The 60,948-nt window shown below is 38.6% G+C and overlaps 6 protein-coding genes across 7 annotated transcripts in view; 2 read left to right on the top strand and 4 right to left on the bottom strand.

Moving 5' to 3' along the window:
- Positions 1-2,267: 2,267 nt before the first annotated feature.
- LOC136255409 (multiple PDZ domain protein-like) lies at positions 2,268-34,466 on the bottom strand. Of its 2 annotated transcripts, XM_066048162.1 has the most exons (29): positions 34,349-34,466; positions 34,050-34,109; positions 30,115-31,063; positions 27,829-28,018; positions 27,194-27,502; positions 24,291-24,476; positions 23,569-23,809; positions 22,939-23,364; positions 21,650-22,206; positions 20,763-20,924; positions 19,710-20,054; positions 18,433-19,125; positions 17,936-18,222; positions 17,512-17,660; positions 14,946-16,330; positions 14,340-14,591; positions 13,697-14,003; positions 13,241-13,451; positions 12,573-12,768; positions 7,243-7,419; positions 6,490-6,904; positions 6,072-6,244; positions 5,700-5,835; positions 5,334-5,421; positions 4,782-4,812; positions 4,515-4,631; positions 3,546-3,765; positions 3,112-3,307; positions 2,268-2,666 (listed from the first exon to the last, which is right to left on the bottom strand). In XM_066048162.1, the coding sequence occupies exons 2-29, from the start codon at positions 34,063-34,065 to the stop codon at positions 2,423-2,425; spliced, it is 8,658 nt and encodes a 2,885-aa protein (XP_065904234.1). In that variant the 5' UTR covers positions 34,066-34,109; positions 34,349-34,466; the 3' UTR covers positions 2,268-2,422. The 2 variants fall into 2 exon arrangements, with proteins under 2 accessions (XP_065904234.1, XP_065904235.1); XM_066048163.1 differs by lacking the exon at positions 2,268-2,666 and having other exon boundaries at positions 3,120-3,307; positions 3,524-3,765.
- Positions 34,467-34,909: 443 nt separating this feature from the next.
- LOC136255588 (uncharacterized) lies at positions 34,910-35,831 on the top strand. Its single transcript, XM_066048390.1, has one exon. The coding sequence runs from the start codon at positions 35,101-35,103 to the stop codon at positions 35,671-35,673; it is 573 nt and encodes a 190-aa protein (XP_065904462.1). The 5' UTR covers positions 34,910-35,100; the 3' UTR covers positions 35,674-35,831.
- A 3,357-nt stretch (positions 35,832-39,188) lies between these two features.
- Positions 39,189-40,144, bottom strand: LOC136255680 (ADP-ribosylation factor-like). Its single transcript, XM_066048493.1, has one exon. The coding sequence runs from the start codon at positions 39,975-39,977 to the stop codon at positions 39,408-39,410; it is 570 nt and encodes a 189-aa protein (XP_065904565.1). The 5' UTR covers positions 39,978-40,144; the 3' UTR covers positions 39,189-39,407.
- A 5,088-nt stretch (positions 40,145-45,232) lies between these two features.
- LOC136255683 (uncharacterized) lies at positions 45,233-46,671 on the top strand. Its single transcript, XM_066048498.1, has one exon. It carries the CDS (start codon positions 45,904-45,906, stop codon positions 46,474-46,476), a length of 573 nt encoding a protein of 190 aa, XP_065904570.1. The 5' UTR covers positions 45,233-45,903; the 3' UTR covers positions 46,477-46,671.
- Positions 46,672-48,696: 2,025 nt separating this feature from the next.
- Positions 48,697-49,953, bottom strand: LOC136255718 (uncharacterized). The gene has a single exon (XM_066048552.1). The coding sequence runs from the start codon at positions 49,797-49,799 to the stop codon at positions 49,221-49,223; it is 579 nt and encodes a 192-aa protein (XP_065904624.1). The 5' UTR covers positions 49,800-49,953; the 3' UTR covers positions 48,697-49,220.
- A 4,056-nt stretch (positions 49,954-54,009) lies between these two features.
- The window catches only part of LOC136255930 (NACHT, LRR and PYD domains-containing protein 12-like), a 7,039-nt gene continuing 100 nt past the window's right edge, over positions 54,010-60,948 (bottom strand). The window contains exons 1-2 of the mRNA XM_066048843.1: positions 60,545-60,948; positions 54,010-56,443 (exon numbers count right to left, since the gene is read on the bottom strand). The exon at positions 60,545-60,948 is cut by the window's right edge and continues 100 nt beyond it. Coding sequence (XP_065904915.1) covers positions 54,126-56,443; positions 60,545-60,917 — 2,691 coding nt within the window. The 5' untranslated portion in view covers positions 60,918-60,948 and the 3' untranslated portion in view covers positions 54,010-54,125. The remainder of the gene's footprint in view (positions 56,444-60,544) is intronic.

Below are 60,948 nucleotides of genomic sequence, written 5' to 3'. Positions count from 1 at the left end.
ATGGAACCAGGCTCACAGACTAGCAGCAGCAGCACAGCTGTCCAAGCATTACGGACATTCACCCTGCATGGAGCATGCCTGCATGCACGGTCAGTGCACTGCACTGTTACAAACATCATTGTACATGCGTTTGGTCAACCAACTCAGCTCCGCTTTCCATACACCATGACGCAGAGAAACTGATCAAACCTTACATTATTAATAACTATATACTCGTTGTTTAATAACTACTTGTTGTTGCCTATGAGTCTTAATACAATTCAGTAGTTTACCTTGAATACTGTACACTTTAGTAACTTTTGGTGGGGCACACAGTCAAAAGCCTCGCTAAAATCAAGGTGGACCACATCAATTGGTGTAGTGCATCAGTTCAATCATTCATCAGTAATTGTGTTGTTGTACAAGATCATTCAGCTAGCCATATTGTTCATAGGGAAGGAGGCAGTTGGCAGTGTTGGGCAAGTTACTTGTTAAAGTAACTAGTTACATATTACTTGCAGCTGAACTATTTAGTTACAGTTACATATTACCCATAAAATAAAGTAACTGTAATAATATTACATATTATATTACTTTGTGTCCACAGCCTTAAGCTGTCACGTGTGAAACTACCACCTTATCACGTGACACGATTGCGTCGTTGCACAATGTGCAAATCTTGATTATAAGTAAGAAGCTGGTGAATAAGCCTCATTCAGTAGGCTTCATTACTTCGTTGTGGCTAGGCGTTACTCAGTGGATTACTAACGAGATCAGTAACTTCGTTACTTGTAGTAATAATATTACGTTCGTTACAGTAACTATATTACTTAGGTAGCGCGTTACATTTGTAAGTAAGTAACTTGAGTTGTTTTTATAGCGTATTTCGTTATATTACTTAGTTACCACAAAAGTAATAATATTACGTAACGCGTTACTTTTGTAACGCGTTACTCCCAACACTGGCAGTTGGTCATAAGAAAATCAGTAATTCTATCTTTTACAAATTAAAGCTTTACGAAAAGCAGATGTTAGTTTGGTTGTTGAGTCGGATGTTGACAATTCCCTTTTCTTTAAAAACAGGGGTAACATGAGCTATTTTCCATTCTTTAGTGAATAAAATGCATAAGGCTACAGTCAGTTATTGAGCTGATTCCAAGGGCAGGTGCATGAGGGCTGAAGGACCCCCCTCCAAAATTTTACTGTGTGCTAACTAGAAAGATAGTAGAAGCTACAATACAGATTCAATTAAATCATACATGCATAATGAAAAGCCATTGAAAAGAGTGCAAAGAGAAGAGCTAACCTATTCTAGGAATCAACAAGAAGGGCTCAAATTTATAGCGGTAAAATTGCTAGTGAGCTGTTAAACATCGAAATACTCTAATAAAATAGTCAACTGGTCTAATAAACATCCATCAAAAAAATATTAATCTCTTGAACTTTAATTTTAACTCAAGCCATACTGCATGCAGCATTTAATTATGCTGTGCCCTTATATGAAAGCTAGTTACTGCTGCTAGAAAATAATAGTTAAAGTGGCTCACAATATTATTCAGTAAGTTCATTCAAATAATTTAACAGATAGCTACATTTGCAAACCAATATTTTCCTATGAGGGAATACCCCCAGATTAATTAAGTGTGCTCTGTATGATGTGTTTGCTTTGTACGCTGTACTACATATATAATAATAATAATTGCCACATTGTTTAGCTCCCTTAGTTTATTATCACCACCGTACCCCCCCACCCTTGGGAGGTCGTGGAGTCCTTTATGACAAACTATGATTCATGTTTTTAGCATGGGAGTGTACTATCCCATAATTTGGATGTTATCATTCCTAGAAGTACACCCCCAGGAAATTGACTGATTTTATAAAGCTCTGAGAAACATTTAGAATACCTATATAATACACATATAGTTACTGTATAGCCTCAATATCATTTCGCAGGGAAGATTTTTTTTGTTCAATTTGTAGTTTACCAGCAAAAACTTCATTTTGAAATATTTAGACATCCATAATACATTTTTGGGAGTATTGGCAAAAAAAATTAAATTAGGTAACATTGCTCAACCTTGAAAATATTTAGGCCTACAACAGTGACTGTTCTATTGGAGAAATCTTAAGGCATTAACCAATAAAAGTGTGTGGGTGGTGGTGGGTGGACCCCTCATTTTTTACCAACTATGTGCCCTTCTCAAATGACAAAGGAGATCACAAAAAAAAATCACATTTGAGGAAAGTTTTAACCCAACCAGAGATATGCAAAATAACAACTGACAAAATAAATGTTCAAAGGTGGTCAAAAGAATGACTTTTCAAAAAATGATGTACAAAAAGTAATTACATTATATACATATACACACATGAATTGGTAAATTGTACAAGTGAATATCATTAGCATAAACGAATTTTAAAAAGCACATAGCAATAAATCATTTTAAGTGGACGGAATTATCGTCAATGTCACTTCACCATGAACTTTCTTTAAAGTCTCTAGGGCATACTGGTACGACACTCCTTGCATGTTAATCCCATTAACTGCAATCAACTGGTCACCACTCTGTAGTCGACCATCCTTGTCAGCCACACCATCCTTGGCTATGTTGTTGATGTAGATCGGTACCTCATTTCCACCGGCTATTGCAAAACCTAAACCACTAGACCCCTTGTGTAGTTTAATCCTGTAATGATGAAGAATATACACATAATATGTAGTCAGCTAAATCATGTGTGTTAGTTAAGGAAATAAGACAGGAATTGGCAAGGAGGAGAATAATACAACATAAGGTAAAGCAGAGTGCAGTGACAAATATAACATTTTGTAGTTGACCCACCACAATGTCCTACAATGTGTAGTTTTGAACAGACATGGTAGAACATGGCAGGACACTTTAGTTGTAACTATATTAGCAGTCAAAACCATAAACCAAATAGGTAAACTAAGGCTCCTTTGATGGCTAGGACATTATGGCTGACCAAACTTCATGGTCTGACATTGATGCTATTTGTACAGCAAATGTCCAGTGATTGACCGTTATATTTATCACTGGAGTGTAGCATCAGTATACTAATATAAAGTGACTGTATACACACTACAGGCAGAATACACATATATTACAGACTCACTCTTTATGTACTGATGAATCTTGTGAAGTAGTATATACATGTGGATCACCAGAGCCCATGTGATGCTGCTGTACAGAAGGATATGGCGGAGGATTACGAGACATTTGAGGAGACAATCGTACTGGAGGTGAGGAGGAGTGGTACCGTAATGGATATGTGTCATGATGATAGGATAGGTCGGAATTGTAATGATTTACTATAAAAGACAAGAAATTGAAATTAACTACAATTACTATACAAGCGATTGTTAACAATACGTTTTGGGAGCTGTGTATGCTACAGAGATTTCCCTAATTGTTTCCCATCAAAATCATAATACATCTCTATGTACTGAAGAGTACGCACGCACCACACACACACACGCACGCACCACACACACACACGCACCACACACACACGCACCGCACCACACCACACCACACCACACCACACACCAGAGGATGATGACACTTTCAGTGATGATGAACTCCTGTTAGGTTCCATGTTGTCATCATTATTATAGCCAGGATAACTTGGTGGACTCTTCTGAGGATGATGGACTTCCACAGGTGGACCAATTGACAGAGGGAACTTGCTGAGATCTGGTGACCTGTCCTTCACAGGTGACATGCCGACTGCATGGCCAACAGTAAGGGAAACCTTTCCTTTACAACTCTGAAGGGAAACAATACAAATGTAAAAACCAACTATTTATGTACAGTGAAATAATCTCAGTTATATAAACACCTTAGTTCCTACATTAGTCAGTTCCTACATTAGTCAGTTCGCATTCACCTGAGCCCCTGTCAAACACAGTAACACTAAAGTAAACAGGTGTTCACTCCCAATTGTTCAGTACTGGAACAAGCATGTTTTCATGCTGTAAACATATTTGTGCCCTGGAATTGTCCATACTAAATGTATGGGATATCATAACTTACTTGTTCTTGCCTGTATCAAAGTGCTTTATTAGCTCTTATCCATATTAAAGTGCTTTTTTGATTAACAGATGTTTGAAGAACTGGGCAGCTAGCCCATGTAACAAGAGTTATTAACAAGAAACGAGGGCTCAGGTAGAGGTAAACGTGAACTGACCATAGTTAGTCAAAAGTATAAGTGAAATTGTTTGGATAACTGAAGCCCATTGATTAGTGTACAAAGCTTTGTTCAATTACTCTAATAGAACAATCATTTACTCTAATAGAGTGACTAATGACTAAATATTCTAATAGAACAGTCACTTCTGGAGTTAATACCCTGAAGAAGATACTGACCATCAGGGCACTTGCCACTTTGTACTTAGAACCCTGAAGTCAGTACTTTAACATGGTCCAAGGGTTCCCAGTATGGAGGTGTTCAACAGTACAGTTGTACAAGGGACAAAGTTCTGTACACATAGTGACTGCAACATCAGTATTTTGTACCTGTAAGGTGGCAGCTACCAGGTCTTGCTGAGACATGGACACATCTTGTCCATTGATGGCTAATATTTTATCTCCAGAACGAATCCTGCCATCTTTACGAGCAGTTCCTTTAACAACCTAATATGAAGTAATCAGTTTAAACAAAGCAATATATTGACCACATACAAAATGCAGTAGTGCTTGAAAGCCATCAAATGTACATCTTTAAACAACCAACCAATATCACACATGCACTGGTACATACATACAACTTATAAGAGGACTCACCACTTCATCCACAAATACACCATCACGATCTCTATAAAAAAAAACACCTTGTGTCAATTCCTTACTACACAGTAACACATACAAACTGTATACATCACACACAAACTTTTGTGTAATAAATAATTTTCATACTTTTAATTCACAAAATTCCAGAAGACATTTCCTGCCTCTACAGTACCACAATCAAAAGTGATACAAGTACCATCAAACATCATGATGGCTTTTCTTTCTGTGAAGCTATCATCAGATTCATCACTTGTAAAAATTCATTTCTTAAAAGCTTCTTCCTAATATTTGCACTACTCCACTGGGCAAATATGTTTACTAATTTTCAGGTTATAGATTGAGAAAGAAATTACATACTTTGTGAGGCATCTTTTACCACAGGAAAAAGCTGTTCATTATTGTGATAAAATTCTAACCAAAAGAAAGCATGATGCTCTACACTTATCCTCAGCTTCACCTCGGACTTATGTCAATAACTACTCCTAATATCAACACACATCCCAGTAGTACTACTGCCCAGCTCATGGTAGTCAATTCATTACTTACTCTCTTGATCCAATGATCAGACCTAGTCCAGCATTGTCAGGCTTTACTATCTCGATCACCTCCACCTCCATACAAGGAGAATGAAGACCTACAAATGGAACAATACAGGTCACATGAGCACAGTTTTACATATGTAGGTCAAACACAGAGGAATAGTTATCAGAACCAAATAAACCATCTCAATAGTTTATTGACACACTACTCTACTGGTGATAACACACTACACTTCTGGTGAGAACATACTATGCTACTGGTGATAACACACTACACTTTTGGTGAGAACATACTGTGATAACACACTACACTTCTGGTGAGAACACACTACACTACTGGTGATAACACACTACGCTACTGGTAATAACACACTTTCACTAAATGACAGATTTCCCTCAGAAGCAACTGACACCTTCCTCTGGATAAACAGTTTGATCACTGGACCACTGTTCCATAGTGTCTGCATTGCCTGCAAGTGAGTGGAGTGCTTCAGATGCTGAGAGTCCACCTGTGGACAATAACAAGGAGTGACACCTGCACAATTAAGATCATTGTATAATAAGGTCACCTGTCTAAACTGGCCATTGAAAAAAATTTAATGCCACCAAATATGGTATTGGTAACAAAGTGACCTACATAATGTAGCCACTTGCCTAATAAGGTCACAAAATGTTGGCCCAAAGATGACCAGAATAGAATGGTTTCACAGCACAATGAATACATGTATGTCTGACATGAGCACACCTGTAGTATACGATCACCAGGTCTCAGTTGTCCATCAATGTCTGCCTGTGTGTTAGGTACAATCTCCTTGATGAGGACACCCTTGACAGTGGTGTCTGCACCACCTACCACCTTCAGACCCAGTGATCCACTTCCTTTATTGATCTCTACTTCAAACTCTTCATACTGATCAGCTACACATTAAACAATGATGTATGATAAGACATATGGTCACAGGAAATTATGCTTGTTAAAAAGACAAATCTTTTATTGACAAATATTAATAGAAAAATGTCACACGTAATTAATCCAAATTGTGTACAAAGTAACATGCCTAAGGTATGTAGCCAACTGAATGATAATGTCAGGAAACTTTTGGCCTGAAGGACAAACTGACTTCAGTATTGTCTACAATTCATAAGACACAACAGTCACATACCGACATTATCCTTAAAATCTCTATCAGGTATATCTATTGTAGGTTTCTTCTGCAGTCTTGTCATGTTGTTCTCTAATTCCTCCATACTAGACTGACGATGTGAATCTGACTTTGCCTTTGCCTTCCGTCCCAGCGATGACTTCTTTGAAGACTTCTTCCTGCCTACCACACGAGTGGAATAATCCCCTCCATCGATGGTTGAGCTCTTTCTTGAGCTACTGCCTTGTTCAGCACTAGCCTCTGATGACTTGCCGGTATCTCTTGTTGGACTGTCTTGGGAAGTTAGAGGGAGCGATGGTATTACTGGTGGTGACGTCTCCTTAGTGATGGGGGCATGGCTGGGGCTTGCATTACCGTAAGAAAACACCAACGAGGCCGATCCTTTACTCTTAGTCTGTTGCAGTAAGTGTAATGCCTTTACAAAATGGAAGAAGCATATAATATACTGAGCAACCATGTATAACAAGACAAGTTGCTATATTCTGACAAAAACTTATAAGCACATATCTGACATTAGAGGGTTAAAAATCCAATGCATAAACTTCTAAGCTACAATAATATTTCACAACAAAAACTACAAATGAATATTTGATTTTCCAAACCTGTAGAAAGTGTTAGTATTTGATGTGCAGTGTGTATATATCGACATGCATTTTGTATTACTTTAATATGGACAAAAGGGTTTTCCCCCAATTTAACAATCTGACACATTTACACACAGATAAAGGAATAGTTACCACATTAATTACTCACCACATTATAAGGTTTCCCAACCACAGATTCGCCATCTACTAACAACAAGATGTCGCCAACTTGTAGTCGTCCATCCCTGTATGCTGGACCACCCACTACAATATCCTTCACCATGACGACCATCTTCTTGTTCACCTCTTCCTCCAGAACACTAAATCCTAAACCTTGTTCTCTGTCCTGGGGTGGGGTAGAATAGAGAATGACACATGACACAATGATTGGTCAGGACATTAGAGGAATAAAGATCGCTGAAAAAAGTAAAGAAACAGGAGTCAAACAAGCCAGCATGTTAAACACACAGAGATCTCTATTAGGACTCACATATGGTAGAAACTAAGGGAAAAACAGTAGTTTATCCATAAATTAGGGGCAGATAAGTACTGAGAATGTTTCTGTATAAATGTTTATTTGAGTCCAAATAGAAAATCTCTGTGTGTTTAACATGCTGGCTTGTTTGACTCTTGTTTCTTTACTTTTTTCAGCGATCTCTATTCCCATGCTTTAATTTTTGACACTCGTTTGTTTACTTTTTATTTATGGATAGCTAAGATGTGCTGGTGGTGCTTACACAGTACTAAACATGTTATATCAAAGTCAGTCATTATGTACAGTAGCTGCTAAGTAGTCAGTTAATATTATCAGAGTTAGCAAACACCAGTGTATTGTTTCCATACTATTGAATGTACTTTGTACTATACAGCTTTGACATATCCATCTATAGGCAGTGTATAGCATGCTGTGGTCAACAATAGTATGGCTGATTTATCATAGGCATGCACACTTGTGTAGCTATGTGATCACAGTAAGTCAAGTACGCAGTGTACGTTGTTGCTCTGGTATGAACTTAATATACTGTGGTTAAATATAGGTAATGATATAGGGCTTCCAAATAAACGTGTTAACATGAATAGATTGGATACTTATTAACACAATTAACACTACCCCTTGCAGAGACTAACTCAGAAGACCAATGGCAAAGTGAACCTACAAGAAGCAAATTTGGGTGTTATCATTGTAATGTGCATTTAAAAATAGGTCGTGAATGTGTTTGAAGAAAGACACAGGAAGGAAAGTTATGTAGTTTTTATCCGCAAAAAGTACTCACATTTTGCTCTAGCCCTGTGAAAAAAAATGATATAGATGAACAAAATGGCATATTTCAGAAATTTTAAAAAGTACTTTTATTCACTCCTTTTGACTTTATATTTCCAAACTTCTTCCAAATTAACTTCTAAGGCTTCTGTTGTGGTTGGGGGAACTTCCTAAAGTAGTGTTTAGGTGTGTGTTCTATTAGGGTTTTGGCCAAAAACATAGGCGATCTCTATTATGAACCACTACCGTGGTTCATGATAAGAAATGTGGTCGAGATTACATCATAAATAGTAATGAATAAATAAACAATGTTTGAGAAACTATGAGGCCTAGAGACATAAACTAACCTCGGATAGATTCGCCTGTGAACGAAGGCACAACTATATAATAATTACGCCCGTTCGTACTTGTTATGGCAGACGTTTTGTGTTTGTCACTGACCATAAGCCATTGGTGACATTATTTGGGCCTAAAAAGGCTATTCCTCCATTAGCAGCAGCTAGGTTACCAAGATGGGCCATAATTTTATCCACATACTCATATGATACAGAGTACAAGCCGACCAGCCAACATGCTAATGCAGACAGTTTGTCCCGCCTTCCTTTGAAGGTTACTGAACGGACAGTGGACAAAACAGCAGTCTTCAACATTGCCCGAGTAGAGGCCATGCCTGTAATGGCATTACAAGTAGCTGCTGCCATTAAGACAGACCAACTATTGCGCCAAGTGTTTTGTTATACCCAGATTGGGTGGCCAAGAAAAGTGGACATTGCACTCTTGCCATACTGGAATCGCCGCACAGAATTGGCTATTGAAGGTTGTTCGCTATGGGAGGATTAGAGTAGTGGTACCACAGAAGTTACAAGACAACATCCTAAAGGAACTGCATAGAGATCATCCAGGAATGGTACGAATGAAGGCAATCGCCCGTAGTTATTTATGGTGGGAAGGACTGGATGGAGACATAGAATCTTTGGTTAGATATTGCCAAGCATATCAGTCAGTAAGGAATGTGTAACCCCCCGCCCCACTCCATCCTTGGCTGTGGCCAACCAAGCCATGGCAACACATACATGTAAATTCTGAGAGGCCCTTCCAGGGGAGAATGTATTTTCTAGTAACAGATGCGTACTCTAAATGGCCTGACAATATAGAGATGATAACTACTACAGCAAACAAAATGGTAGAAAAGAAAACTGTGTGCATCATATGGGTTGCCCGAACAGATTGTCATTGATAATGGGCCCCAATTTGTAACTGAAGAATTTGCCACATTCACTAAGATGAATGGTATCAAACACACTGAAACCAGATTTGAATAGATCTGTCAGTTTAGAACAAGCCAAGCAGAAGAATTATCATGATTGTAGCTGCAACACCCGTTATTATGAGGTGGGCCAGAATGTGCAAGCATGAAGTGGACCACGTTGGGTTGCCGGGGTAGTTGTAAGGAGTCTAGGTTCTTAATTCAAGTTACTTCAGGTGTGTTCTGGAGGCGTCATGTAGATCATTTACACTCTGCCGTAGGTAGCCCTGTAGAGCCTAGATCGCATACTGTGCCCTTGTCACCTGATTTGTCTGATACAGACCAGACAGATTATCCCTCATGTAGTGATACAGAAACTCCTGAACAGTTACAGTACCTCTCGTTGCACCAGGGCAACCTTTGACGTTACCCTATCAGAGAAAACCGACAACCGCCATCCAGATATACTGATTAATGGACAATTTGTTATTGTAATATGGATATCTGATTATAAGCTATGCATGCACATTTTGTTGTTGTGTTAGTTGTACTTTAGGGTGGAGGTGTAATATAGTACTTTCTAATATCATGTATTATACTTATTGACATGTAATTGTATGCATGCGCATGCAGACTCACAATGGCGTTTGTTGTGTGTTGAACTAATGCAGTAATATCTGCCGATTCCAACGTTAATCCGGTCACTCGTACATTACAGAAGGCACAACCGTATAATAATTACGCCTGTTCGTGTTGATGACTTAATGTATGTGCAATTCTATATAATACCCAGTACCACACTCATGCTTTAACTTCAGAATTCACAGAAGATTAGCAAACGTTCATGAGTGATTGCAGGAGAGCCAGAGGCCACCTTACAAGTAAACAACAAGATTACAAGCATTTGCAACTGTATATTAGTCCAGCATATTCGCTCCAGGAATCAGTGCCAGAACAACCAGCTGATACTATGAGGAGAAAGTGATAAAAAGCAGAGGTGAGGCAAGGTAGTGTTCATAGAAAGAAGTTTGCTCAGAAGAAAATTCTGGAGACTATGATGAGGAAGGAGATGACAAGGATGTGTACGTAGAACAGTTTGTTCAGATTAAAGAGAATGCCGAAAATTGGAAGAAGTTCACTACAAGTAAGAGCTCTAAGGGCAGGGAGTTAAACACAAGAAAGTAGCAGGCAGGCTATATGGTTCTGTCCACTTGCATCAGACACCACCATCTGAATACATGATAACACAGTCAACGTTTCAACCCATCAGCTCCAACTGCATCCCATCAAGAAAGAAAGCAGCAATTGCCAGCAATGACCACCAAGCATTTGACAGATGTGATAATCAGCAGTGGTTCTAGCAGTGATGACCATCCATACAGTGCTATCAGTGAAGATGATGAGAATGCCAATAATTGTATGCTGAAGCAATGTCTCAATCAAAGAAGGCCAGATTGAATTGAATTATTGAACTAAAAAGTATTGGAACTGAATTATTGGATTAGAGAATACGGACATGATAACCTGGAAAACACGGAACACTAACCTATATATAGATTGACCTATATATACATTGACTCATATTATAATTTTAGTTATCCTGGTCATTGATTTTGTATCAGTTGTGTTTATAACTATTGATTTATAAGTGAATACAATCAAATACGGGTATCCCTTATCTATGTGACAAGCATAACCCAGCGTCTGGCTTAGCATCTGAGCATCTGGTGTACGGCACGGAGGCTTTCTTCTTAGGTCGGCTGGTCTAATTAAGACACATCACATTGTGGCGAGGAGATGCCTACTGTTGAGTGTCCAATTGAAGGCTGTGAATACCGGACTCCAGATGTAGATTTGGTGGTGGCTGCGACACTTATCACAACTCACTAAACGATTCATGCCGTAACCCATTCCGTTCCACCTGTGGTAGGGCATATGCTTTTAGCATGGCTGAACACATGCTTCCATTCAGAGATATACTCAAGCCAGCCACATCTTTTCACTGGGATGACAGTCTTTTTGCAGAGGTTATCAATGGAGTGAGGATTTTTGATAAAACTAAGCCAACATGCCTTGCAACAGATTGGTCTCGACATGGCATAGGCTTTTGGCTCTTTCAAAAACATTGTTCATGTCCATCAACTGACCTTTTCTGTTGCCATCACAGATGGAAGATCACTTTACTGGGCAGTAGATTTACCCACCTTGCTGAATCCCAATATGCATCTATTGAAGGTGAAGCTCTGGCTGTGGCTGATGCTCTCAACAAGGCATGCTCAATACAATATTGCGGTCCATTCACTGCTGGAGAAACTGTATGTGATTCTTACTGTGTATGGTCTTGGCTGAAACAATAAATGCACAATCACTGACTGTTTTAAACTTTCAAGTATATACTTGTCAAAGTCCATGCATGTCTTGTGACAGGTAGCTAGCTCAGTATCATAACATCTGGTGTGTTGTAATTCATGAACACTTCATGAGGATGATAATGTGACGACAATTACTAAGAGACTAGAGTCCTGACACATGTAGTAAGACAAATTAGACAACAACTGCTCAATATTAGGAATGTGTGTAATGTATAGTCTTGTCCACAGCCAAGAGCAGTCAGGTGAATACTCTAATAATGCAGTCAAGTGTGTCTGGTAACAATGCTTACACTGAACTTGACAGCCACTAATTGTAAATTGCTCTACATATCTACAACAATTATCATTATCAATAAACAAATCCATTACTGGATTAATAAAAAGTACAAACACTAGGATGAATAAAAAAATAAAAATTACTGAAAAAAGCCATGAAACAAGAAGGGATCGCTGGGATGGTAATGCAAACCACTTTGACTGTCTTCTAAATTTTGTATATGCTCTGTCATTTTGAGATGAGTCAAAATAGGAATTTGCATTACCACTCCAGCGATCCCTATTCTCCTTTTAAAGTTTTAATTTTTTTTATTCATCTAGTCATAACAACATTAATAACTCACTCTAGTTAGGTTAATAATCTTAGTACCAGGTAATGCAGGCATATCAGTGTGGGCACGGCTGCTGGGAGTGACATCATCATCGTCATCATCAAAGTGGGTGGGGCTGGTGAACATGTGATCCAGTCCAGACTGTTCCATGCTCATTTGAGCCCCACGAGGAATCTGCAAGTGTAGCCCCATCAAGTGAGCCATCGGTCTGAGTGAATCAATAAGAATACACAATTGTTATTGCTGTATAGCTAGTTTTGGGTTAGTCACTATCCAACTAGGGTCAGGCTAAAGCTTGTAAGTACAGGGAGTAAGAATATTTCAGATCAGAAAAAATCCCAAACACGGTGGTAAGGTGATCCTCACTTGCATAACTTATAGTCTAGTACCCTAAAGAGTCAATCAGCTCAGGACACTAGAATTCACCTTATATTCGAACTAGTTAGCAATTTGGACTCCAATGCTCTCATTCAATGACACATTTTATCTAAAATACGTTTAAAAATGTTAGCTTAAGGTGAAAATAGTTACCAGATCTAATCTCAAAATTCTAATACACAATTTTCAAAAATTTCCATGCCCCAGACCCCCCCCTAGATTTAAGTATGCATTCAACAAAAATTGGAACCCTCTCACCAAAACTCTGGAGCTGTCCCTGTATATCCCATCCACATACATACCTGACCAACACAAGATGGATGGTGGTGGAAGGTCTCTTCAATAAGGATACAACTTCCTCTTGCTTCATGTCCATCACTAAGACGTCGTCAACTTGTAGGATCTCATCACCCGGTTTGATCTTACCGGAGCAGTCAGCCACACCCCCTGGCTGCACAACAGTGATGATGACTCCTTTAGTCATTGAGTGCTGGTTGGGAACAAGGTTCATACCTGGAATAGAAACAGGTTATGATAGGCAACAACAATATCAGTAGAAAGCCTTGGCAGAGGTTTTCTGTTCAGTACAGGAGAATGGAAATGGTCTAAAACCTAAAAAATCACTCATTAACACATGAGAATTAATGAGGAGTGACCAGGTATTTCTAATTTTCTCTGTACAACTGCTGATGTGCATACCAGTAGGATGTTCAACATATTATGATATATGGATGATATGGATGCTATCACATACACACCTAGGCTGCTCTTTCCATCTCGTTGTAGGGTCACTTCAAACAGGTGTCCTTCTGCATCAGGGAAGGCCTTTCTCAATCTTGGGTCCTCTTCTTCTTCAATATACCATGAGTGAATTGCTCCACGTCTGCCATCATTTACAGCACCAGGTGAACCCCCTTTCTTAGTCGCTCTCTGCTGGGAACCACGGTTACGCATCCTCAGATGAGAGTAGCAGCTCTGTACAAGCAGCTTCACAGGACTAGCTGCAGCTTGTATTATTTCAACTGCCTCTTGTTCTGTACATTGAAGTAAGCTCTTGCCACTTACCTACACATGAAGTACAGCATGCAATATTGTTATTATTACAGCTTAACAGTGACCAGTACTGAAGGTCTACAGCAACTTGTACTGCAGTCTTTGAATTACCTAACCTAATGTACAGATATTGGAGACAACTGTAAACCAGCTAATAGGGTGAAACAGAAAATGGGCCACAGAAAGGAAAAAATCCTTCCAGCCCCAGGATTCGATTGTGACCGTCTAGTTAATATTCCACGACCCTCTAACTGCATACCTCTACCAACACAACTTTCTAAAATGAATATGTAGCTACCTCTTCAATTCAAAGATTCAGGATCTACTGTAACATGCTGTACTGCATACCTCTAGTATTTTATCCCCTGGCTTGAGTTTCCCTTTGACAGGTGGAGTAATGGTGTTAACGTATACACCACCCACAGTTTCATCTCTCCTCTTCTCTGCTTCATGACTACCCACGATGCTAATCCCCAAGGAACCGTTAGTATCTTTAGTGAGCTCAACCTCATACACACTGGGTCCTCCATCCAGCTTACCACTGCTACCGTCTTCTATGCTTCCATCACTCTTCATTGCAGTATGGTTACCAGTTGGTGGCTATAGAAGGACAATCAGCTCACCTTAGTTAAAGGACATGAAATCTCAAAAATACACACACAAAGTTATGAATTCATAGTAGACGCATTGGGTTGAAATGGACATTCAGTGTGCAATGCTTAGAATTCCCAAGCCTACACAAATCTCAAAGCAAATTGAAGCTAGTCATACATTTATAGATGTCTTGAAAACTGTGGATGACAAATCACATACATGGAGTAAGGAACCTATTGATGTGGGCACTCAAGGACATCTACATAAGGTCCCAAAATATCCCTTACTACATACTGGAACTATAAGTTGGTCCACACATTACACAGGCTCCATTGTGCATTACTACACACAACACATTACCATATATTGAGGTGACTTGCTGAAATAACTTGAACCAGAAAACCTCCTAATTGCTCCACTGCTCATGTTCCTCAACACCTTACTATTACTAACCATCTCTGAAGAATTTGACTTCATGTGCAGGTCACCACCAGAGCGACTCTTAGAATCAGTCTTGTTCAACAACGGGCTGTACTGTCCTTGAACTGGCTGTCCTCGGACTGTCATTGAGGGACTCCTGCTGGTATTGCTGACTGCTCCAGTGGCTGGATCTCGTTGGTGAGGCCTTGTGGGCACTAGAGACGATGAAGACGTCTTACCAATACTATCACTAGCAGAATGTTGATGTGGTATGGGGGATGATGTTGTAATTGGTGACTGTGACCGACTCTGCCTATGTACTGATGTGCGGACATAAGATTCATATGAAGGAGGGGGTTTCTGCTGCTGGCTAAATGAATCAGACAGTGAAGATATATGTGTTGTAGCAGTAGCAGCAGACATCTGGTAGTTGCTATTGTTAGTTTGCAGTACACCAGGCACTGACTGCATCATACCACTAGAACTAGCTCCTGTATTGTCAAGATGTACAGGACTGTGCTGACTAAGATGTTGTGGTGAGTAGTGCATTTCACTCATGTAATACACCTGTTGTTGTTGATGTGGTTGTACCTCCCTAGATGGCTCCATGGGATAGATAGGGGGTCCGGCATTAGCTACTTGCTGCTGTGGCTCACTATATCTCATGGAGTGGTGAGATTCTAGTTGATATCCAGGAGCATGGTAAGGAGATTGCTGTTGTTGTACTTCGGTGGTCATTCTAATTGGTGAATTGCGTGGGTAGCTTGGAGGGGCGGGGCTTAGATGTAATTGCTGCTGCTGTGGTGGTGGTGGCTGTGAAAGGTGCGGCTGGTCCATTGCAAGGTACCCAGTTGGGACAACACCAGTACTTGCTACAGGTGGAGGAGCAAACAACTGTTGTCTCGGCTGCTGTTGCTGTTGTAACTGCTGAAGATGCTTATCACCATGTGACGTTTTTCTGGTCATCATATGCAGCTCATAAGAAGGCGGGAGGTGCATATTATCAACCCTTGGAGTTGTAGGGAGGGAGTAGACAGATGGCTGTACTGGTCGATAATTGGAATAAGGATTCGTTGGCTGGTAAGTGACATTAGAATCAGAGTACGGATGGTTACTAAGGTGTTGCTGCTTCTGACTCATCCCCAATGATTGGTACGACATTCTGCTGGGTGGGATTGGTCGCACCATGTCATGTGATCCAGGGTAGGCTGGCAACATTAGGGGATCAAGTGATGCCGGAAGATTGTGTGACACCTCTCGTACAGGGAGTTCCCCTGCATGTTGGTCTAACATCATTGACTGTTCCGAATAGTGGCCTTCGTACTCTAAAAGGAAAGTACACAACAAACACATACAATATGTAAGGTACAGTAGACCCTTAGTTATGCTACCCTCGTTTATCTTAAATTTTGGAATTAAGCGTTCTATTAAAATATTTTGAGTACAAGTGTATATTCTATTTGAGCATTTTCATATACCTGTATGGGCTTCAGTTATCCAAACAATTCACTTGTCTGAATACTTTTCTCATTGCCTGAGACACATTGGGGTTACAGGTTTTTGCAATTGAATTCGGCGACTTTGCAATTGAATTCGTCCCGTTTGCAATTGAATTCGTCGCTGTTGCAATTGAATTCGTCCCGTTTGCAATTGAGTTCGTCGCTGTTGCAATTGAATTCGTCCCGTTTGCAATTGAATTCGTCCCGTTTGCAATTGAATTCGTCGCTTTTGCAATTGAATTCGTCGCTTTTGCAATTGAATTCGTCGCTTTTGCAGTTAAATTCGTCCGTAACAAGAATGGCAGCTGGAGCAAACACGAAAACATGATGTAGCAGCTGCTACAAGAACTTGTTCAAGTACAACCGTAGTAAACAACTCTTTATAAGGCAATAATTCTTCCTCTACAGCCTATCCAGCAACATTCCAAACTCTACTACGCCATTCGCGATGGGTGTGGTCACTCGCGAGAAAGTTAATTAACTTGTCAGACAGCTATCAACTTCGCGTACTACCAGCTTCAATTACCTTCTAGTGTCTCAAGTGTAACTCTCCATGGCATAAATAGTTCATCTCTTAATGAACGGGTTGGTTTCTTGGAGCCGTTTGTTTATGACGAATTGTAATGCAAACGCGACGAATTCTATTGCAAAACCGACTAATCAACTGCAAAACCGACGAATTCAATTGCAAAACCAACGAATTCAATTGCAAACGGGACGAATTCAATTGCAATACCGACGAATTCAATTGCAAACGGGACGAATTCAATCGCAAAGGCGACGAATTCAATTGCAAAAACCTGTAAGATAACTGAGGGTCCACTATAGATATGTTTCCAATTGATGCACGTGTCCTTTCATTACAATACTAAGAAGCTTCAACTTCAAAGTAGCTTCAGCAAAACACATAATGACCACTTGACCAACGCACTAAATATGTACTTTACAAATGTTCAAATTGATATACCAGCATGCAACAACACGAATATTCTGCATACAATAGTTACCTATTGCATCTGGGGATGAAGGGTGTGACAATTGTAACTGTTCTGTGGATGGCTGACCAGTTGCAATGGTGGGGACATAACCCTGAGGGCATGGTATGTATGTTATTGTCACCCCAGCTGGGTTGAGAGTTGCAGACCTCAACATCGCCCTAGAGGACAAAGTGACACAATATACAACACACTTCTTAACCCCAAATACAATGGAACATAATACACTACTAGAGATTGTTCTGATTAACACAGGGATTTTAATATAAATTTTTAGGGCTATTGACAAGTATCCTGATTTCAGGAGTCTACAGTAAATGTGTGTACACTAATAAAAATGGGACCATGGACAAGTGTGCTGATTATCAAGGTGTCCTAGGTACGTAGGTGTCATGAATACATGGTGCCCACATAAAACGTCTACACAATTTCTCACTTTGCCTGACTAAGACTAATCCCCTCTAGGGACTCTCTGTTGATTGCTATGATGCAGTCACCAATTCTGATCCGTCCATCTCTTGCCACTGCTGACCCACTCAGTATATTCTTCACAACAATACTGTCCGTCTCAGCATCACATGCCAAACTCATTCCCAGACCAGTGTTGCCTTTAGCAACGACAATCATACGAGGTTGTGAAGCACTCAATGGTTGAAGTGGCTGCAATATCTGTCGTCTGTCAGCAGATGATTTAGCTGGTGATGTCTGTACTGTAGTCGTGTGCTGGAGGATATAGAAGTCAGTAAACTATCAGCAAATTAGAGATCTCTGCCTCAGTGTAATAAGGTCACCCTGCCTAAACCAGCCAACTTGAAAATAACCAAATGTGACTTGCCTATAATGTACTAACTAATACGACTTAGGTACTGTAATAAAACAGTCATTTCAATGGACTGTACCCTACAAACAACAAACATAGTACATGCAGCTAACCTGAAAACTACTGCTGGGCAGTCCATCCTGAGAAATTCCTGCAGCATTTGGCATATCAACACCAACTCTATCCAAGCTCTGTTGCTGTGCGTATGATCCACCACCAGTACTGCCATTCATGGATACTGCTCCTTCAGACACCTCATCATTTCTGCTGTACATCTCTCTGCCATCTTGGTATAAGTGAGACTCTTCACTGGAGCCTTGTGTTGGCGAATCTGTCAACTTGTCAGGTGTAACACGAGAGAATGCTGAATTCATACTCAATGATAGTGAATTTCTCACAGGTGATGCCAACTGCTGGGAAGTGTGTGTAGCAAACCTCAGAGGCTTGAATGTAGAGCTGGGTGTGGGTGAAGCAATCTTGTGCTGTTTACGTTTGTGCGGCAATGTATTAACCTTCTCTTTAACACCTTCCAGCATTTTATCATGACCATTGGGTAGTTTATCAAGCAAATCAGGCATGCTTCTTCTTAGGTGTTCAGAGAGTCCACCTTGACCAGGTAATAACGATGATTTCAGAGAAGAAGTTGATGTTACGTTTACAGTTTCCTTTAAGTCAAACAGCCTCTTGTGTGTACCAATTTGTTTGGAGCTAGTGCTGCTGTTGGGAACAGATGGGGCAGCACTGCTGGCTGTGTTATCCAAGTGATCACCAGACATCATGTGATCCAATGACATGTGGTCAACATCCTATGAAAGTGAATGTTTACAAGTAAAATGATGGGCACCACTTTAAGGGACAAACCAAATACACAATAACTATCAACTACCTATGGTCCCAAAACCAAGTATGTACTATAATAGAGCCAGACATCCCACACCCTGATATAGGGCACCAATATTTAGTCATACCGAGGTATTAACAAAGCCACAATACTATATACTGAGGCCCAATACCAAACCGTGATGCCGAAATATCCAAAATACCAAATATATTATCACAGTGGTTAATAATAAAATCAAGGAATTAGATCAAATAAACTGTGCATTTACAGAATGGGTAGCTGAGTGCAAATGTTTTTGCCAGCCATGCCATTTCTATTGAAAATTTGTCGTATAATATCCATTCAAGGGCAATACCTATATTTGGTATTATTTTTAAAATATACCAAATAAAAGTGTTTGGAAATAGCGCAGAGCCCTACCCTAATAACCAGGTCACTTGTGTATTGTGTTATTGTACGCTCATTTAGTCCCTTGAAATCAGGATACCTCTCTAATAAGAATTTCTAATGCCAGTAACAACAAATTGTGCTAAAGTCAGAATTGCTTACCATTAAAGGTTCCATTATGATCTGTTTAGCAGCATCTTTAGCTGGCACCTGAACTGGCTGTGATACCTCCTCTCTGATGACAGGGAATTCCCCACTTCCACCCCCCATGCTGCCAAAAAAGGTTTTCTCCTCCTCAAGTGCTGACAGCTTGTGTACAACAGTGATCACAACAGTGCCTCGTTCTATCGTGGTTAAAATGTCGACAACATCCGATAGGGGAAGACCTTCGACATTACGATGATTGATTGCTACTAATTTATCACCAACTTGTAACTGCCCGTTACGGTCTGCCACACCTCCGGTGACAATTGAACAAATCAGAATTACATTATTCTCATCTTTATCCTGTGAAGAGGAACACAACTGAATATAACTTTCTCAACTTAAAATGTAAACCAATACAGTGGAACCTCTCTATTATGGACATTTTGGGACCCAGAATCTTTGGTCACTTTTGGCTGTAATAGGTTTTCCTCTTTCAGAGGTATAAAATGTATTAACCAGACCTGTTGGGACCAAACATTTTGTCCTTATTATGGAGGTTTTTTCTATTGTGTCCTTAATGCGGGGGAGAGGCTCCACTGTACACACTAACTACAACAGCAAGGAAACATATCAATCTAATGCTTGCAAGACAACAGTTGTAGATCGAGTAAGACATCCATTATCCATATATCAACAGATTATCTAAATGATAGAGCTGACTGGAGTATTTTGTCTACAAAGTTCTATCAAAGTGGTGTACGCTCTATTAGAGTAGTTGAACAGAACTCTGTTGCATGCTTATAAAATAAATAGGTTTCATTCCACCGTATCTTTTTATCAGAAAATTGAACACCAGTGTTTGAATAATGAATAATAGAGGTCCCACTGTATAATTATGTAGACACTATCGGAGCAAAGAATAAGAAAAATATTTTCAATATACTTCTGCCAGCTATTGAGCAGTCAATACACACTTACAATAACGTTCTTTGTGAACTGTAGATAAAAAAAAAACATAATTTTTCTAGTGAAAGATATACTCAGCACAGCTTACTAATCAAAACTCACCAAAAAGTTCAATATGGTGAAGCCCAGTCCTCTGGAGCCCTTGTAGAGTGTGACATCAGTAGGGGTGTAGCACCATTTGGTGGAGGGTGGGATGGGGGACGGCATTTCTGGACTAGATGAGTCATCATCACTGCTGTCTGTACCAAAACCCAACTCTGAATCCTGCACAGAAGAAACACAGAAGCAAAATTAATGTCTGTGGAATCCATTGACAAATGCTCACATAGCTGGTATACAATACACATTGTACATGGAACTGACTGCTCTATTACGGTATTGTAGACAATGAAAGTGTATGTTCTATTAGAGTAGATCACATTCTATTGTACCAAATGCATGGTTTGATTATAAGAATACAACTCTAATGTATTGCATAGCTGTAACTGAAAAATTTGCCAATACAATATCATTTACTGATGGTAACATGCCAAAAAGGCGTGTCCACAATCGAGTCCATGAAGGACACCGGTGAATAGTGTACAACCTGTTTATAAAGGACACATCTGTCAAGGTCCCAAATTAAGTACTAACAGTTAATATATTCCTTAGCTCATTTTGAAGGACAAAATACATGCCAATCAGACCAAACAGTTATAGCTACTCAGTGGAAACCTCAACAATATTTACTATGCCCAGCAAGTGTATATCTCCATGATACTATATTTGAGTACCACAAAACATTACAAAAGAATTAAGTAGAAGGGTTCAAGAAAAGGCTTTTCAAGGCAATAAAAAAATTTCAGTCTTCTAGCACACAGAGATTTGTGGCCCCATTTAAAAATCTCTGACAAAATACCCACTATAAGGTAACATACTAATGAAGAACCATACCCCATTACAAACCCACAGAACAAGAACTACTCCACATCATAACAATCTTTGCTTACCGATACTCTTGTGATGTCTTCAGTGGGCGTGACCAGGTCATGTGATACTCCACGTTGTTGTTGCTGTTGTTTACGATGATTGGACAATAACTGGTCCCAAGTTGGAGAGGAGCCAAACTCATCAAAGTAGCTTTTGTATGAAAGAGGGATGTCAAATGCTGAGCTGTCGCCAGCAGCCAGTTTCTCACGTTGTAGCTCCTGCAGACAACGTTGTTCTCTTTCCAACTCCTCTTGCATCCGATTAAACTCTGCTTCTTTTTCACGTAGTTGCTTCTGTATATCCTGACGACTTTTCTCAATACGAATACGAAGTCTTTCTTTCTCTTCCTCATGTCGTTTTCTCCAGGAATCTCGCTCAGCCCGTCTCCGTGCCAATTCAGATTTCCACCGAAAGTCATCAGTTGCTGATGTGCTTGTGAGAGAAGATAACGAAACATTTGTTGGAGTTAAGGTTGATGCCTTCTCTGGTGTGTGCATCCTTTTATCATCCTCAGACTCTGATGTGGGGATGCCTTCAGTACTGGTAGTCTCTCCATAAGTCTTTAATGATTGTGGACCTAAAAAAACACCCACACATAACACTCACATCAACATGCACACTGAAAGTTCCATAATTCCACTTTCACTGGCGCTAAAAAGGATCATGACAGATTTATTTTGCTGGATTACAAAAGGTGTCAGATTACAGAAAGGTTTTACTGTATATCTAACAGCAAGAGATAACAATACCTCTCCACAATTATTAACACTTGCTAACAGTAATAGTTACACTACTATATTTGTATTGAACAAGTTTCACTTTTCAGTGATGACACCATAGCTTTCCAAGGCTACTTTGAAAATACCAAACTGAAATCATGGCTGAAAGCATGCAGCATACCTCTGGATGTTTATGTACTAATTAGCCCTTTCACGGCTGAATTTCCCGGCGCACTTTACAAGGCACACCGAATCATACTGTATAAGCCTCACTGTACACTAAACCACTTGGTTACTATACCTCTACGTAAATGCTGTGGACTAACAATCTCGACAGGGTTGTTTTTATTTACATAAACAAAACCACAAAGTAATTATAAGACAACAAAACTACAAAATACGCTAAAAGCAGCCTTGAGAAACAGGCGGCCACTAATAAACTATCTACAAATAAGTGTTACAGTGTAAGAAACTATTTTATATTGTTTTCTGTCGAAACAACAAAATAATAAACAATTTTTATATCTCTAAAATCTAGCTTTGACAGCTCATATATACAAACAGACATACATATTATACCATCATATTACCTTTAAACACAATCTGTCGTAACATTTCACTGGATGGTGATCCAAGTGGCGGGGATGCGACGTCATGACGACGAGCAGCCACTATTCTCACATGATGCGGAGTAGCTTTGATCACTTCTATGGCAGCAGAGTACTCCAAATTAATCATTGATGTCCCATTGACTTCTAGAATCTCGTCACCCTGTTTTAAGATCCCATGCTTGTGTACTGGACCATCTTCTCGCACTAGCTCAATTATATGATGGTGTCCATCAGCAATTGGTTGTTCATCGTCATCAAGATCTACGAGGCCTTCAACTCTGATTCCCAGTCCAGTATCAGGTATGAACTTTGGGAACTGTGCAATAACAACAATCGTGTCTTTACCAACGATGTCACTCCAGTGTTTCTTGATCTTCTCTTCTTCCTCAGCAGTGAGTGGTACAGCTGTGTGGGACAAGGAGATAATGTCGGCACTACTAGTATTGGCAATTACTTCTAACACTTGTCAAAACAAATGTTAAAAATGAAGAAAAAAGTCAAGTAACAGACATAATTACTAATGCTTGCCCCCTAGCCCCCACCTCCCAAATTTCATTAAATTTCAAACAAAAGTCAAAGAAAATAACTCTACTTCACTTTTATTCATACCATATATGGAATCATCTACAGCTGGACTACTTTCAGATTCTCTTGACGATGAAGGTGTGGTACTTTCAGGTATGGTTGCCGTGGCAGCAAATAGGTCCACACCACTAGCACATGATGATGGCACGTCAGGGGTCAACTGGTTTCTACGACGACCAATAACAAGACGCACCCTGTGACCAGCATTCCTCAACACTGCAGCAGCTGCCATGTTCTCCAACCCAATAAGATTAATATTGTCAACCTGGTAGATAGAGAATTATGTGAATAATCACACCTATAACTCTGTGAATGTTTACAGGATTTATTGAAAATAAATGGATTTGGGTGAGAGTCAACTGCACCCAGTGTTGATTGTTAATACATTTCTAATACTGCTAATACTACACAACTGTCATTGATAACATAATGAACTTTATGTAGGTCAAACAATGTACTACAATATGATGCTAACCCATATTTAATGGATCCCAATGGATTTGTTTACCCAATCAATGAATGTATGTATGAATTGCTTGAACCCATTTACATGTACAAGTTGTTGGACTACTTTAATATCATGCACTCAAGTGGTTTACAAAATCAGTTTCTTCAACAATATAACGCGTATGTAGGTAATGAACACAGCTGTGCAGTGTGCATATAAAAAATATTCTGCTGGCCACCCTCCCATTGGATAGAATGAGAAGCAGTTCAAACAAATCTTGACAGAAGTATGTTTGTACCTGCAATACTTGGTCTCCCTCTTTGATACGTCCTTCACAACCAGCCGGCCCATCCTTAGCAACACTGCTGACATAGATACCTTGTTCCTCCTCGGTGTCTTTCTTCTCCAGACCAGCAATGGTGATGCCAAGACCATTACGGTCTTTCTCCAGCTCCACAACAAACCTCTCCAGCTCTGCATCAGGCTACAGTGGGAGTGTAATGATAACTATGGAATGATTCAGTGCTGGCAAGTCCTCCTGAGGAACAACTAGTAACCCCACAAGAGACTATACAATGTTTCACAAGTGAAGGTGTGGATACTTACTCAACCTTCACCTGTTACGCGAGATAAAGAAAGTGAACGTTTACTAACTAGGTCCCCGTTGATACAGCTGGAGTAATGTGAGTAAAGTTTCTTGCTCAAGGAAACAAAATAGGCTATATAAACTAGTGTTGTTGTAGTTAACTATAACTAAAACTTATAGAACTTTGCGTGGGCGAAATCAAAGAAAAAGTGTACTTTAAAATTCATAAAGTACACTCTCAGCCGGCCAACAGCTTCATCGACCACAAAGAGTACTTTATTGCACCGCAAAGAGTGCTTTATTCGTTCAATAAAGCACTCTTTGTGGGCAATAAAGCACAGTTTCCCACGTGCTCTAGTGCAGGCTAATAATAGCCTGCGGGGCTCATGCCAGTACGACTAATCACCCAAACCGGTGAAGGCTAATAGCCTCGCCGCGCTGAGTGATCAATCACCCCAACCAATACGAGTTCTACCACTGGATTGCTTTTATAGACATACCTAAATGCTTCGATGATGGGTGGGAGAAGGTAACATTGCTGTTACGATTGTTAACGTAAACAGACAAGTCCTGGAGATATCACGGAAATATTTCACCATGTGACTCACAATTAAATCGATTGTGGGTTGCGAGCAAAACCAGCCAAAATACGTGATGAATGTCTACCACGCCAGACTACGGTGAAATACGTGTGAGTTACTTTGTTAAACTAGTTTGTGTGCGTTCAGGCTGCTAATAGTTCGTGCAACGCTTGTTAATTACGAGTCCTAGTGTATGGTGAAGCTACACGACTAGAAAGTTCCTTAAATCATTTAAAGCATAGCCTTGCTCGTGCTATATGAAAATAAAGTATTCGGCGCTTGGCCTCGTACTTTATTTTTCATATAGCACTCGCAGCTATGCTTTAACATATACTAAAAGTACTTTTAGTAAGACAAATATATTTTAGTTAACTAAAACTATAACTAAAAGCAAATCCATTATTATAACTAAAACTAAATCTATAACTAAAAAACAACAGAATAATTTACCAAAACTAAATCTAAAACTAAGGAAAGATAACTAAAACCAAAAGATTTTCTTATGTACAACTAAATAAAAGATTTCATACTTTTAACTAAAACTATAACTATACAACACAGAGAATATAAACATAACTAAATCAATAACTAAAAGGAATTAAGAAAGATTACTATAACCAAAACTAAAAGTAGTGACGAAACTGACCATGACTATAACTAAAAGTCCTTACTAAAACAACACTATATAAAACCCCACATTGTATTACAACACACACACAATAATGTGTGTCTCGCATGTCAGTAGATTTGCAGTAGTATAGATCACACACAGTTCAGTACACACAATTAATAACGTGTTTATTTTTCTTGTCTGTAACAATCCCCAATAGAAGCCAAACCAGCCAACCATGGAGTGTTTTGATAACAACAAACTATTAATCATGTGGTCTTCCTGATACTAAAGTAGCACAGGCGTGGTGAACTGTTATCATAACTATCAGATAAGATTACTCCAGCTATAACACACATAACAAGTCATAAAGACAAACCACACTATATACAGTGGCACCTGTTTAATAGGGACACCTTGGGACCAACCAAATATCTTGATTATCATGATGTCCAGCACGGAAGTGCAGGAAAGGACATTATAACATACAAACTGCCGAAAAGCAGCTGAGTAGTCTTTTCTTCAAAATTTAAAAAAAAAGCATGTTTAAGTTAAAGTATGCATAGATGGAAAAAAAAATCCTTCAGTAAATACAGTATCTGAAACTGGTTAGGAAAAGTATTGCCATAGTCGCATAAACAGAGACTTCATTGTGGAGTCATGCAGCTTTGTTTTTGGCTCAAAAAATTTGAAATTCCAGACAAGTTTTAAACAGTACCTGTACAGATTCATGCACACAAACAATAAATCAAGATTACTTTGGATGCCTACTTGCAGACTGGCAACAATGTGAAGTGGTTACATTTAAAAACCTTACGCTATTGCCTTTTGGTTAATGTGTTTTGTTCTTTGAATACGTAAAAGTGTTATTAAAAAAATTATGCAAATCATACAGTACTGCAAAGCTGTGCTATTGTGAGGTCATAGTTGTACATCTGGGTGGCCTCTGTCTGGTGCTACCATAATCAAGCAAATCCACAAAGACAAAGATCACTATCGCTACTGAAAGGAAAGCATGTACATTAACGCCCCCACAAAATTCACAAAGCAACACTGAATACACTTGGAATCAAAGCTTGTATTGTATGTCCCTATATGTATTGAGCATTGAGTGGGGTCAAGTACCCACTTGAAACACTAGAAGAGTTTATGTGTGTTTGTACTTTAGCTAACAGACTACTTGGTACCTGAACTTTACTAATGAGGGTACTTGAACTTTACTAATGAGGGTACTTGAAAATGTAGTTGACCCCATAACTGACTGAACACATGGCTAAGCACACAAGCAAAACGGTCCGGCCAAACAAGCAGACAGACGTGTAGTTACTACACTAGTATATAGAGAACAATGCATTACACACGTACTGACAGACACATACTACACAGAGACAGACGGATATTGCACAGAAGATAGATATACGTACCTCATTAGCCATCAACACCTCTTGTGGTTGTTCTCCAGTCACCATTCTAGCTACAACCAACTTTACAGAGGATTTTGTTCCCTTCAGTATCTTCATGACATCATCAGCTGTCATGCTCGTAGCATTTTGATTGTTGATCTGCAACAAGTGGTCGTTGACCTGGAGCCGTCCGTCCCGGGCAGCTGGAGTGCCATCTGCTATCTTACAAATGTCAACTCCCCCGCCTTTCTTGCCAGATATGATTCCAAATCCAAACCCTTTCCCTTCCTTCTTCAAAGTAATGGTTTCTATCTGTCTCCTACATTGACGCTAAATAACAAATACTCCTGATTATATGCAAGTTAAAACAAGCCTGAGTAAGCAAAAAGCTAAATAATTTACTTCACGTACTTCCTTCAGCATAAGTACAGATACAAGCACATCACAAACCCACATGCTGCTGTGGAGCCACTCAAAGAAAACACCTTGAAATGTAAATGATTATCAGGACACCTCACCAATAAGGACATCTTGAATATTAGGACATTTGTCCATGTTCCCATTCATATTAGCATACACACACACATTTATACCCCTGAAATTACTAAAAAGCCACTTCAGCATAGTTCCACAACAAATGTACATACACGCTTTACCTTATCATCCACAGCCAAATCAATAGGATGAAGTTCAGGAGAAGGGACAGAAGTCATAGTTCGTATGATTTTCAATTCCACCGACCCCTTGGCTTTCTGTAGGAGCTTGATGGCAGCATTGTGAGACATCCCAGCCAGAGACCGGCCATTAATACTGAGTATCTGGTCACCTTTACACAGCTTACCACTCCTACAGGAAGAAATACAATGAGTGAGATCACTTCATTAAAACAGATTCTTTCTATTGCTGTAAGTGCTACACTATGCAGGGAGTTGTGGGAAGGCTGGAACCTGGAGGTTCAGAATTTTGATATCAAAACTGTTGAATGCACAGAAAAATTCCAGTGATGACTCAATCCCCCAGCAACACACAACCTTGTATTATTGCGATGGGTTTCCCCCTACTGAGGTTAAAACGATATGGAGGCAACAGTGTCAACTCTTTTCCCTTATTATATGGATGTCCTTTGTATTGAATCCTTAATTTGGAAGGTAAGGCCACAAAGTATCAAATCTCTACTCAAATTACTGGCTGTTCGTTTGCTGCATTCCTTCATAGCCTCAAAACTTGGCAAGGCTCAATCTCATATTGACCATCAAATTTTTGGAAAATATCTGAAAACATAAGCATGGGAGCATTAATTGAATAACTCAAATATTTTTTCCCATGGAACAGAATTCAAACACATATTCATAGTTGCACAGACAATCTATACACACTATGACTAGGTCAAGAGTATGAAATTTTAAGGGATACCTACTCATAGCCACAATTACCTGCCACATTATACTATATTGTACTTTGCGTGGGAGGATCAAAGCGATGCCGCGTATCGTATTGTCCATACAGTACTAATCAACTGCATAACTGTACTGTATGAGTCATACAGTACAGCTATGCAGCTAATTGGGCAAATACAGTACAGTTATGTGGAGAATATATTTGTGGAATGTTACGCAAACAACACACTGTAAATCACCAAACTAATTCTAGAGTTCGTTGTATGGCTAAGAATAGATTGTATAAACACTTACTAATGGTCTGATCACGAAGCTTTTAAATACAACTCCACTAAGACAGCATGATTGATCACGTGCATGACATTGTAAACCTAGCCAAACCAATCCTCTTAGTTTGTTCTACGACTAGAAATAGATTATATGACCACTTACTGATATCCTTATCACCGAAAACTGCAGCGGTTTGAGTACTAGAGAAAATAGCTCCGGGCCAGACACGACCAGGAAGTACAATATAACACTTAAAGCACCGCCTTGCTTGTGTGTACGAAAAATACAGTACTCGGGGGTGTCTCGAGGCAAATACAGCACTTGGCTTCGCCTCATGCTGTATTAGCCTCTCGACACACACCCTCGTACTGTATTTTCCATACACACGTGCGGCGGTGCTTTAACTCTTAACATACAGCATCCCAGTCACAGTAAATATCTGCCATTGCTACATAGTGGCCGGCTTGGTCACAATGGTTCTAGTTAAAACTTGACGTTAAAATTTGATGTTAAATATTTGACTTTTAACTTGCTAGTGAATTTATTAATATAATAAAAATTTCCCAATAAGCAATCTTCAATGCATGAAAATTTAACGTAACATTACTACAAAACAAAAATAAATCTAGTGCATACAATAATAATGTAGTCTTGCTTCAAGGATCACCTACAATACGACGAAGCAAGTTACAACAGCGCAGTCAATTTCCATGGCTCATGTACAGCTAACAACCACAAATTAAAATTACGATATGGTTCATTTATATATAACCAGGATAGCTCAGTACCGCATCTCCCCACCTTTTCTAGGTACCCTGCTCTGCTTCATTAAGTGGCCATAATATAAATGCCTTACTTAATTAGGTTATTCTATACGATAGCAAGCCAGAATATGCCTTATCAATATCAAGCTCCACTTAACTTTAAACATGTTGTATGTAGAGAAGTTAACTATGTAGTAACAATCATGTGCTTGTTTTCAGAGTGTAATGACATAGAACAGTAAAATCACACATATCTTTGTAAACAATAGCACTTCTAAAAACTTGATTTAAATGATATATACAGTACTACAGTTGCTATGTCCCGTCCACACTGGTCATCATTGGTACCTACTAACCAGCTAAATTGCTACAAACATGCCCTGCACGTTTTGTGTGTATAATTTAAATTTCTATACTTTAGCCACAACTTAGAAATTATATGTTTTAGGAATAAAGAACTCTTTCTCAAATAGCAAACATTTACAGTAATCATACAAAAATGTCAACTTACTTATCAGCTAGTCCGCCTTTTTGGATTTCCTGAACATATATACCGAGGTCACCTTTGTGCTCTGTTGTCAGGCCAACCACACTAAATCCCAGCCCCTCCTTGCCTTTGTTTAGAGTAACAGTTAATAAATGTTCTGTCTTCTTCTCCTTAGCAACACCAGCAGCTGACTTAGAGACTGGCGTAACTTGAACACTTGAAGATAAATCTGATGATAGTCCTTTAACAGAGTCACTAACTGTTGTACTACTCTTTACAGACACTGAACTTGATGAGCTTTTATTAGAAGAAGGAACCTGGGACAAGGGGGAGAGTACAGCAGGTACAGGTGGTTGTTTTAATGAAGTAGTGATGGTCAATGGATTCTGCATGTGATGGTCCTCAAAATCTAGAGGCCTATCATCCCCCATCGGAAGATCAATACTCCCCCAGCTGTCTGTGTTTGACACTTGTGATGAGCCAGATAACAAGTAGAAACCATAACTAGGGGGAGCAACTGGTTGGGCACTAGCTGTTACTTCCTTACTAGAGGTACTGCTACTTCCTGGGCTACTCATGACACTTGACATTGGAGCAGTAAGTCTGTCAAATTGTTGTGGTACACCATTAGCAGTCTGCTGTCTCTTACTACTTGGTACAGAATGTTTGTCTTTTCTACTCCGAGCGTTACTAGCTGCATCAATGTTGGCTGACGTGCTTGGCTCATTTGCCACAACACTTCCATTAGGTTTTAAGCCACCACGATGACTTAAACTTGTCTCCGAAGGTTCTGCACTACTACTACTGTCTGTTGTTTGTGTTGTAGCTGCAGCAGCTGTCCGTAACAATTGTCCAAACACTGGACTCTCAAAAGTCTGAATAAGAAAAGCTAATTCTTCCAAATAGTGCACATCCCCAATGCCAGTTAGTCTATCACGATATTGTTTTAGCAGACGTAATGCTCTCTCTTTATCTGCAGATAAGAGACACAAGATATAGCAGTAATCACTACCAATATGATTTATATTGATATCGAGTATCTTAGAGACATACCAATATGGATCAAGTGTCTATATTTAGGCATTTATGAGGCTTCAATTATAACATCACTGTATACTATTACTCACAGCAATACTAACATACTACATGTGTGAAGCAACACATTTAGGTATGCAAGTACTAACACACACACACACTTCTCTACACATATGCATGCACACACTCTCTCTATCTCACACGCACACATGCATGCAAGTATCCACAATACAAATGATCTAATTTACAAAGCATGCAGTATGGTATTGTGTGAGGGTCCTCACAGCTCCCATTACACTATCAGTGATGTAGTGGTATCAACAATACTAGTAATATGATACAGTGAGGGAGAGGGACACATCACCGATCCTCATTAAAGAGTTATGCAAGCATGTGCAACGACAGCTGTCCAGCAGTCCTGAGGATTAAAACTGCAGTGTATAAAGTCATGGGCATGCGGACTTAATCTGTAAAAGCCTGCCCAAATCTGGTTACCTATTAACATGCGTAAACAGAAGACAAAACCTACACATTGGTGGAATAAGTGACCTTACAATACAGTGGCAGCTGCAGGTGACCACATCAGGCAGGTCAGTAAACAGAAATGTCGTATTTCTCAAGTGGTCCCCACATATAACCAAATGGCTCCTGGAGTAAACACTACACAGTCAGTCAGTCAGTCACACAAGCCAATACAGACAGCATTATTTGCTGACTCATGAGAGTAAACCATCAAGAGAACACACCCAACATACCAGCAGAGTGTAATCATCTGCTATGGAATAACACACAGACAGACAGACACAAACACACACACTACATATAACTTAGTACTGAGTGTATACTACAGACTCAATTATGTAGCTCTCCTGGGACAGAAAGTACTAACAAGAATATGTTAGGTTGACACGATATCAATCAACCATTTTACTCAATATTGCTGTTGTTTGTTTCATAGGTATTAGAAACACCATATATGCCCACAGGGGGGAACGGTTACACACCATCAAACATCTTGTAATCCCAAATAAATGTTTCAACCTGAACGCCTCAGTGTCAACACCAAACATTGAAAGTGTGTGAAATGCCATTGTGTCCCAGAGGTCTTACAAACCTGGCTACCCCAATATATACAATACATGGCTTACCTAGCTAAGCAGCAAATACACATCCATGCTACTTGTGAAAGTGACACAAGGGGAATATCAGTATCAATGCCATGTGGCTATATATCCATATATGGCAATAAATGGATATATAATTACGCATCTTATAATCATGATGTGTGACCAACTTCCTCTGATGTGTAACATGTAATGGTGTAGCATCATTAACCAGCTTTGAGGTCAAGGGTTAGCGGGAAATGGGAAAGATTAAATGAAGCATTATATGAGGCACGGATAAGCATATAACCATCAATCCTTAATAGTATCAATGTTTGTGTGGTGAGGACGTAACAGACACACTCACAAAAATTGCAAACACACACACACGCACACACTTCACTTATTCTTTTATCATGAACTCTTGTCTGTATACACTCTTAAACATATAGCTGGACTTTATGAATTCACTATGTAAAGATGAATGAGTCTAACAGTAATTCTTTACTAAAAGGTGCCACAGAATCTTTTGATGTTCACTATATATAAAATATAACGTATTTCGTAGGGGTTAGTAAGAGCCTTGAGGATACTCGGAACTGTCAACATAAACCTCCCCACTAAAATGTTCCCTTCAACAGTTCATAATATCAATTCATGAACTATTGGTAATTTGTAGGATAATGTACTGCAGAGGTGTAGGAATTAAAGGCATGCAACATGATACAACCAACAAATCTCTCAACCACTATTTGAAACAGATGTTGGACACAGTGACACAACACATTAGCTACTAGTAACATACACATGCAGTAAGATCAGTAAAAATATACTGTTACCAAGTAACTACAGTAATTTTGGCTTTGTAACACACACACATATATATGGACAAAAAGGTGTATACACTACTGAACACTGGAACCTGCTAATGTGGACACTTGTAAATAATCCAGTCACTAGCACATAAACTGACCTGGAAAATCAGGACACCTTGATAATCAGGACATTATTGGTTGGTCCCAAGGCGTCCATATTAAAACACACACACATATGAATCATGCACACAACACTACACTACACACACACACACTAACTATATGTGTGTAGCTTTTACAAAGTTTACAGACACACACACACCCTGATAATTACTAACCACATTAACAACATTCAACCACAGGTACACAAGTGGTGTATGACCAAAGCTAGTTATTGACCTTGCAAAGTGGCTGGCAATTAGAGAGGAATTTCTGCCATGCAGTTGGACAAACACCCACCAAACCACACCACAAAACCAGCCAAACAGTTAGGTGAACTAATCAACAAGCTTTAATACTTTGTACACAACAAGATGACAAACACACCACTTATCAACACTATATTGTGTCTTGTGTGTGTTGCTATGTGTAGTGCATGTGTATGTAGTGAGAGTATGCACGTGGTGTGTGTGTCTATAGTGGCGAAGTACAGCAGTAGTATTAGAAGGCAAACCAATAATGATTATTGTACAATACCCATAGCTGAGAAATTTAACAGCCTTGCATCACACTTGAATAAAGTGAAGCCCCCTAAAAGATGTGTTTAGAACAAAACAAAACATAACCAACGTGAGAAAGTGGCTTGTGTTGCTGTTTAAAGGTGGACTAGTTGTCTGCAATTAATGTATCATGCTATGCACAGGCACAGGTGGTGCTACAACAGGCTTGTACAGCCAACACCATCCAGTTGGCCAACAGGTGTGAATGGGGTCATTCCATGTACTAAATATATTCATTAATGGTGTAGTTTGTGGTGAAACAATAGACAATGCGGTGTATTGCTCACCACTAATGCTGGCCATTTGCTCCTCTTCAGCCGCGCTGCTGTGATGATCTTCAATTTGGACTGTAAGAAGAAAAGGCGGCAAATAATTACAGAATCACGTCATGTGCCTGCCGAGTAAGCACTCGCGCAGGACATGAAAAAAAAACATTAAAACACACAAGACGTCTACCAAAATCGCCATTATGAGGGCACACAAGATCTACTTTATTTGACATTTCAAAACCTATAGGATCGTTGTCTTTGTAGAGAACATATAAACTATTCACGCGTACACACAAACAGGGACTGAACATTTTTACCTTAACAAAGTCTTGCAACACTAAACTCTTCTACTTTCCAGCATTCCCGATACAAAAAATGCGATCTTTTAAAAGTGAACATAAATTTAGCGCGCAATATTCTAACTACAAGCACTAGGTTAACGCGCACGCGCCTTGCACACTTGACGCCTCCAATGCCTCTACGTAGCTCACTGATTGATCATCGGTATGTAATCTATTGCTTGGTTGAAAACATAAGGCTGTTCAAGGCGTTCTCATAACTGCTCTTGGTATTTTTTTCCATTGTTACCTTTTGGGAAAAAAAAACAAAGTCACAGTTCATACACCTGACAAACTGGGTCGCCATACTGTCAATAATCATGCATGCATCATGATTATTGACAGTAATGTACAACAAGGCTCTGATTGCACATATCTTTGATCAAGCTTGGAAGCCTAATCATAGGACAACAGCTACAATACCAGCATAGATTTAGAAACACCAGGCCTATGATGCCTGCCAGTAGCTATAATGCCAAAAAGTTATTTTTAGCACCAATGCTCGGTGACATCTGTACTATTTTTAGTAGTCACGTGATAAAAACGTAATTTTGCTCGCGGTGAGTGAAGTGGTGCCAACGTGGCAAGCAATGCGTGTAAACTGACGAGTTTCAAATCCAGCACATCGTTCTGTTGAGTATTTAAACACACTGAGTCACCAACATGGGTAGAAAAATTGAAGAAAAGAAACAAGCGATCCTAGAACTGAGATCAACCCGAAACAAGTGAAGATGGGAAACTTTTTGCAATCAACACTGAAGAATTTATTGGAAGCGTTCACCTTTCAAAACAACGCAAGGCTTGTGATGCTGGGTTTAGATGCCGCAGGCAAGACCACGATACTGTACAAACTAAAGTTGAACGAAACAGTACAGTCCATCCCCACTATTGGCTTCAATGTAGAAACAGTGCAACCAACCAAGAATGTCTCTTTTACAGTGTGGGACGTTGGTGGACAAGACAAGATCCGTCCATTATGGAGGCACTACTTCCATGGATCAGAAGGACTTATCTATGTAATTGACAGTGCAGATAGGAGCAGATTTAGTGAAGCTAAGGATGAATTAGCCTGGATCTTAGAGAGTGATGAAATGGTTGGAGTTCCTCTGGTGATACTGGCTAACAAGCAGGACTTGCCTAACGCTGCATCAACCAGTGAGATAATGACAAAATTAGAACTCAACTCGATTCGCAACAGACCTTGGTACATTCAGTCCACATGTGCAGTCAGTGGAGATGGTGTATATGAGGCTATGAATGAACTGTCTTCAATGGTGAAGAAGTTTCAGAAGAGCAAGAGTTAAGATCATCTTAAACTATTTTTAATACAGTGTAATACTACTATTCACTTCACATCAGTTTCCATGTATGTACTTTTGTCTGTACAGCAGAGTTGAATGATTGTATATGTTTTTTGTGGCACAACTAAATGTTATCATATCTACTGTTGACTTACACATCACTTGTTTATTAGACAGTAAATTTATAGACACATATGGCTGCTAAATGGTATAATTTTGTGGGTATCTGTTGAAAAAGGTGGTTATTGGTTTGAAACATTTAAACAGAGGAGGTTGGACATGATATAAACGCTACTAAATACTATTATGGTTAATTGCATATTTCCAAGACGAAGATTAAGCCATAGATAGTATATAAAAATCCATCGATTTATCCATAGATAGCTGATGAAACTTGCAACGCACGTGATCCCTTAAGATTTCAACAGCGATTTACAGGCTTGGAGTAGTGGGGTTGAATGGGGTAGATTGCCCTATAATGTACTAAACTTGAGGTGCACGTTTTGAATAGTGCTTGTTAAAACTTAGCTGAAGGCTTGGCTATACTTTCAATACAAACATATGCGCTCACGTGTGCCGTATTCAACCTCCTCTGCATTTAAAGTATAGGGAATAACTATCATGGTAAAATGGCAACACTACTAGTCTATAAAAACTATAATATTATTGTGCTTCCTACCACACACGTACACCTTGTTACACATCCTGTATGAGCTGAGTCCAGCAAGACAGTGTGGGATGACAAGGCAGACACTGCATGGCTTAGTCACTTTATGGTTTAGTGCTGGTATGAGGTTAACCTGCTGCTCTTCGAAATTAGTAATCTGTGTGTAGTGAGCACCTGTGACCTTCTGCACCATGGATGTGTGATGTTTGTAATAGTTACACATGATCATGCAACTGTCCTGATGTGAGTCCTGATGAGTTGCAAACTACATAAATGGATAATCCAGCGTGGGACTTTTGTGACAACCCCTACACTCCCTCGTAACTTTCCTTTAAGCTATATAGTTGTAGTGTTTGTACACAATTTGTGCATCTTTAGACAGATGTAGGAGATTCAGAAAAGAGGACATGTTCTGCATTTATTGAAAGAAATTAATTAAGATGGATTTTGAAATATCACATTTCCTTAAACACTGCACCTTCAATATAGCTGCATGCATTTGAGTGGTGCCATAAATTTCAAGTTGAAAATAATAGCTTAAACATTGTTTTCGAGTCACATAGTGGCTGATTTTGAAAGTCACTGCATGATATTTGGAGCTATAAGGTAGTAAAAGCCACGGCTTCAACCAAGTTAATGCAGTAGTCTATCAAGAACTCATATTAAGCCCATAGTACTGACACATGTTACACATCCAGCAATAAACAGTCTTCAGTTTTCATCATCACTTCATCAGTTGATGATCCTTCCTAGTTTAATAACCAGTGTAGATTGGACTTGTGGACAACAATGTGCCCAAAACTATGTCATTAGTGTCTCTTGATGCATATTCTTGTTTTAGGTCAGATACAGATTTCACCAGACTACTATATAGTCCAGTTAGTGGGTCTATCTGCAGCTGGTCAGCAGTACTGACCCAAGCATGCACTTACAACCCTGGTAGATGCTATCTGTTGAAGTACTTGAATTGGCTACTCAGAAGTTAGCTACAACAAAATTTCTCGGTGGTGCAGCTAGAAACTCCATGCATGGTTGGCGATTGAGCAATATAAAACATATACATGATCATTATACCATTTCATCATCAGTAATATTCTTTCCAGTTCATTATACACTAGCTGCTTGCATTGAACAGTAACTCATACAGTTATTTGATGTGACTGTTTTAATTGAGTATCTCAATTAAATTTAGTAGCTACTTCTCAGCAACAATATATATGTTTTAATTATATAGTCAGTTTATCATAAAATCAATTTTTTTCGGTTTAACATTACAAGAAATAATGAAGTTTTGGGCTCTGCAATATACTGAGCTAGTTATACAACTTTATAGGTGGTGCCTACTTCTCAGTGTTAAAGTGGTTATATAAACTACAATATTAAAATGCTGCAATGTAGCTATTCAGTACAGTAGTCTAGACACAAAGAGCATAATTGAGTTGTATATATATTTACATAATATTTCACACATGTGATGGTAACATGGAGAAACAATAATCCAACTGTCCTTGTATCACATTGTCATGTAGTAAGTGTGGCTTTATTTGGCAAGACGCTTACCAGTACCAGTCATGAGGATTTGGATGTATGAGCACAGTAGTGCAGAGGTGTTATATACCAATGATCTCTGCAAGCAGTGCCTCTGGTCCAGTGATGGTGTATACTGATGCTATAGCTTTAGTGCATTTGTGGCACCAAAATTATGTCTTTGATCAATCATATAGATGTAGATGAGCAGTATCTAAATCATGCTGCTGCTACAGAGAACACACCTTCATAGCTAACAAATATAATTGCTTGCTTGCTTGCCAAGTGATTGCAATTTATTACTACGTACTTCAAATTTCTTCAGTGTGAAAAGGTGTGGTAGTGATAATACAACTACTGTATGTAAAATATATGTTCTTTTGTCAGCTAAGCATCACAATCTAATACATACAATATTCTAGAATTTTTCCAGGAAGTTACGCAAGGTAGTAACAGTGGAAGGGTCTCATCACATTACTAGGCTCACACAGTAAAAGTGACATAGTGACCATTACTACTTTTTGTGGCAAATCCCAGTGAAGGTCATTGACAAAGTAGTGATGGTCACTGGAAATTGCCACAAAATGTAGTGACGGTCACTAGGTAGTTTTTACTGTGCACTTAAATTACTCAAATTCAAATACCAAGAGTGATTAGCCATATGGCCAACAGACACATGCTCAGGTTTCTCAACATGTTAGTCTTAGTTTCAGTCGTCTCTTTACAAGTAGAGTTCATTTTAGGGGACTACAGCTACACATTTTTTCTACTCACACACAAAGGACTAGCTGACCACATGAAACACTATAAGATAGACTTGTCAATATTGTGGCTACAGCTGTGTATCAGCTATCAACAATGGAATAATAAGATAGAGCTTGCTGACTTCAATACTCGAAACATGTGGATGCAGCCCATACCACATAACATACATGTACAGCATAACCTCATGTTAAGGAGAATGGTATAGCCATCACACAGTGGAGGATCATCACAAGAAATTTGACAGTAGTTAAATGGATGGCAATACAAGCCTGCATGTTAGTGTTGCAACAGCAGAGCTCTACTATACTCCATTTGCCTAAATATTTGTATACATGCAACCTTAAATCGAGTAAGAAGAATGTCCTTGAATATACATGTGGTATCATCACAATAGCTAGGTAGGATTACCATTATCATTGTAAGGATAATACATGGCGATTTATCACAATCATAACTCAAATATTTACTAATAAAATAAGTACATTACCCATAATTATTATTCATGTATCCAACTCCAAGCTAGAAAAGTGTACCGTGGGCAGGGAAAGTTACGTGTAGGAAAACTTTGCAAATGATACCCTACTTTGTATACCAGCAGAAAATTTTTGCAAAGCTGACTGTGTAATCTGTTGATGTCTTTGTGTATAAATATAGGTATGTAGGAAGCTAAGGGTATAAAAGCTAAGGGTATAAAAGTTTCGTGATGGCCAATGTAATCACGAAATTCGCAAAACTTTTTCCCCACGTAACTTTCCCTGCCTACGATAGTAAGATGATCTTAACTCATACTCTTCTGGAATTTCTTCACCATTGAAGACAGTTCATTCATAGCCTCGTATACACCATCTCCACTAACTGCACATGTTGACTGAATGTACCAAGGTCTGTTGCGAATTGAGTTGAGTTCTAATTGTGTAATTATCTCACTGGTTGATGCAGCGTTAGGCAAGTCCTGCTTGTTAGCCAGTATCACCAGAGGAACTCCAACCATTTCATCACTCTCTAAGATCCGAATTAATTCATTTCTTGCTTCACTAAATCTGCTCCTATCTGCACTGTCAATTACATATATAAGTCCTTCTGATCCATGGAAGTAATGCTTCCACAATGGACGGATCTTGTCTTGTCCACCAACGTCCCACACTGTAAAAGAGACACTCTCGGTTGGCTGTACCGTTTCTACATTGAAGCTACCAATAGTGGGCCTGACAACTGTTTCATTCAACTTCAGTCTGTACAGTATTGTTGTTTTGCCTGCGGTATCTAAACCCAGCATCACAATCTTTGCGTTGTTTTGAAAGGTAAACGCCTCCAATGAAGTCTTCATCGATCGCAAAAGATTTCCCATTGTAGATTGAATTTTAATGATCTCTTCGATTGAATCTTTTACGATCGTTTGTTTCTTCTCCGTTCATTTTGGTGGCGTAGTATGTTTAAATACTCAACAGAGATTTGATTCCCGTCAGAGCTTGCCACGCTGGCACATAAAATCACGTCACTACTAAAAATAGTACACAAGCGTATCATTGAACAATTTATGGCTAAAAATAGCGTTTGTCCTCTTATTACAACGTCCACCTTATGATAGATGCTATGCACAGCTACTGATGCACCAACAGAATATACCATAGAAAGCACCCTCCATAATCTATCTCAGGCCAATTAAGACAATGCCGGCTCCCCAGCCACATGCAAAATCCTCATGCATCGGCTAAGACTAACTTGCAGAGGCTGTACAGGATGAAGATTAAAGCTTTGATGTAGAGCACACTGGCTGTGAGATATGTGAGATAAGGGCAGGTCACCGACAACTTACAGTCAAATACACTTGGAGTTTATAAACAGCTACATTAATACAATTGCATATACTTTTGTCAGTGTAGTATGTAAATCAAAATTTAGTACAAATAGCTACAGTACTTTCTGAAGTATTTACAGTTTACTTTTCATTGTATTTAGGTTGTCCAAGTGACTTGACTAGCTACTTGATTGTGAAGCTTTGGAACTTTCAAAGGTATTGTAATCTTCGAAGGTGGTTTTATCCCTCCAATGCTTTGTAAACATAGATATAATATACTGGTGTGTCTAAACAACTATGTGCTTTCTAGGAGTTTGCAACCAACCAAATTAATAAATTCTAAGCAGCTGTATACTAGAACCTGTGCACAGCCACAACAAAATGTGAGACCATTATGGGTGTACACCCATCAGTTATGATCAATGGTACATAAGCTTCGAAGCTTTCTTGTAAGCCGGAAGCTTCAGAGAGGTTTAAATTAGACCTTCATTCTCAGATGGTTCCAGCCCTACTTAATTGTCTATCTATACACTGTACGCATGTTATCTATACAGACTAATCTAGTAATCTATACTGACTAATCTATAATTTAAAAAAAAGAATGAGAACAATAAATTAGTCAATGCAGGCCTCCTTCAGCTGCTGCAAGGAAGACATCACCTTCTTTTACTGGATGGCCTCTACAGCGATGTCCGGTTGTCACAAATGCATAAAGTCACACTACTAAGCAGCACAAATGACAAATCAAATGGCAACCCATAACCACTGAATCAAAATGTTCCTCTCGTTTAATACTGAGCTACTCTGCAAACTGATCTCTTTAAAAATAGTGGCTTCACGAGCCACCCCACTGGAGGCACTAGGGGGTGGGGGTGATAACACCATGCTTAACTTCTCTGATTCTTTGAGCATATACTTATTTGCTTCATACCTTCAAAACAAAGCAGACAGAGAAGAGGGGAGATTGCTGGATGCATTTGGATAAAACACCCTCACATCCCTGCATGCTGTTGAGAACAAAACCATGTTTCATATCAGCCCTCAGTGAGAAGCTTAGAAGTGAGATCACGCACTTCATTATGACGAGTGGTGGGAAAGTCACCTGTAGAACAATCATAGAATGGTCCACCCAGAAGGGCGATCCACAATGAAACTTAATTACCAGGTACACTGGGAAAGCCCAATCATACCCAAGACATGTACAAATTATACTGTTAAATTGTAAGGCAACATGCTAGCGGCTCTATTCATGTACAGGAGTATAATAATAACATTAATGTTTCATTTGTTAGTCTTCATCTCTCATGTCAAAATATTTCCCTGCAGTAGTTACTGGAGTGTGTACAGACAAAGCAGACACCCACAAAATTGCAGTGCTAGTTTTTCCAACAAGAAATATTATGTAATAGTGGATGGTGACAGTAAAATTAATATTCTTCGACCATTGAAGTGATGTCATTGGGAGCAATAATAGTATTAGAGAATGCTGTCTCACTTATCAAAGTATTGAAAAAAAGTTATTTTCTTAGTTGGGGGCACTGACTCCTGTTATGCAAATTACATCACTTATGGTGGTCAAAGTATTTAATTACAAATATTAATATATCTAATTACAAGGTTCAGTCAATATTATTGTCAAATTTAATCTTAGAAGGCTAAATTTGTAAAATTTTCCTGTGAGCTGCAGCATGCCCCAAGATACCTTATATAGATAAAACATTCTCTTCATCTTGAGTGTACTTCTCACACTGTCGTATAGTTTAGCTATCAACCAGTTGTCATATTGTTTAGCCATGCACCACTATAAATGTCCCTAGCTTAGCACCCCTTGGGAAATCCTAGATCTCCCCACTGTGTATTACAGCCTTTCTTCTGTCTATGTATGTACATACATGTAGAATGATGTACCCTATTGGGTTGAATAGCTATATATACTTCTGATAGTGATGTGCATGCATTGTAATGACCGCCACCACAAACATCATGAACATGCATGCATTGTACAGCTATTGCATGGATGTTCTTTTATAGTGCTTCCCTTTCTTTGCTGTATCATGAGCTTGGAAAAGTTTTAAAAAAATGTGTCTGTAAGCAGACTTAGTGTTAATACATAAATATTAAATACAAATTTTGAAAGCACTTTATCTAAGTGAAATCATTTTTTTCTAGCAGCTTTCATACAGCATAAATGCTGCAGTATGGTCATAAATTGAGTTCATAGTTGAAGTTCAAGGGATCTAGGAGTTGGTCTTTGTTCATTATAGTTTAAAGAATTTTAATGCCGAAATTTTAAAGTAGTTGACTGTTCTATTAGAGTATTTCAATGTCTAGTGGCTTATTGAGCAGTTTTACCCCTTTGATCCCCTTTTGTAGAAAAGATTAGCTCATATCACTCTTTAAATGTTTTCAATTCCCATATACATGTATGCTTTAGATGCAGCTGCACCTGTATTGTGGCTTCTACTATCTTTCTAGCTGGTACTGTAAAATTTTGGAGGGGATGCTTCAGCCCCCATGCACCTTCCTAAATCTTCCCTTGAATAGATAATAAATACATGTACCTCATAATTATATAATACATTGGATATTTGAACATGGTAACCATGGATGCAGCTAGATGCTTGATGAGAGCCGGAGTTATTAAAGTATGGGGTGAATTGACATTTTACAGTGTACATGTACATAGCTGTAACTACTGTTTATAGCTTATATGTAGAGAACTAGAGATAGATGTTATCAGACTAGTGACTCTTTAGTACTTTTCCTAATGCATCAATATCCTTTGCTAAGTGAGGACTCCAACTTGGAGCACAGTACTCTACATGTGATCAAACTAAAGTTTTGTATAACACTGTTAATATTGGTGCTGATCTAGTTCTGAAACTATGTCTCAGTCTTCTCCATTGGCATTACTTGCAATTTCATGGCAATGAATGAAGAGTTGAGCCCTGTCTGGTGTAATCCATACACCTTAGTCTCTTTGTTCTGTTGTAGATTCTAGTTTTCTGAGACCTGATCATATAGGATATAAATGTTGTTCTCTCCCTACCTAAGTGTATTACAGTAGTGCACCTCAAAGTACTATATTTCAGTTTGAAATAAAATAGTAAAATTTCAACATTTTGAGGTGTTTTGATAATCCTATAAAGTTTGGAGTCATCAGCATACATGTCTAGTGTACCTTGAAGTCCGTCAGTTATTATGTCATTTACATACAAAATAAATAGAAATGGGCCGAGCACTGACCCTTGTTGTACTCCACTCATAACTTTAACCCACCTAAAACTAGCTACTACTATTAATTAACAACCACACACTGTTGTCTACTAATCAAAAGTTCTCTTATCCACATTAGTAGGTTACCACTGATACCATGAGGTTGTAGTTATCATACACTACGATAGTAGTACATAGTAAGGACCACAAAGGAGTAGGCGTGGCCCACAAGATAATATCATCCAAAACACAGCCTCAATTTCCCTTGACGACAATGAGGCAGTATTGGTTATGTGAAACTAAGCCCAAACAAGCTTTCAGATCGGCCCGAAACACTTTCAACAAGTTGCTACAGAATTTTAAAAATAATTTATTTAACAGAATTTTCTACTGACTGACCGACCAACTGACTGATGCCTTCAGACAAGTGTAACTCGATAACAGCTAAGGCTATATGGGCTTAATTTTTCCACTGTTTGACGTCGCTTCAGCCAGACAGGTGCCTTTTGGCATACCGCAGTACGTACAATGCATTCTTCATGGACTTACCAGTGACCTCCTTTGTGTCTCATCCATCTTTGCTGACAGCGAAAAGCGTTGATTTGGCAATAGCACGTGATGGCTTCCCTTCGTAACAGAAATCGTCCGTATTTGTCATAGTGGCTATAGCAGAGGTATGTTTCAAACAGTTCTTGATTCAGTCGTACTGCTGTGTAACGGGTTGAACATAGCTGACAACAAAGCGTAATGGATACTTGTTTTTTTTTTCAATGATGGCAATATAAAGATGAAAAACACACATACAGTCATTCAGTTACTTAAAGCCTGGCCTCGCTAACTGCCAGGGAAATATCACCAGCTTCAGACAATAACTGGGGCACTCAGCACCATTTCTTTGATGCACAGTAGAGATATAGCACTTCTTATTGTTTTACTGTGATTTAATATTGTGCACTACTCAAACTTGTTTCGGTATTTTTTTATCGATGTGCTATGGTCCCTACTCTAGTTGAAAATTCCAAATTTTTCTGTGTACTAAATTGTTATATATAAACTCAATGGAAAAGGAACGAAAATAAACTGTGTATACAGTAGTACACATATGACACAAGAGCCTTGATTTATTGCATAGATAATAATTATCTATGATCATTGGTATGTACATAAGCTATTGCTTGGTTGAAAAAATCCTATCTCATGCATAACCTTTGCATGTCCAGTATTTTTAAATTTCATTTTTTTTTTGTTTTGCTTTTGCTTCTGTTTTGCAAACAAAGTTTATCTATATTAAAAAGTCTGCCACAAAGTCACAGCTAAAAATAACACAGTTAGCACCTGACAAACTGGGTCGCCATATTGTTATGCACGCATCATGATCATTGATCAGTAGTATAATACTATTAAAATGTACATAAGGCTCTGATTGCATATACCTTTGATCAAACTTAGGGGCCTAACCATAGGATAATAGCTACAATGCCAGCATATATTATAAATCCCAGTGGTTTAATCTATGTCTATAATGCCAAAAGTTATTTTTAGCACCAATGCTCGGTGACATCTGTACTGTTTTTAGTAGTCACGTGATGAAAACGTAATTTTGCTCGCCGGGTGAGGGATGTGGTGGGGGTGCCACTCTTTCCACCGTATTTCATATCCCTATAGACCTTAGACGAAAAACGGTAACCAAAAAGGCGAAAAAAAGAGTGCAATCCTGATGGGAAACCGAACCCGGGATTCCAGTGTGATAGCCCAGTGTGCTACCGAATGTGCTACCGCTGCCAGCTCCCTTTTATAAATGTGACTCACGAAGTAAGCTGTATATAGTAAGAAGAACCTAACCCTAAAGGTGAAGAAGAATCCAAAGCTGAACTCTAACCCCTAACGCTAATACCACTAGACGCGTCCCCTACAGTCGACTACTCGTGGAAATTACTGGACGTGACCCCTAAAGTCGACTACTCGCACAAATACTGGACGTGTCGACTATAACGCGTGCCCTAAAGTCGAAGAGAGAGAGAGAGCAACAACCGGAAGTCTGGATGCTTTACGTAAGGGTTATGAAAGGTAGTGAAAAGAGTGAAACCCGGGAGGGGTGCCAACGTGGCAAGCAGTGCGTGTCAGGCTGACGAGTTTCAAATCCAGCACATCGTTCTGTTGAGTATTTAAACACACTGAGTCACCAACATGGGTATAGAAATTGAAGAAAAGAAACAAGCAATCCTAGAAGATCAACACTCAACCCGGCAATCAACTGAAAATGGGAAACTTTTTGCAATCAACACTGACGAATTTATTGGAGGCGTTCACCTTTCAAAGCAACGCAAGGATTGTGATGCTGGGTTTAGATGCTGCAGGCAAGACCACAATACTGTACAGACTAAAGTTGAACAAAACAGTTCAGTCCATTCCCACTCAGGGCTTCAATGTAGAAACGGTACAGCCAACCAAGAGCGTCTCTTTTACAGTGTGGGACGTTTGTGGACAAGAAAAGATCCGTCCATTATGGAGGCACTACTTCCATGGATCAGAAGGACTTATATATGTAATTGACAGTGCAGATAGGAGCAGATTTAGTGAAGTTAAGGACGGATTAGCCTCGATCTTAGAGAGCGATGAAATGGTTGGAGTTCCTCTGGTGATACTGGCTAACAAGCAGGACTTGCCTAACGCTGCATCATCCAGTGAGATAATGACAAAATTAGAACTCAATTCAATTCGCAACAGACCTTGGTACATTCAGTCCACATGTGCAGTTAGTGGAGATGGCGTCTGGGAGGCTATGAATGAGCTGTCTTCAATGGTGAAGAAGTTTCAGAAGAGCAAGAGTTAAGATCACCTTAAATTATTTTTAATACAGTGTAATACTACTATTCACTTCACATCAGTTTCCATATATGTACTTTTGTCTATACAGCAGAGTTGAATGATTGTATATGTTTTTTGTGTAATGTTATCATATTGCTGTCGACTTCCATCACTTGTTTATTGTAGGTAAATTAAATTAAAGACACATACAACTGCTAAATGGTATAATTTTGTGGGGATCTGTTGAAAAAGGTTAAAGTATGTAAGGAATAGCTATCATGGTAAAATGGCAACACTAATAATCCTATAAAAACTATAATGCTTCCTACCACACATGTACACCTTGCTACACATCCTGTATGAGCTGAGTCCAGTAAGACAACACTAGAATTATGGGATGACAAGGCAGACACTGCATGGCTTGTTCACCATGTTTTAGTACTGGTATGAGGTTAACCTGCTGCTCTTCCTGCATGATCCCATGCTGGCCATGCAACAAACCACATTAATCATAATGATCTCCATTCTGTAGGAGATCATGAAAAGACCAACCAGAAATTAGTAATCTGTGCATGCGCAGTGAGCATGTACCTGTGACCTTCTGCACCATGGATGCATGATGTTTGTAATAGTTACACATGATCATGCAACTACCCTGATGTGAGTCCTGATGAGTTGCAAACTACATAAATGGCAAATCTAGCATGGGTCTTTGAGACAACCCTCGCAACTTTCCCTTAAGCTAGTTGTAGTGTTTGTACACAATTTGTGCATCTTTAAATGTTTGGAATAGGAGATTCAGAAAAGAGGACATGTTCTGCATTTATCACATTTCCTTAAACACTGCACCTTCAATAGTAGCCACACTTGAGTGGTGCCATAAATTTCAAGTTGAAAATAATAGCTTAAACATTGTTTTCGAGTGCACATGCGTGGTGGCTGATTTTGAAAGTCATGACCGCATTACATGATATTTGGAACTAAGGTAGTAATAGCCAATGGTTAAGTAAAAATGGAAGGGTCTCAGTGCATGACTCACTTAAATTACTCAAATTCAAATACCAAATAGCCAAATGGCCATCACTGTGCGTTTTGTTTGCAGAGCTTGTGCAATTGTACAGAGTATAGTTGATTAAAGTCTTTAATATATCACTTGACAAAATTAATCACAATTACAAGGTAGCACTTATAACTCAATAACTTGAACTACAAGAATTACTTATATACCCCAGCTTATAATACTAGAATATTCTACAAGTTAACAGTAAGTGCTACACTAGATAACACATGGTGTCCCTAGTACATTCTAGAACATAAAGTTCAGATCAGGTCAAAGTTCAGGTCAGGTCAACTACCTGATTAATTACTTCCTTTAACATGCTCAGATTTCTCAACATCTTGCAAGAGACTAAATTGTAAGTATGAGTGGTTCAAGTAAAACTGGAATGATATATTTTGTATTTTTCTGTAATTAAAAATACTTAGAATAATAAATCACAAGTGCAAAAGTGACATAACTGAGCAATCTCGTGTTGAAAATAGTCAAATGGTCAATTAAGTTGAAAATGCAAAACCTGTCTTATCGATCACCTACATAGAAAGGCCACCTCTCTAAAAAGGCCAACTTTAAATTCTCAAAGTGAAACGGAAGATAAGTTACAAACCAACCTTTTTAAAGCAGCCACCTGCCTGTTAAGGCCAAGACTAGGATAGACAGATTTCATTCTAATTTATTTACTTTTGATGTTAGTGTAGACAGCTAGTATATTGTGCACACTAATCTTAACTTTTTACATTAAACTTTGTAATTTTCAACTCTAAAAAGTCAAATGCATAATGTTCCGTTCATATTTAAACCATTTAGTGGTCTCTTTACAAGTAGAGTTCATATTTATTGATGTACTCTTATCAACCTGTTAAGCAATTACCACACATGCACCAGGTTAGGGACTACATCTACACATTTTCCTACTCACATGTAAAAGGAATATGTCTATCTGACCACATGAAACATTATAAGATAGACTTATCAATATCATCCAGGTGTGTATCAGCTATCAATAGTGGAATAATAAGACAGTTAACTTTAGCTTGCTGACTTTAATACCCAAAACATGCAGTACTTCCCATAAGATGCATGTATAACATAACCTCACGTTAAGAGGTTAAGAGGAACGGCACATAGCCATCACAAAATGATCATCATAAGAAATTTGACAGTAGTTACATGGATGAAAACTAATTAACAACCCTGTCATATTGTTACAAATGACTATTAATTTTCTTCAAAGAAAAATTAATATTTGCCCACAAGAACAATGCTCAAAAAACAGGTCAGCATATCAGTGTAGCAAACAGCTAGACTGTACTCTAGTTGCCTAAACAAATGCATACGACCTTATCAAATCAATTATGAAGAATGCCCTTGAATTTACATGTGGTATCATCACAATCATAATACAAATATTTATTAATAAATTTTTTTAATGATAAGTAGCTACATACTCCAAAACTGATGTGAAGTGTAACGTGGGCAGGGAAAGTTATGCATGGGAAAATTGTACAAATGATATCTTACATTGCATACCAGCACAGAAATTTTTCAATGCTGAATGTATTATGTTGGTGTCTTTTTGTCTATAGAGGTATATAGCAAGCTAAAGGCGTAAAAGTTTCGCGATGGCTATTGTAATCATTAAATTCGCGAAACTTTTCCCATACTTTTCCCATGAGTAACTTTCCCCACCTACATACGGTAGTAAGATGATTTTAACTCTTACTCTTATGAAACTTCTTCACCATTGAAGACAGTTCATTCATAGCCTCGTATACACCATCTCCACTAACTGCACATGTTGACTGAATGTACCAAGGTCTGTTGCGAATTGAGTTGAGTTCTAGTTTTGTAATTATCTCACTGGTTGATGCAGCGTTAGGCAAGTCCTGCTTGTTAGCCAGTATCACCAGAGGAACTCCAACCATTTCATCACTCTCTAAGATCCAGGCTAATTCGTCCTTAGCTACACTTAATCTGCTCCTGTCTGCACTATCCATTACATATATAAGTCCTTCTGATCCATGGAAGTAGTGCTTCCACAATGGACGGACATTGTCCTGTCCACAAATGTCCCACACTGTAAAAGAGACATTCTTGGTTGGTTGTACCGTTTCTACATTGAAGCCAATAGTGGGCCTGTCAACTGTTTCGTTCAACTTCAGTCTGTACAGTATCGTGGTTTTGCCTGCGGCATCTAAACCCAGCATTACAATCCTTGCGTTGTTCTGAACTCGGTTCTGAATAGTGAACCCCTTCAATGAAGTCTTCACAGATCGCAAAAGATTTCCCATTGTGTTTTAACGAGTTTTCCGACTCAGTATTCTACGATCCCTTGTTTCTTCTCTGTTCATTTTGGTGGCGTAGTGTGATTAAATACTCAACAGAACAATGTGCGCTCGACAACGTGTTAGATCAGAGCTTGCCACGCTGGCACATAGCTATATAATCACGTGGCTACTAAAAATAGCACACCAGTATCATGGAGTAATTTATGGCTAAAAATAGCTTTGTCCTCCTATTACAACGTCCACCTTATGATAGATGCTATACATATCTACTGAGGTATTGAGGCAGATCGGTACTTGTAAAGTATAGAGGCTACAGGGTGTGGAAGCTAGCCACATAGATAATAATATACTACCCAGTACCACACAATGGGCTGTTATATTACCTTCAATGATTGAGAACAAAAACAAAATCAGTTAGTCAAAGTCCAGCTGCAGGCCTCCCTCAGCTACTGCAAGGAAGACGTCATATTCTTTTACTGGCAGATGACCGGCTGCTTCAAATACATAGAATTACACTACAAAGCAGCACAAATGACAAATGGTATCTCCAACCAACCCATAACGACTGAATAATGTTCATCTTGTTTAATATTGAGCTGCTCTGCACTTCAGTGAAGTCTCTTATAAAAACAATAATAATAATAGTGGCTTCACAAGCCATTCCACTGGAGGCACAAAAACTGGGGGGAGGGAAGAGAGGGGGTGAAAACATCATTCTCCACCTCTGATCTCTGATTCTCTGAGCATACTCCCTCTTCTCATTTTGTTCATACTTTCAATACACAGCAGATAGGGAGGGAAGAGGCTTGACTGCTGAATGCATTTAGATATGACACCCTCATGCACATCAAAAAAGGCATTCTGTTGTTTTTATAACAGCCCTAGCAAAATCCTCCACATTTGCACTTAGATGAGTAAAAGCTTCCCCACTCAAAGGTTGCAAAGGTGGTTTCACAGAGGTACAGGTACTAGAACACACCTCAGTGAGAAGCTGTGTAATGAGATCACACACCTAATTATGATGAATGGTTGGAAAGCCACCTGTAGAACAAATCACAGAATGACCGAGAAGGACTTACCACTATGACACTTACCAGGTACTGGGAAAGGCCCAATCACACCTAAGATGTTAAATTGTAAGGTAACATGCTAGCTCTCTACATGTACAGGGGTATATGTATATTGTACACTATTGATTGCATCTAATAACATTATAATTAGTTTATCAAATCTTTCATCTGCATTTCTCATGTAGAAATATTTCCATACAATAGTTACTGAAAGTCTTTCAATGTCGTGTGTGGACAAAACAGGCACCCACAAAAATTGGGCTGCTAGTTTTTCCAATAGGTGTTTAGTTTCATGGATCCTTCTCTTGTGGTAAACATGGTGACATTAAAATTCTTTGACCATTGAGAAGTGATGTCATTGGGAGCAATAATAGCATTATAGAATAGTCTCATCTATCAAATTATTGATTTTCTTGGCTGCAATGGGGGTTCTGGTTCCTGATGTGCAAATGATGGTGGTCAAAGTATTTAATTACAAATACAAAATACATACTGTATAATTAATACAATTAGCAACTCAAAATTTGTATGTAAATACAAGTATTTATGTATTTGACACCAGGACTGCTTACAGACACATTTTTCTTGAAATTTTTCCAAGCACATACGATACAGCAAAGAAGGGAAGCACTATATAATATTCAGAACATCCATGCAATAGCCTTGCGATGTTTGTAATGTCGGCCATTACAAGGAATGTCACTATAAGAAGTATATAAAGCTACTCAACCCAATAGGGGCATCTATAGTGAGGGCTAAAAATATGGCAATTGCTTGATAGCTACAACAGTGTGAGAAGTACACCCAACATGAGGAGAATGGTTATCTATATAATTATATATATAGGGTATCTTGGGGCATGTTCCATGCAGCTCACAGGAAACTTTTAAAAATTTAGCTTTCCAAAATTGAATTTGACAATAATATTGACTGAACCCAGGGGTGAATCCAGAGTTTGGAAAGGGGGGGGTGCACTTTGCTGAAGACCAAAAAAAAAGCCGACAATAATAATGGCTGTCCTTTACCAAGTGTATATACTATAAAGTATATAAAGATCCTTATTCAGATCCTCATCATAGCTTCATAGTTAAGCTACACTTCCTCATGAACACTGTGACTGCTTTATTAGAGTGATTGGTGATTGACTACTACTATTAAAGTATCTCGATCTTGTATGCATTTTTTTAAAGGGATGAAGGGGGGGGCACATGCCCTGTGCCCCCCTGGATCCGCCACTGGTTCAACCATAGCACTTTAACTAGTGAAATCATTATTTTCTAGTAGTGGTAACTAGCATAAATGCTGCAGTTTCAAAGTTAAAGTTCTAGGGGTCTAGGAGTTGGTCTTTGTTCATCATAGTTTAAAGAATTTTAATGCTGAATGTTCTATTAGAGTATTTCGATGTTTAGTGGCTTGTTGAGCAGTTTTACCCCTTTGCCTCTTGTTAATTCCTAGAAGAGATTAGCTAATCTTACTCTTTACATGTTTTCATTTCCCATGTACATGTATGCTTTAGACGCAACTGTACCTGTATTGTAGTTTCTATCATTCTAGCTGGTACTGTAAAATTTTGGAGGATGGTACTTCAGCCTCCATGCACCCTCCTAAATCTGCCCTTGAATACATAATAAATGCATGTACCTCATAATTATAATACATTGGATATTTGAATATGGTAACCATGGATGCGGCTAGATGCATTTTCTGTGATGAGAGCTGGAGTTATTAAAGTATGACATTTCGCAGTGTACATGTACTTACTGTTTATAGCTAATATGTAGAGAACTAGAGATAGATGTTATCAGCCTAGTGACCCTTTTGTACCTTTTCTAACACATCAGTATCCTTTGCTAAGTGAGGGCTCCAACTTGGAGCACAGTACTCTACATGTGGTCAAACTAAAGTTTTGTATAACACTGTTAATATTGGTGCTGATCTAGTTCTGAAACTATGTTTCAGCCTTCTCAATATATACTTGCAATTGATTGGCATTACTTGCGATTTTGTGGCAATGAAGAATTGAGCCCATGTCTGGTGTAATCCATACACCTAAGTCTCTTTGTTCTGCTGTAGATTCTAGTTTTCTGAGACCTGATCGTATAGGATCCTACCTAAGTGTGTTACAGTGCACTTCAAAGTATTAAATTTCTTTAGCCAAAGTCTAGACCAGTTTGAAATAAAATTGAGATCTTCTTGTAAAATTTCAACATCTTGAGGTGTTTTGATAATCCTATAAAGTTTGGAGTCATCAGCATACATTTCTAGTGTACTTAAGTCCGTCAGTTAATATGTCATTTACATACAAAATAAATAGAAATGGGCCGAGCACTGACCCTTGTGGTACTCCACTTATAACTTTAATCCACCTAGAACTACTACCATTAACAACCACACATTGTTATCTACCAATCAAAAGTTCTTGTATCCGCATGAGTAGGTTACCACTGGTACCATAAGGTTGTAGTTATATATTATATAAACTCAATGAGAATGGAATGAAAGTGAACTATGTATACAGTAGTATGCATATACGTACGTACATTGAGCCCTGAACAATTTAAAAAGAGAAGTGCATGGATTTTTCTCAAGAGCAGCTACTAGCATTAGTGGTGACAGTGAAAGTGTATAGAGCAGACATGTGCAGTTTGGCTCCATAACAAGTTCAGAAAAGCGCATAATTAACCATACACTTTATGGCTATTTTACTGTATCCCCTATGGGAAATGTATGGTGGAAACTTTGCTCATAAAATGTCAGATATTTGAATTAAAAGATTTTTAGCAGGTCAAGCAATACTACAAATGAGCCAACTTGCCAACCTTGAGATTGAATATTTTTGAAGGTTCAATTCAATTGCAATAATTTATTATGTACATATGTAGTCTCTTACTATGCAAAATATACGCATAGCTACTGTGTGACGGGGAAGTCTGCTCAACTTTTCAGTGCACACAAACATCATTTATCTCTGCAATGATCATGCTGCAAAAATTGCAGCAGTCCGTTTCCACACTAACATATTATTAGATCAAGAGTAGCATTCCCATACTGTATGTTACACCTTCAGGGTAATGGTTATGAAATCCTTGTGGCCTAGACAAGTCTATCAGGGCAGTGGTTACTTTTTTTACACAATACTATCATTCTAGTGACAACCGCATATTATACATTGTAATAAAAAATAATGCTTTTTACAATATGTAGCAAACACTTCAACACTTAGTCAAATCACTACAATATGCAGCATACATTCTAACACTCAGTACTGGACCAGTTGACCTTGCTCTAGTCCACAGTATTCCATACTGCCCATTTCAATAGTCAGGTAATCTGATGATTCCATAATGCAGTCTACCTCCATTTGTAAAAGCAGTTGAGCCTCTTGATCATCGTATGTCAAATCAAACACTACTTTAGTGAGTGTTTTACGGTTTTTAAGACCTTGTAAACACTGTGTGTAGTCAGCATGACTTCCACCTTGAATGTGCAGGAAACTCAAACTGGCATTGTTAGCAATGGAATTTGCTAGTAGTTGAAGTGCACCAGGGTAGTTTCCCATGTCTCGTAGTGCCAGTTTTTGCAAAGTAGTTGACACATCAATCACACAGACTAATGCATCAATGAAATTGCCACTAATAGAGAGTGATTTCAGCCCCACAAAAGCTTTTGACAGTACTTCTGGGTTGCTCAAAGGGTTTGAGGTAAGCAAGGCTAAATTTTCAATGGATCTGGTGTCATTTAATGCAGTAGCTAAGCCGTTTTCTGTAAAGGAATTATATGACAAAATCAAGCTGGTCGGTTGCAGATAGTTCATCAGGTCATTGATGATGGCAGATGACATATCCGTTAGTTCATTACGAAAAAAAGAAATCGACAACACTTGGGTACCTGATTGTGCATTTTTACCAAGGTATTGGTGTAGTATAGCAAGGTCATTATCATTTAGGTGGCAGTCTTCAAAAACTAGCTCCTTCCAGACTTTTTTTGACTTGGTAAGAAAAAATCCCAAGGATATGATCTGATAGGGAAGCAATTTTTGATGGCAAAAGGTGATCCTGTCGTCTTCAATTGAATTGGCAAGTGCTTCGCAAAGTTTGCTATTCTGCGCTTCTTGAAAACACTGAAAAAGGTATAAAACCTTTTTTTGATGGACCAAGATATTTTGTGATATTCCACCATCACTATCTCCTGATACATACTGCATCAGAGCTTCAGATTTTCCTCCAGTTATTCCACAGAACAGCACCCACATGTTGGATAGTCTAGTGATTTTGTTATTGTTTGAATCGCTCTTTCTTGGCAGAAGAAGAAAAGACTGCCTTAGTAGTGTAGATATTGTATCTTCAGGTAGGGAGGCCACATACTTAGCTGCAAGGTACTCTTGTATTCCCAAGTGTAAAAAGTTGAATGAAAGTATTGGAAGCCCCACATAATCTGTGCTATAACACTCAGTAGACTGCAGAAGTCCGTAGCAAGTAGGGTCTTCCCTACAGTGCTCAGGAAGGTGTTTAGCGGTAAACACAATTTGGTCACGCTCAAGGGCATTGTAAGCAGTCTCTTGTAACTGTGCAATAACTTGAGGAACAGGATGTGGAAAATCAGATATTTTTGAAATGCCTTGACTGACCGGGATACCCATTCTGAGCAAATAGTGACAAACAGTATGTAAAACAAACTGCTCATTCAAGCTTGTAGCTGTTTCTGGTAGTGCACCTAATTGACATAGGTATACCATTATAGCCATATTGAGTGGAACGTAACATTGGCTATCCATGTTTGGGTTGTCTTGAAGGTGCTTTCGTAAAGCCTTTAGTTTGTCTGGAGACCTCTTCAATGCGTTAGTCATGTACTGCTCTCTACTGGATTTTTCAAAACCAAGAATCTCTATTGTTCTGTCAACATAGTTGTACAGACATGCTGAGGCTGACGGTCGTGATGTAATAACGATTCGTGCATTTGGAAAGATGTTTCCTTCAATCAATTCCCAAAAGAAGGATTCTTCTCGCTGCTCTGTGCTGAGTTCATCAAAGCCATCAATAAAAATGGTGATTCCCTCTCCCTCAGTAGATTTAAGGATTTCTGCAATCTTAGCAGCTTTTTCTTCAGACTTCTCAAAATACTGGACCAATTCCAGTTCATTAGTAATTTCCTGCACCTTTGGGTCTCGTAAAGCCAATAGTAGCACCAGCTGAGTGAACTCCATGATTTTGTCCTGGGCCCATTCCAAACACATTTCTTTAACAAGAGTTGTTTTGCCTATTCCAGGATGTCCCTCTAGTAGAACGCTATTAGGAATTTCACCTCCATCATCAAATGGCTTGAATATCTCTGTGAAACTATTCAGTTGTGTGGACTTTGTCTTTGGAGCGATTTTTTCAATTCTCCCTCTTCTTCTCAACTTGGTTTTAGCAGCAACATTTTTCTTTGTGGCTATATCTTTCTGGTATATAAGTGCCAAGTTAGTGTAGCCCTTTGTTGAACACGGTGGCCAATCATCTTGTTCAGATTTGGTCTTCTTGAGTTTGTTGCGTCTGAATGCATTCTTAACACTCCCTGTAAAGTCTTGCATCACCGTATCTACATTGAAAACATGACATATGCATAATATATCTGTGAAACTGTATAAATATTACAGTGAAAGATTATGACATTAAGGTACAGTAATAGACTATTCAACTACTCTAATAGAGCAATCAGTTGGCATCTGAAATTGAGATTTGCTGCATGTGGGCACTTAATCACACAGCAGTCCCTCTATTATCTGGCCAATGATTATCCAAACTGTGGAAATGGCTGTTTTATCAGAGTATATTGACAAAGGTGTACATTCTATTAGAGTATTTGAATGGAGTTCTGTATATAAATGAATGGCTTCTATTATCTGAACTTTTCGATTATCTGAACTCACCGAGGGCCCAATGAGTTGTATGGGTATGCATGACAGACACACACGTATTATACAGGAACAAAGAAAATGCTGTTTTCATGCCATTGTACATGCAGAAACATGCATAGTGACAATGTCAAGAAATGGCTGCAATGATGCTGACATCAATCAGTATTAATGACAGAGTAGCAATGTCATTAATTTGTATTCACATCATGGAAACCATTTTTAGCTGCTACCTTTGATCTCACAAGTATTCAATCCTAGCATTTGAAGGCCACTCCTTTTCATAACTTGTCTGTTTTGGAGTAGCTACATCAAATGAATGGACCTCAAATGAAAAATACAAAATTGCTTAATACTTTTGTCATTATCTAAGACTTTTGGGCTCTATACATGTCATGTGAGACTTGACTTGCAGTTGTTTAGGACCACCTAGTTATAACAAGTATGGGTATGTATATAATCAAAATTCTGTAACTTAGTGAACTGATATAAGAACCACTGCACACCAGTGAACATCAATGATGAGCTTGAGTTTACATACTCACTATATCACTGCAGTTGAATAGGGATCATGGAATGGAGGTTACACACAAAAATCAATGACCAGACAATACCTTTATGGCAGCTTGGTGCTTGTATTATTGGTTAGGTAGAGTCAAGCACAAAAGTGTCTTCAGAGTGGCCAAAAATGATTCTGATAAGTTGCTTTGGAAATTTAAAAAAGAATATTTAATATAAGTTTCTACTGACTGACTGACTGACTTACTAACTGCCTTCAGACAAGCATAACTCAATAATGGCTAATTAAGGTGATGGGCTCTTGTGAATATTTACGGATTTGTTGTATTGCTAAAAACAGGCCAGTGATCAGAGACTGTGCAAATGTTACTTATGCACTATAATGTACGTAATGCATGTGTATTAAACCTCAAACTGGGTTGAACATTGTTTGATAAATAAATCAACATTATAACAGGAAAAGGGTGGTAATCGAATCACTCATAACAAACTTATAAATGTACTATATACTGTACTCTAATATTTTTCTGCAGTTGATATATACACAAGTCATTCTACATAAAAAACTTAAATATTATTTGTATGGTGATCAGCAACAGTATCTTTGTCAGCATACAGACCCTGTACGATTACTCTCTTCCTTATTACATCACTATTGGGGTTTGTTGGTGATCACACTATCACTCTAACAAGTGTAAGTTTTAATAAGTTTTCTGTATACTGAAGTCATAATAGGTCAGTAAACATGTACACTTGCAGACCACCAGGGATACCCCATGCAAGAGTTACACAACCCATGCATTACAATTGTAAATAAATTATGAATCAACATAACAGGGCGACTCTCAGCACTTATACAGATTGTGGATGATCCACCTTACAAATATTGACACGTGGGTACTTTTTATTTTTGATGTGTAGGTCACATAAGGAACATGAACACAGTGTTTCCAGACATGGCACTATATCATGTACAACATACATTAGCACATCGGCAAGATCAAAGACTGCTGCCCGTGACTGAAAACCAGTTTACAAAGGGATAATTATAACATATGTAGTCCAAATTATTGTATCTTATGGATATGGCTAGTCAATTTTTTTTCCAAACTATAGTATACAGAAAGCTATGAATTAAGGAAATTTTTGGTGATAGGTATTTAACACAATTGTAAGATTTTAACACACTTGGCCACTTGTGTCACTGAAAGTTATATGAGTACACTCAGCATCCCTAAGAATTTTATTAAGCAGAAGGAATTACACAGGCTATACAGCATCGCAGGATCATTATACAATATAAGGTAGTGCAAATTTAATCCCTGTACTTTAGCCATGGTAGTGTCTGGACATAGGAAGATACAAACCCTTTCACCAACCTACCATACTGTATGATATACTATGGTACCCTGTGGCTTTACAACTAGGGAAGCAAGGTGAATCATGACAAACTCTCTAATGGAGTATTCACCGCGAATTATGGATATGGTTACTTTCGTTTGCTGTGGGGTCACTGTGAGAATCAATGAAACATTTAACATTAATTTTATGCACCATTACAAGCTATTTACAATCTAACCACTCACTTCATCCATTATCTCAACACTGTTTGTATACTTACTACTAAGTTGGCCAGTGTATAATTATAACTAAAACAGTATACTGGAAAATGCAATGGGTAAACAAAAGCATTGACAACAGATTTCATATTATGTTCCCATAAGGCATCAGCAGATGCCAGTGCTCAGCGTAACCAAATCTAGATTCCTTGTGAGGTCTATATACCAAGGATGCAATAAATGACCCCGCCAAAATGTGGCTGGTAGGGTTCTGGTCCCCCAAGTCCAACCAAGAGAAAAACTTATCATTAATCTGAATTTCACTTAGGCAGTATTACTACATAGCTTAATAAGATAAATATTCTGGGCATTGAAACAGTATGTACAGTGGCTAAAGTCAAAAGAAATATCTGAAATCATTGGAGTGGAATGTGGCACTATGGAGATGCGTGGTTCAGCTCACAATAAATGTGTGATATCACACTAACCCAAAGCCATTACAATACAGCACCATAATTACATTAGACATTTACCAATTACAGATAATTTAACATTCAATGCCAACAGGAATACATGAAGTCATATATCATAATGCAAGTAGACTAATTGACCTTCACGGAACTCCCTAGCTATTACATCTCTATCTACTTCAGGATATACATCCTTCCAGTATGTGTCTTCTGTGTCTTGTCCACTTAGTAAATGGTTAGCTATGTACAATACCGTCAGGAAGAAACCTTTGGCACTTGGCAAATTACATTGGATTTGCCACCTAAATATTTCATGTATGATGGAACGTTTGCTTTTGTACATTGCTTATTTTCTTTATATGATTTTACAATATTTTGGGCATGCAAATGTAAAAGGTTTGCATCAACTCTGTGTACCACTGGGCCTAGAGTGTTATCATCAAACTACTGAGCCTAGCTTGGAAACTTATATCCACTACATATTCCAGAGGAATCGTAGCTTGAATTCGTTAGTTGATTACTACATAGTGTAGATAGCTAATGGTAGCTGTGTATACGTAGGTATGTGATATTAATATAGGCACACACTTTGCTAAAAAAAATACCAAATTTTATTTCACACACTTTGCTAACAATCTTCCATATTTTATTTTGGCAATAGTGTTATTTTCACCAAAAATTCCCTCCACATGGTTAGTTGGTAGATGATCACAAAATATTCATGTTTACTTGAAGATGGTAGTGGGAGGGCACTGAAACCACTTAATGGGGCTTGCTTGTTGTGTAATAGACGTTTAATGGCTGAAAAACAATGTAGCAGGCTTTGTAAGCTATCAGTAATGGAATATCCTTTCAAGTTGAAAGGTATAGCATGTCCCCTTAAAGTTTGTATGCAAAGGAAAATTAAGAGCAGCCATGAGTATTTGTATAGATAATTTGCATATGAAAACATGATAGACCAACTATAAAACAGTTGATCTGTGTGCTTTAAAGTGGTTTGCTTAAGTTGTGCTTCGATAGCAATGTCAATGAATTACAAAATATAATAAACATGCAGTTTTGAAAACAAATGAAGTTAATTTAATAGCATGCTATGTAACATTTCTACAATTTATAAAGAGTAAGGGATAGTATTAACTGGGTGCCTGGTTTTTAGAGGTAACACAACATCGTGTGACTTCTTAAATTTGAGCTTGGCTTTATGCAGTACAGCATAAAATAAATCAACAAAACTTACCACTTGTGCTTTCTTCATGATCACTGGTAGAGCTGTTGGTCATCACCTCAGTATCCATGATAACCTCATCAGGAAGATCTTCAATAATCCTATCAGCTAGCACTCCACAAGAGCTACTGAGGTCTGGACGCTTCATCACTTTCAATAGCTTGTAGAAGCTATCTGCATATCCAACTTTTAGGGACCTTATGATGGTGTTTTCAAGAAAGTCCGCTGTCTTTGCTGATTGTGTGCCCCTCGGGTTAGCCAAGATAGCATTCTTTGCCTCAAACGTAATGATATTTTCACTAACTAATCGCGGGAATAGATCATCAATTGGCAGAGTAGTGCATAAATCAGCGAAGTATTTTTTCAGTACCTGAACTTCGTCCATAGTTGGCCACTACCAACGTTTTCGATGGCAG

This window comes from Dysidea avara, chromosome 5 (assembly GCF_963678975.1).
Source record: "Dysidea avara chromosome 5, odDysAvar1.4, whole genome shotgun sequence".
NCBI lineage: Eukaryota > Metazoa > Porifera > Demospongiae > Dictyoceratida > Dysideidae > Dysidea > Dysidea avara.
Note: the sequence above shows the minus strand (reverse complement) of the source record. Positions and strands in the feature narration are given on the sequence as shown.

What these genes read in the sequence shown, in the direction of transcription:
- LOC136255409 (XM_066048162.1), bottom strand. An exon ending in ACGACAGATTGTGTTTAAAG is followed by an intron (nt 22,207 to 22,938) that starts GTAATATGATGG and finishes GTGTTTTTTTAG; the next exon opens with GTCCACAATCATTAAAGACT. An exon ending in GCAAGTCACCTCAATATATG is followed by an intron (nt 14,592 to 14,945) that starts GTAATGTGTTGT and finishes GTCCTTCTATAG; the next exon opens with CCACCAACTGGTAACCATAC.
- LOC136255588 (XM_066048390.1), top strand. Translation starts at nt 35,101, where the DNA reads ATGGGAAACTTTTTGCAATCAACACTGAAGAATTTATTGGAAGCGTTC.
- LOC136255680 (XM_066048493.1), bottom strand. Translation starts at nt 39,977, where the DNA reads ATGGGAAATCTTTTGCGATCGATGAAGACTTCATTGGAGGCGTTTACC.
- LOC136255683 (XM_066048498.1), top strand. Translation starts at nt 45,904, where the DNA reads ATGGGAAACTTTTTGCAATCAACACTGACGAATTTATTGGAGGCGTTC.
- LOC136255718 (XM_066048552.1), bottom strand. Translation starts at nt 49,799, where the DNA reads ATGGGAAATCTTTTGCGATCTGTGAAGACTTCATTGAAGGGGTTCACT.